Raw genomic sequence first — 72089 nt, 5'->3', positions numbered from 1 at the left:
GGGGTTTGCTTGGTGGTTAAGCTAAGGTAATATGGGTAGGATACTAGGGTATGGTTTAGGGTTAATGGGCACGGGTTTAAGTGGTGTTTGGAGCGGGTTTTGGACTCGGTTTGAGCACGCAAAACAGAGGGGGCTGCTTGTGTTATTTGCGGGCTGTTTGTGGAGTGTTTGGGATAGGCTTGTGGAAAGGTTTCGTGGTGGGTTTGGTGATGGGTTGTTGTGGGTAATGTGGAGCAGGAATTGGGTTGGTTGTGGCGGGTTTGGGTCAAGCTTTGAAGCACACAAAACGGGCTCAAAAACCGAGCTATAATCGAGCTCCAAAACGTGTGATTAAAACGAGTTTTCAACTTTCAAATTCGATTTTTCAAATCAAATAACACATTAAAATGAATGATTTTTCAAATCAAAAATATATTTTATTTTCAATAAAATAAATTTAAGAAAATAAATTCAAATTAAAACAATAAAATGAATTCACTTTTTTAAAAAAACATTTAATTTAAATATCATTTAAATTAATAAAATACTTCGTCGACAACGCTCATTCTACATCGTAAAACGAGCCCAAATAATGACAATGACAACTAAAGAATACATGTGTCCTATCATCATCGGGTGTTTGTCGGGTTCTCTATAAATTCCAATATCGACGGATACGGGTATCTACAGAGCCCCCACTTTGACTGAGGCTTGGACAAGGCGAAAGTCAAAGTATACCCCAGGTCCCTTTCGACCTGAGGATTCCGCGGGTCGTTTATAGTCCATTAGACTTGCGTATATAAGCTCGCTATCCATAAGAAGAGATCATACCTGAAACTTCGTCGGGGATTAACTCTTGCTTCTGTTGCGTCGAATTATCATCGTTGGTCATCGACCCATAAATTGCATAAACAGTGGGTTGAGCTTTATCCTCGAGCGCCTACGTATCCATTTCTGACGGAATCAAACCCGCGTCGTAGTTCGGCAACTGCTGACACATGCCCAAAGTTTATCATCTGCTGGCATTTGTCCAAAATTTATCATTTGTTGACATTTGCCCAAAATTTATCATCTGCTGGCGCTTGTCCGAATGGGACGGGACTTTCCAAGGAGGTTGCCACCGCTTTCAGCTACGGAATTCTTCCATTTCATACTCTTGTATTGAATTGAATTCTTGGTGGATGTCATCCTTTACATCCTGATAATGGTCTCTGAAGCCAACGGCCAGAGCCCTGATTCTGAATGGCTCTAAAGTCGAAGACTTTAGAGCCCCCAGTTGAAGCATATCCTGCTATATTTGAAACACAAAAACGTACTAGCAATAATCATCACATAAGCACATTTGGATCATCGATCTTAAAATTGAATTATTTGAAAGATTGGGTCATCGACCCGAAAATTGAATTTGAAAATTTTGAATAATTGGGCCATCGACCCGAAGTTTAAATTTGACATCACTTGGTATGTTGGGCCATCGACCCTTCAAAAATTGAATTTGAAATTTTGAATTTCGAAAGATTGGGGTCATCGACCTGAAAACATTCCACTACTTGGATCATCTATCCATAATTCGCAAAAAGTTTTTGAAATTTTGAAATTTTGAAATTTTTTGAAATCGAACCTTGATGGGTGAGCATGAAATACGACTCAGACACTCCGTATGACCCGTAAACCACGTGGGCGTAGTCCACTACTGTAAAACAAAAAAGAAAATAAAACCGTAAGTGTGCACGGGTTTTAATTCAAATATTGACTTACTGGGGGTAGAAATGTAAATTGGCCATTATGGCAAGAGATAGCAAGTGGGAAACACAAGGTCGTCGGACTTGGGACTTAGACATCGTATAACGTAGGCGTTCTCCCGAGGGCACCCGGGAATCAAGATGATCACTTGGTATTGACAAGGTGGATTAAACCCACAGAGCAAAAACATTGGCTTCGCCCAGACACTAAACACAGACTGATTTTATGAGAACACTTAGACATCACACATCACTCTTGTTGGGAACATTCTGTCACTCTTCTCCTCGTCTCCTTTCTTTTCAGCGAGTTTTCATCATTTCTTGCCACCGCCTTCTTTCTTTTCAGCGGGCTTTTACTAATTTTCTTCCACGCCTTCTTTCTTTTCAGCGGGTTTTTCATATTTTCTGTTCCTAACAAAAAAACCACATCTATCTGACTGAGCATCTTTGCCTACACCGTTAGATAAAGCTCATTCTGAGACTTGATACTATTCATCCGAACCTATATCCTTATCCTAGCCTACATCGAGTGCTAAGACCGACTCAAACAAAGGTGGCTTCATTTGGACTTGGTTAGGACCCGTAAGAAACCGACAAGATGACAACTTGGTTGATGAGTGGATTGAATCCCTTATTCTGAAGGACTGCCTACGTATTCGCGTGGAGCGAAATCAAATCCGACGTAGTTCGATCAAGGTGCATAAACTTGACATTTTTATTGTGTGTACACACTCGAAGGTTTCACCTAAGGTATCATGTTGTATCCCATTCTAGCCTGTAAGGTACCGTTAAATCCCGTGTTTGGGGTTAGGTGTAAAAGGCTTGGATCTTTTGGGATGTGGAGCTTGGTAAAAATAGGTTCGCAAGGTAAACCATCATTCTGAAGGTTCGCTTTGTGGTGCTAAGGCCAACGGGTTATGGCTTACATCGTGGTTGGAAAAGGTGTCTCGGTTTTGATGAAATCCGAGTGCAAATGGGTTGGAAAATGATGTGGGTTCAAATTTCCATGTCTGGACCCTAAAGGCTAGGTATAACAACACAAGCAGAATGATTCTCAAAATTCCCGACTATACCCTTGTAACTGTCTCAGGAAGGACTTAGGGGTAAAGAGGTTACTACTTCAGCTTTTGGGCTTCGCCCATTAAACTTCAACTATGGGTACTTGACTTGACTTCTGGTTTCCGTAACTTCGACATTCAACCAAAAAGCATTCCGCAATAACTTCAACATTTTTTTTTCTTTTTTCTTTTTCTTTCATCTTTTTTCATTTTTCTTTTTTTTCATTTTTTTTCATTTTTCCAATTTTTCTCTTTTTCTCATTTTTTCATTCTTTTTCACCTTTTTTTTTTCTCTTTGAAAATGATCTTCTATTCATTCTCTTAGTCATAAATGGATACACCTTGAAAACTGGGCTTCGCCAACTAATTTGGGTAGGAACTAACAATTCCTTGTTAGAACGGGTTGATATCTTCTCTCTTCGAGATGGGATGATTTTGTTGGGGAAAAGGCTTGCCTTCCATCATCGATAGGGGAAACAAGGAGCTAGTCCGGGTTCGTCATAGAATCATCTAAAAGCTTGTCAAAAGCACCGGTTCTGATGGAGGTTTTCTACCGCCAGACATGGAATAGGTAAAGGAATCAAACACGGGATCCTAGTGTACCTTACATTTTGAAACGGGACATATTTTTACCCCAGGGATGCCTTTGAGTGTGTTGTTCATTTAATCATGCTTCCAGATTGATTGAGGATTGGAAACAAGACATATTTGGAAACGAGACTGCAACTTTTATTGGAATGAAAAATGCTTAACAGACTCGAAGGAACGATTCCTAGGACACACCCTAGGTCATCGCGGGACAAACGACTCAACTTCAAGAAAAGAAAGTCCTAGACTCGACTCGACTAAGAAAAGAAAACAGATCCCGACTCATAATTTTTCAAATCTGGTCTTGAGCTTTCCCTTGTTCAGCTGTCAGCTTAGATGCTCGGCTCTGGTCCTTGATCCCTATGATGGTCGGCCTCCATCCCGAGGTAGTCCTCTGAGGATCTACTCCAGTGATGAAAGTTGGTGAATCGAATTGTATTTTATTAACTTCGTTAACGAGAGGAGTATATTCTAGAGCAAGACTCCCGACTTGAATTTCATTCTTCGGGTTTAGCAAGGATTCAAAGCAATCCACAAATATGTTCCCGATAAACACCCCTTTCAAGTGACATGGGCGGATAAGATGGGAATAATCGACACCGTCTTCGACAGAAACAAAGTTGGCGTGATCGCCAAATGGATTGGTGATGTTATTGGGTTTAACAGTTGGGATCGGGAGTGTTCCATTCTCAATCATGTCTTGAATTTCGTGCTTCAGTCGATAGCACCTTTCAGTATCATGGCCTTTCCCTTGATGAAAGGCACGAGAGGGCATTTGGTTTATACCATTTACCTTGTTCATCAGCGGGAGGGTCCGGAGTCGGACCAATAGGCTTCAGCTTTCCTTGGGCTATGAGCCTTTGGAGAGCGTATGTATAAGTGCATCCGATATCGGTGAATGCCCTTGGTGTTTGGCGCTGCGACTTCTTCGATTGCCCATCTAAGAGATTGATGGCTTCATCAATATGGGCCGTTGCTGGGGCCTTGCCCTTAGACGATGAGGCCCCTTGGTACCCTTTCGGCCTTTCAGCCTCTGCCCTTATGACATCATCTTCTACCTTTATCCCGATTCTTATCAATTCTTTGAAAGAGCCAAAATTCTGGTATTTTAGAGCATTGCGGTAAATAGGTCGTAGATTCTTTACGAACTTATCTACCATTTCAACTTCATCAGGCTTCTTGGCTAATTTCACGCTTTCAGCGCCATCTTGCAAGGAATTCAAGAAAGCCTTCTTTTTTTTTTTCTCGTGTCATAACCTCCAGCGTTCTTATATTGGTTCGAATCTCGACATTGTCAGCATAGTGCTTACAAAACTCCACCGTGATATCTTCGAAAGTAGGGAAGTTCTTTAGGTCCAGATTGTAGAACCACGCCTTCGGGTGTTCATCCAGAGATTGAGAGAAAATTTCGAGAGCATGTCAAGGTACTCCCTTCATGCTAAGTACCCTTTATAGGCCTTAACATGGTCGATTGGATCTTCTCGTGCCCTTAAACTTTGGGATATCGGTGAGTACCATGTTCGTGGGCAACTTATCCGAATCGGGCATAGGCCCTAGCATTTTCGTAATGGATGTTCTTTCCCCGGGAGAGTTTCGAGACGGTCCTCAATGAACTTGAACCGTTTCTCCGGATCGATCGGGTGGGGTAGATGAAGAGGAATCTTCACCCAGCTTGGATTCGATCGCATCCATTCTGGCCATCATGAGGTTCACGGCCTCAGTGAGTTTGTTAACAGCATCTTCCATTGCTTGAAGTCGGGTTTTTGGCGGCCTTTCTACAAGAAAACCCCAAACTGAGTCAATATTCAAATGTAAGAGCCCCTGCACACTTAAGGACACGACACCAACTTGACTCAAACAAAGACTCGACTTAAGACTGAGCTAACCAAAAGGTTCGACTCACGGTTGAATTTAGACCTCGATTCATTTTAGACTCGACAAGACGACATGACTCAAGTTGTCATAGCTCGATTCTAAACTGGACTCGGTGTGACTAAACCCGTGATTGGACTAACATAGCCCATAGGTTTAAGTGAAACGCCCTAAATGGCCTAGCTTGGACGTTTCTGTGGAGTATCCTAGACCAATTGGTCGACCCACATGACTCGAAGCCCAAGAGGTGAGCTTGGGTGACCCAACAAGGTCGTGTTCTAGACTCTCGGGGCAAAACACGCCTAGCCTAACACGGCCAGGACCCAGACACAACTCGACGCATTTCATGCTTGGTTAAGGTTCGAGAAATATTTTGGATTGAATTTGAAAAAAAACGAATAATCGATTTGAAAATGAGATTTAAAATGGGCACATCTTGCTATAAAAGCTTATTTTGGGCCGAAAATCTAGTCCTACTTGGGCAGCATTCCGCGTTTTTAAAACCATGCTATTTTGAAAGTAAGTTGTTCAAAAGTTCGGTTTTGAAATCGATACGGAAAATATGAAAAGACTCGGAAAAATTCATTTCACACATTGTCATTCTCATGTTATAAGGATGTATGCTCCTAGACATCTCTAAATCTCGGCAAGTCTTCTACAAGAAGGTATATGCCCTCCATCCTTTTTGGGTCTTATAGAGCAAGGGCCTTTAGGTAGAGTACCTAGAAGAGCATCCCCACCATCAAGAACCACGACGAGGCGGAGCGGAAGCAAGCAATGTGCAAGTTCCTGGCATAGTGGGACGTCGCCCCCCACGCGTCACAAAGAAGCGCTGGGACGGCCCGGGAAAGTCCTTAAGGGTTTATGCATGAATCGTAGCACTACGAGTAATGTTTTACTTTCCAATACTTTCTTTTCAAGTTTCACCTCGGAGGAAAAGACCCTAGAAACAAAGTGTAACTAGTCCTATTTTCCCCAGTGAGTCGCCAAATGTGGACAAGGCCCTCGGAATCGCGTCCGCGGGATCCACACTAGGCATAATCGACTCGAGGTTCTTTCGAATCGAATTAAGACAAATTAGAGTCGCCACCAAGTTTTATGGGAACTTGGAACCGTTCAAGTCAACTTTACACCTTTCATCGAAAAGCATAAAGCCAAACGACTACGAGTGATTAAAGATAAAGACTTGTACCCTATATCACTCGATTTGAATGACTCTCGTAATCCAATGGTATTTAGACGGATCCACAAACCATAGATCTTGAGTAAGGGGTGAGGGTACGTGTTAGGAAGCCCGTAAGGACACCTAACCCCGCCCGTCGATAACGGCCTCTACTAAGTCAAGTATCGGATTTCAAACAAGGTCGTAGCTACTGCGATATATGATATGCAAACATCGTTTTAAAACCCAAACATGTGAAGTTTCTATGTTGATTTAGATGCAACTAAAGTAACTTTGTCAAAGTTGTAATTTAGCATGTGGGTTGATTAATCTAACAACATACAAAACAAAGCAAACAAGGCATAAGGGGAATGGGGGAGCCGTTGGGATCTACCCTATTACAACCCAGGCATTTCATGCCGACACAACAAGAAATTAAAGATACAACTCGATACGACACCATACACGACACATGGCCATTCGGCCTAGGAAAACGTGCACAAAGGGGTGGCCCACGGTTTACATAACTCACGGCCTTGGGTCACTCCTCGTAATGCGTGCTTTCGCTTAATCTTATCGAATTAGACATTGGGTCACACACCAAAGCATGCATTAGCATAAATCGGGCCATGTTGCTTTAAACAACATGCGATTTACTACGCTCTTACATGAATTGAAGCACAGCTATCTAACCAAATAAGACTAAGGTATTTATAAATTGATTGACTCGACCCAAAAGAAAACTAATTACAAGCAAATTACAAAACACGACTCGATAAACAAAAGGTAATTGCCAAATACAAAACAACGATGAATAAAGGATATAAAGATGAAGCAAGAATGACAAAAGGCACGGCCAAGCACACGGCCCCAGGCACGGCCACCCTAGTTCCTAGGTTAGGTTCATTAGGTTAGATAGATTTGCAAAGCGAGTTAGGAAACGAGTTAGAAAACAAATTAGAGATGACGTTGATCGATTGAGAATATGTCACGCGAATGTGTATTCTACACGGCTTAAAGGGTCCAACTAGGTCACAATATTACAAGATTAACACTTACTCATCGAGTGTAAATAGGAAGGTGCTAATCACGCACTCCTATGCTAGCGATAAATCGAGTGAAAAGAGAGATGTATTCAATTAGGTTATAGAATTGTTGATCGATTTTAATGCTTGTGTCGAAGCCACCTAACGTGTCTAATTAGGTTATTAAATTGATCTAATGTCGTCTAAATAAGTCATATGTTAACAATAAGAGGTCGAACTAACATGCGAAGGGTCCTAGGGTAGGTCGATTTTAACGAAACAGGCAAGGGGTCAAAAGCGAGGAACGAAGTTAGAATTCGTTTTATTAATGCCCTACCTTGAACATGAGGATATGTAAATGAGACGGGGGATACGACCGACCGATGTGGCGGATTTCTTTCCCATCTCAAGTCAACACGGGTGTTCATGGTGGTACTTTAACTCATACTCGGACTAAACTAGTTTCATAGTTAACGATGCCAAACGATAAACAAAACGATAAACAATGTAAAACGAACAATGAAAAAACAAACATAAAAAGAACGAAATAAAAGAGAGAAGAGGAGGATTTGATGCACCCTCAACCTACATGTATCGTTGACACCGTCTTGGGTCGTAATCGATCGTAGATTTTATCTCGAGAGGCCGTTGTCGACGAAGGAACAAAGCAAACAACACGTTTTTTGTAAATCTGGACAGCAACTTTCAAACTGCAATTTCTCACTCGTTTCACGGTGAAAATTAGATTTAAAAGATGTTTTGAAAACTAGAAAGAGATTCGAACAAAGATCATAAAACAAACCATGCTCTTTCTGAGTTATTGGGCACGAAAAATGAGCACAAACAGAACTGGACAGACAGGAAAAGCCGCGAAAACAGAGTGTATGACACTCTGTTTTTCGAGGGGATTCGTGTACTCTCAAGGTCAAGTTGGCTCGTGAATCTTTGTCTAAGATGTAGATGGATGTTATATGGTTAATTAGGAACAAGAAACTCGAATTTTAATGGAGATTTGAAAGGGAAACGAATTGTATTTCGAGAGAGACACAAACTGTTTCAGTTTGGATGTCTCGGTTTTGTCGAGGGTTATGAGAGGCAATTAGGGTTTGTTTCTGGAGTTTAATGCTTATGAGTGACGGTAGTATGTATGGAGAACTTAGAGCAATGAAAGTATGGCAGAGGGGAGGTATTTATAGGGAGTTAAAGTAGGGTAAAAGAGAGCAACAAGCAGTCGAGCTGCTTTGTATAGCTGCTGTCCATCAGCTATTTCGTGGGGTTTTTAGGGTTTGTATTGGGGGTTTGCTTGGTGGTTAAGCTAAGGTAATATGGGTAGGATACTAGGGTATGGTTTAGGGTTAATGGGCACGGGTTTAAGTGGTGTTTGGAGCGGGTTTTGGACTCGGGTTTGAGCACGCAAAACAGGGGGGGCTGCTTGTGTTATTTGCGGGCTGTTTGTGGAGTGTTTGGGACGGGCTTGTGGAAAGGTTTTGTGGTGGGTTTGGTGATGGGTTGTTGTGGGTAATGTGGATCAGGAATTGGGTTGGTTGTGGCGGGTTTGGGTCAAGCTTTGAAGCACACAAAACGGGCTCAAAAACCGAGCTATAATCGAGCTCCAAAACGTGTGATTAAAACGAGTTTTCAACTTTCAAATTCGATTTTTCAAATCAAATAACACATTAAAATGAATGATTTTTCAAATCAAAAGTATATTTTATTTTCAATAAAATAAATTTAAGAAAATAAATTCAAATTAAAACAATAAAATGAATTCACTTTTTTTAAAAAAACATTTAATTTAAATATCATTTAAATTAATAAAATACTTCGTCGACAACGCTCATTCTACATCGTAAAACGAGCCCAAATAATGACAATGACAACTAAAGAATACATGTGTCCTATCATTATCGGGTGTTTGTCGGGTTCTCTATAAATTCCAATATCGACGGATACGGGTATCTACAACTTTTATCATCGGGATCTCCAATGTCCAATCTGCCTAGACCTGTAACAACAGAAATGACAGAATGGTCCTCCATATTGCTCCCAATCTGGGGTGAAGGTGTTAAAATCACAGCACATGATTCAACATTATCAATTGGAGGTTCCGTGTCAGGGTCTGTAGAGGGTAATGCGTTGCAGGGCTAGACTTGCATAAGAGCCCTGCAAACGCTAGACTGATAGAAGGTCAACTCCTCATCACCTACCTGAAAAGTCAAAGTCTTCCCCCCAACATCTATTACTGCACGAGCGGTAAATAGAAATGGTCGTCCAAAAATGATAGGAGTATAAGAGTCTTCGGGGATCTTTAAGCCTACGAAATCGACGGGAATAAAGAACTCCCATGTCTTAACAGGTATGCCATCTAAGACACTTAAGGGCCGTGATAAAGTACGGTCGGCCATCTGTACGGTCATATTAGTACAATGAAATTTTGTTAAACCAAGCCTCTTAGCAAGAGACAGTGGTAAAACACTCACACTAGCTCCCAAATCGAATAATGCATTATCAATGAAATGGGTCCCGATATGACAGGGTATAGAGAAACTACCAGGATCAGATAATTTAGGTGGGGTCTTATTTTGAATTAAGGCAATGCCCACTTCAGTCAAAGCCACCATCTCATGGTCATTAATGTGCCTCCTACGTGTTAAAATATCTTTCATAAACTTCATATAGGAGGGTACCTGGGTTAGTAACTCACCAAAAGGTACATTAACATGAGGACTTTTCAAAATTTCGGCAAACTTACCGAATTGTTGCTCAATCTTCTTACTCTGCAATCTTCTCGGAAATAGGACCGTAATTGGGATAGCTAGTCCTTCATTCTTCTTCGCCAAAGAATTATCGCATTCAGCATCAGATTCACTCGATCGAGGAATTGAGCCTCTCGATCGAGTACTTTATCCGCAATAGTGCTCGATCGAGCACTTTCATCTACTCGATCGAGAACCCTCTGTTCATCAGTGCTCGATCGAGCACTCTCGACCTCTCGATCGAGGGCCTTCTCAGCATAGTCCCTCGATCGACCACCAGAGATCAGTCGATGGAGGACTTTTCTTGGATTCAACAATTTCTCGTCAAAAGACGACTGTTCATGAGCAGTAACTTCAGTCCCCGAGTCAGGAAGTTCAGTGTTATTTTCTGATATTTTGGGTCCTTCATAGGAAAGACCACTCCTCAAGTTGATCAAATTTACCGTCTCATGATGTTTCTTGTCGGGTTGTGACGATAAATGACCCGGTTGTCTCGAAGCTTGATTAGTATCCAGTTTAGCTATTTGAGATTCAAGTGACTTAATGGAAGCATCTTTCGCTTGGTCACTTTTCTGCAGTTGGATGGTCAATGCTTGCACCATCGACTTCAACTCGGCTATATCACTTATGCCACTAGAAGAGGCACCTTGTTGCGGCGGTGGGAAAGAAGGTGGCTTTTGAAAGCCTTGTTGTTGAGCTTTATGAGGTGGTACATAGGCTTGTTGCTGCGGTGGAGATGTAGGATTCAAGACATTTTGACTAGTCCATCTCAAGTTAGGATGGACTCCAGCTTGGTTATTGTAATAGGAGCCTCCTTGTCTATATTGTTGAAAGGCATAGACTTGCTCCTTCTCAGCTAAGCACTCCACTACAGTATGACCATTCTCGCCACATCTCTCACATGAGACGGTCTCTTGTCTAGATAACAAGTGAACCGTCTGTTGATTCCCCGCGGCATGCAACTCAAACTTATCAAATATGGCATTTATGGCTTCTAACTGAGCCACAAGTGCACTATTATCAGTAGAAACCGTTCTAATACCGCTTCTAGGATTCCCATATTCAGCACAATGGGTGGCCATCTCTTCTATAATTCCCCAGCCCTTATCATCACCAATGTTCTTTTGAAACCGACCATTGGCTGCAGCATCCAAAATAGCGCGGTGGTCATCATACAACCCATTGTAGAACTGGTTGCACAAAAACCACTGGTTAAAACCATGATGTGAGACGGACCGAACAAGCTTCTTAAACCGACCCCATGCTTCATACAAGTTCTCATCTGGAGTTTGTTTAAAACTCGTAATCTTCCCTCTCAATGCATTAGTTCTTTGTGGAGGAAAATATCTTTTATAAAAAGCAAGGGCCAAGGTCTCCCAGTTGGTAATTCCAGCTACAGTTCAATCCAGATCAGTTAGCCACTCTCGGGCTCCATCAATAAGAGAGAAAGGAAAAAGGACTTCCTTTATCTTGTCTTGTGTCACTCCCTTAGTAGCAGGAATGGTAGAGCAGTAATCTGTAAAGACCTCCATATGCTTCCTCGGGTCCTCACCAGCTACTCCACGATACAGGTTTCTTTCAATCAGATTAATGTAAGATGGCCGAATAACAAAAGTATTTCCATCTTCTGTTACAAGGTTAAAACCCTTAGGAATAGAGTCAGTTGTAGGCTCGGAATGACTCGCAATGTTAGGCATCTTTGCAGATTTGGTTGCAGAAATAGAAGTGTCTTCCTCTAAAGATTGGTCTTCTGCAAATGTAAAGTTTTCAAGATCAGGATCAAAAGTACTCAAGGCTTCCTTTTGAAGATTCTTTCTCAACAAGTTCTGTTTACGGCGAAAAGTCCGCTCCGGTTCAGGATTAGCTGATACCAATTCTGACCTGTTAGACCTAGGCATAAACAAAACTAAGAAAGAAAAATAATAAGAACTGTCTCAAGGAATTAGAAATTACTTGAGACTATGACAAACCGAAATAAACAAGCAAATAGGCTAATTGCCTCCCCGGCAACGGCGCCAAAATTTGACACGGCTGTCGCAACCCTATCAAAAATAAACCAACCGGCTCAACTAATATAGTAAAGGTAAGTCGGGTATCATACTCCACAGAGAGGCTATTATATCTACTTGTTATTCTAGTTTGTCACGGTAACAAATTGGGGTGTTTTAATTTGATTTCTAAACTAATAACTTGAATTAAATGGCAAAAAGAGAGAAAACAATAAAAGTAGTAAAATGAAATAAGTTGTAATCAAATAAAGAGAGAAATGCTAGGATGTCGGTTCACCATGGTATCACACTATTCTACTAAAGGTAAGATCAGTCGGTCTGATGTGAGAAGGATAAGGGAAAGGTCCTTTCGGTCCGCTATCCGCCCTAAAATACTACTAACTTAGCTTTCACCCTCATTAGTGTAGTCTCTTGTTCATATAACAGTCTCCTTCATTCCAATCTCTCGATCTAGGTCTGAATTTAACCGGATTAACTAGTTTAGAAGCGTGGACTCAACTAAACGATTACAATCAAATTGCTATGAATCAGTTCTCACAATCAAAACCGACTAATCTAATTATAACATCATTGCTTTACTACCATGGCTCCCCTAATCCTAGCAACAGAAGAATTAGCTACTCATGGCGATGATAGAATTAACAATGATTAATGAAATAAAGGAAGACATGATATAAAGATGATTAATAAGAAATAACATAAACCAATAATAATACTAATTAAAGCAGAAATTAAGAACAAGGATTAAAGATATGCAAAGAAAGATTAAATTGAATAAAGAGAGTAAGAAGGATTACAAAATATAAGATCCCGCAATAGAACGAAGTAACATCGAATAAGAGAGAAATAGAAGTGTCTGCTAAATGAATGCTTAAGAGTAATTAAGAGTTTCTGAGATTAATGAAAAGATAACCCTAACCTAAGTGACGTCTTTCCTTTATATAGGAAAGATATTTATTAAACACGTAATTAAATAAATAAATAAGTTCTCGCGATAAAAATCTCGCGTATACTAGCAAAGCTCTCGATCGAGCAACTTCATTCTCCTCGAACGAGCAAATCCTCAGCAAAACCTCTCGATCGAGTACTTAACATACTCGATCGAGGAACCTCAAAGTACCACCTCTCGATCGAGAACAGCAGGCTCTCGATCGAGGTCTTCTCACCACCCATATCTACTCGATCGAACAGAAAGGTTAACAAAAGCCTTCGATCGAGTACACTGCCACTGAACCAGCTCCATACTTCGTTGATTAGCTTCCGATACCACTTCACGCTTCCCGAGGCATAGTAATTCCGCTTCAATTCTTCCATCTCCATAAATGCATGCTAAGGGGCAGAAAAAGGCATGATTCCGGTACTTTCGGGTCCGTTTCTGCAAATAAAGCAAAGCGAACCAAAGTAGACTATTCGGGGCATTTTGTAGCTTAATACTACGAGAATTGCATAGAAAATACGTGCAATAAAGTCTCAAAAAGACTATATAAAATGCACGTATCAGTCCTCACCAGCTTTTCCTCCAAATAAATTTCGCTCTACCATGCTTATGTAAGACAGTTTGATCTCAAAGGTCCCTTTATCAGTGGTAGGGAGCTTACAGCCTTTAGGAATAAAATCAATGGTGGGTTCAGAATGACTTGCCAAGGTCGACATCTTTAATGTTGTAGAAATCACGGATGCAGAAACTAATGTGTCCTCTTCAAAGGATGAATCTTCTGCGAAAGTAAAGCGCTCGTAGTCAAGTGTACTCAAGTCTTCCACTTGACTTACTTCTCTTTGAAATTTTCGTCTATAGCGAAAAGTCTTCTCTGGCTCAGGATCAAAAGGTACAATCTCCGACCTGTCAGACCTGGGCATACACGAAAACAATAAGAAAAATATCAAACTGTCTCAAGGAACTGATGCTCTCTGAGACAAAAATATAAAATAAACAAAAACAAGTAGAAAAGTTGTTGCCTCCCCGGCAACGGCGCCAAATTTGATAAGGTTAATTTCAGTCGTTGGCCTATCAAAATAAATCCTATTCTCAAATAACTAGTAGCTAGCAGTAAGAAAGGGTCGAATCCACAGGAAGGCGAGTTAATTATTCTAGTTTGCTATTATTTAGATTCGTCTTAAAGTAACCGTTTTCTTGAAGGATTTGTTGATTTCTAGAAGTAATTGCGAGGTAAATAAAACGAATTCAATAATATTAAAGAGTCTAGGGATTGAGTTCACTAGGTAGTCATCCAAGGGTGAGATTTAATTCATTGATTAGGCATTTTATATTGTTGAACGTCATAGGATCGGTCGATTCTAATATGTCTTTTTAGATCTAAACTTAACATGCGATCGCTATTATTAAGTCAGTCTAATTTAATTATCGTGGCATATACTAGTCTTAACCCAGTCGGTGAAAATCCTAGTTTGCAAGACTAATTAACCAATTCTGATCAGTAATTAATTAGTTAGATGTAAGACAACAATTTAACAACAATCAAGAGTAATTTAACATTCAATTCATTAATTAACCCTTTTCTAACAACCTAGATCCCCTTTCACCCTAGATTATGAAATTAGCTACGTATACTAACGGTAATAACAACAATAATAATTGTAGAAGACAATTAAAAGCATAAAAGATGAACAATAAATGGATGATTAATAATAGAAGAAAGATTAACAATAATACCGTAATAAAGGAATGCTTAGATCTGAAAGTAAGAACAATGATCTAAACTAAGAGTTTTTAGAGAGACTTTATTGTAAAGTAGCGTAACTAGGTAAAATAAAGCATAAAAATAACTTAGGGTACGAATTGGATATTTATAGTAAAACATAACCGACTTAAGGAAATTGCGAAAAATCTTCAAAGTAGTGAGTACTCGATCGAGCCTGAGTGTACTCGATTGAGTACATTTCTAGTTGATCGAGCCTGCTTAGGCTTGATCGAGTATCTTTCTGTTTCAGCTCTTTTCTTCGTGTTGTCTTCTTCACTTCTCTTCCTTTATTCTTCTAGATTCCCGTGCCATGCTCCGTGTATTCCTCCACGCCTACTCCATGGTGATCATTTCATTCCTTTGCTCCACAAATGCATCATTCCTGCATTAAACACCGAAAAGCGGAAGTATCGACATTCTAGCATAAAAGGCATGTAATTAATATAAATTAGCACGAAAACCGTATCAAAAGTAACTAAGGGGAGGCATAAATATTTATATAATTATGACTCATCAAGAGCGATTAATGTCAAGGCAGCGGTCGAAACGATGATCAAATTATGAAACCCTTTGAAGCCTATGATGGGCAATGTCCTGGATACAAAAGAAAAGACGTTCATTTTTCGGTTTGTATCAGAGCGTGATAGGGCACAAGTTTTGGAAGGCCAACCGTGGCATTTCGACAAGTTCATGTGGTGTTTCGACGAACCTAATCAATCAGGTAAAATTACGAATGCTTCATTGTTTCGTTTTCCTATTTGGGCGAGAGTATATGATCTCCCTATATCAGGGAGGACTTGTAGTTCGAATGCGAAACGGTTAGGGGATTGCTTGGGCAAGTTTTTTCATTTTGAGCATGGTCCCAATCCAGAATTAGATAGAGATATTTGAGTGCGGGTTTTATACGACATTAAAGAACCTTTGAAGGCTGCTCTTCCTATTCGAATGAAGGGAGGGAAAATGACAAGTTTCAATGTAAAGTATGAACGATTACCTACATTTTGCTATGGGTGTGGGCTGATTGGTCACGGGGAAAAGGATTGTGAATATGGGTCGTATGAGGAGGATGATTTAAAATTCGAGGAATGGCTTCGTGCTTCGCCATGGAAGGTGGTGAAGACTTCTAAAGAGGGTTCACGGAAGGCGGTGAGGGACCTGCGAGCAAAATTTGATGAAGTGAGTATGGATGATTCTGAGGATGTTATTACTAAAATGATCACAAAATTACAAAATATAGCTCTTGACCTCCGTACCAAGAAGATTGTAAAGAATGCTGCTAGTGATCACGAACCTATGCATGAAGAAAGGGAGGGCGTGAGGGGGAAGGGGCAGGTGGTTAAAGAAGCTAATAGAGGAGATGGAGGCCACGCTGTTGATGGGAAGGGAGTGCATATGGTTAAGAGGGTGTAGAACGAAGAGGTCGGGGATGAAGAGATGGATGTGGGTCGAACTTGGCTGAGTGCGGAGATGGAGGACTAAGGAGGGGCAGAGGCAAGTTAAGGGAGTGGAGGCTGGAGGGAGAGAGAAGGGCAAAGGGGTGGAGGGGGGTGGGAAGAGCTGGTGAAAACTGATGAGAAATGGTGAGGGGGTGGTGAAGGAGGGAGGCGGCGTGGTGGGTGAGCACGGTGTGACTAAAAAACGTTTAAAAACTATCTTAAACGGGGGCGTCTTAATACCTGAGGCGGTGGTTGACGGTGGTTAACCCCGCCGGGCCCAATGAATATCCTAAGTATCAATTGTCGGGGTTTAGACAACCCCGACGCGGTTAGTGCGCTCCGCTCTCTGGTGCAGAGGGAGGCCTCGACCATACTGTTTTTATGTGAGACTAAGTTGTGTGGTCGTGAAATTAGGGGGGTTAAGGAGGGGCTGGATGGTTATTTTGGGATAAAGGTGGATAGTGTGGGACGTTCGGGTGGGTTAGCGATGCTGTGGAGGAAGGATATTGATTGCGTGTTTATGTCTGCTTCTGTTCACTACATGGACATCACGGTCCATAATGCGGCGGGAGATTGGGGGATTACGGGGTTCTATGGCTGGCCGGCTGTATCTGATCGATACCTTTCATGGGAGCTCCTTAGACAACTGAGTGGACAATCTCGCTTGCCTTGGGTTTATATTGGTGACTATAATGAAATTCTTTTTTCGACTGAAATGATAGGGGAAAGTAGACCGTAATGGCAAATGAACAATTTTCGGGATGCTGTTGATGATTATGGCTTGAGGGATGTTCCGTGGGAGGGTTATAATTTTTCGCTTGATAATGGTCAAGCTGGAGAAGCAAACCGTCAAAGCATGATTGATAGGGCTCTGTGTACATCTTCATGGTCCAATTTATTTCCTTTTGCTAGACTCTATTATCTTGCTAGAGAGTGGTTGGATCACGCTCCAATCAAGCTAGTGCTGAATAGGAAGGAGAGTGGGATGGAACGACAATGGAACTTCAAATTTGAGCAGATTTGGGTTGGAGAGGAGGGGTGTGGTGGGGCTGTTGAACGTGGTGTGGAGCATGGGAGAGGAAATTTGATGCGGGTTTTGGAGGAATGTGCGAGAGACGTGCGCGTTTGGAGGGGCACGAACATTAATAACATTGGGAGAAATATTGGGCGAAAATTGAAGGAGCTGGGGAAGCTAAATGAGAATGTAAGGATGACTGAAAATGTCCAAAAACGCAAGAAACTTGTTGCCGAATTGGCCACGTTGAGACGACACGAGGAACAATATTGGAGGCAACGGTCTCGTGATCTTTGGTTAAAAGATGGGGATAAAAACACAAAAATTTTCCATACTCGAGCCGGTGAAAGAATATGTAAGAATTTCATTGCTAAATTGGTTGATGATGACGGTATTACACAGGAAGGGGATGAGGCTGTGGCACATGTGGCGAATTCATATTTCCAGCAGCTATTTATGACATTTAATCCATCTGTTCTAGAGGATATGTTGTTTGGTCTTGGGCAAAGGGTTACGGACGATATGAATACCCAACTACGGCGTGATTACACAAAGGAGGAGGTCATTGATGCTTTGAATCAGATACACCCTTTAAAAGCTCCGGGTCCTGACGGTATGAATGGGTTGTTCTATCAAACTTATTGGGGTTCTGTGGGTTCGGATGTGATTGATACAGTTCTTGCTATCTTACGTGGCGACCGGTCATCGAGGGAGCTGAATAAGACGAATATTGTTCTAATCCTGAAGAAGAAAGCACCCGATAAAATTCGTGACTTTCTTTCTATTAGGCTTTGCAATGTGGCGTATAAATTAGTTTCCAAAGTTTTAGCAAATCGGCTGAAATTGTTCCTTGGTGAGATAGTATCGGAAAACCAAAGCGCATTTACACCTGGCAGAGCGATCTCGAATAATGTAATGATAGCTTTTGAGATTTCTAATTATATGAAAAATTCGAAAAATACCAAAGGGCACATGGCGATTAAACTTGACATGGCTAAGGATTACGACAGGGTTGAGTGGCTTTTCTTGGAGCGAGTGCTAGCAACGTTTGGGTTTGACAGGGGATGGGTTGAGAGAGTTATGACCTGCGTTTCGACGGTTTCTTTTTCTATGCTTATTAACGAACACCGTTCAAGTGAATTTCGACCGTTTAGAGGTATGCCACAAGGTGATCCTCTTTCACCCTATTTGTTTATTCTTTGTGCAGAAGTTTTGTACAGTTTACTGAGGCGGGCGGTGAAGATGAATTGTTTATATGGGATTTGTATTTCATCTAATGCGCCCCTTATTTCGCATCTACTTTTCGCCGATGACAGTATTTTCTTTACGAAAGCTACTACTGCAGAGGCGGAGGTCGTTACTGATATTTTGCACCGGTATGAAAGTGCCTCTGGTAAATTTGGATAAAACTACAATATCTTTTAGTAAGGGTGTGCCACGACAGAAGAGGAGTAACCTTGCGACGAGCTTGGATAATGTCGAGGTGGAGGAGCAGGCGAGGTATTTGGGGCTGCCAACGGTTGTAGGGCAGTCCAAGAAGGTGCTCACGGACATTCTCCGTGATAAGCTCAACAAAAGGCTTATTGGTTGGCGCAGGAAAATCTTGTCTAGGGCGGGTAAAAAGGTTCTTCTAAAGGAGGTTACCAATTTACTCCCTACCTATGTTATGAGTATTTTCAAAATTCTCGTCAACTTTTGTGATGAGCTTAGATCGATGATTTCTTGATTTTGGTGGGGCCATGAGGAAGGGAAGAGAGGGATAAGCTGGGTGGCATGGAGGAAATTATGTCAGCCGAAAGGGATGAGGGGTATGTGGTTTCGTGATTTCCATATGTTTAATATAACTCTTCTTGGAAAACAAGTGTGGCGGTTGATGACGGAGCCTAATGGGTTATCGGCGAGGCTTATGCGAGCTTGATACTATCAGGGAGGCGATGTGATGTCTGTGGATTTGGGTAATCACCCGAGTTATACGTGGAGGAGAATTTTAGAGGCTAGAGATATGCTCCGTAGTGGCTGGAGGGTACGGATTGGAGATGGGCTGACGACGCATGTGTGGCAGGATGCGTGGGTTCTAGGAACTCAGACGGTGATGGGTTATGAGAATATGGTTGTTGCGGATTTGCTGGACGCGCATGGAGGTGGATGGAGGCATGAGTTGGTGGACACTTTATCTCTGGGGTTTGAGCGAGGAAGGAGAGCTCTAATCGGCCTTGTGATTCTTGGTTTTGGGTGGTGTCTTTACGATCAAATCGGCCTATCGACGCTTGGCGGGTGAGAAGGAAGAGTTAGAGATGGGGGTGCTTCTGATTGGGAAAATGAGACATGGTTATGGAACAGGCTCTGGAAAATCTCAGTCTGGCCACGAGTGAAGCTCTTCTTTTGGCAGTTGTGCAGCGAGGCTCTAGCAACTAGAGCGAACATTGCGTCTCGAGTTCGAGGTAAGTGTGCTTTATGTTCTTTTTGTAATTTTGGTCTTGAGTCGAGTCTTCATTTATTTCATGATTGTGTTATTGCGAAACGGGTTTGGGAGGGCCTTGGATTGGAGGATGAAGAGGTTGAGGGGGGTGGTGGTGTGCGGGATTGGGTGGAAGCGAAGTGGAGGGAGCTGGTCGTTTTTGAGTCAAGAGAGGTAGATCATTGGAGTGTGATTAGGCGGACATATGACGTGATGGAGGAGATTGAGGGGGGCGGCTTTCAGTGGGAGAGGAGAAGGGTGAAAGGGCTTTCGAGTGACGAGCAAGTGGTACGCAAGGTTTGGAGTGCACCGTTAGAAGGGTTTGTGAAGATAAATGTGGATGCGGGAGTTAAGGAGGGAGAAGGGGTGAGCTTGGGTGTGATGTGTCGAGATGAGCATTGCAAGGTTATGTGGGGTATATCGTCAGTTTTATTGCAGGATTGGGATCCACTTTTGGCGGAGGCGGTAACGGTTTTCGAAGGTGTCAGTGAAGCAGTTCAAAGAGGCCATGCTAAGGTGATTGTGGAAAGCAATTGTCTATCAGTTATCGAGGCACTGAAGAAGAAGTCTAGAGGAAGAAGTGTTTTATCGCTGGTTTTTGATGACATTAATTTTGTGTAATTCGTTTGTTTCTGTTATTTGGTCATACACTAGTCGAGTTAACAATAGTGTGGCGCACGCGTTAACTCATGTTTTACCTAGAGTAGTTAGTTGGTAGAGTAGTGTGGTCGGATGTCTTACCACCGATCGCGAACAGCTTTGTTATCTTTGATTCTTGCTTCCCTTTCAAAAAAAATAAAAATAAAATAAAATAATAACAAAACCAAGTCATATCACCAAACTCTCCATCGTAAACTAGACTTCTTGGCTCTTGCACTTTGATGTACATCACGCACGTACCGGTAAAATTTCACTACTAACCGTCAACTGAAAACCTCCACCAACTCGCCCGAGTCGATTCAGCTCCGCCATCTACGCCGCCCCGCCGCAGCCATGAGTATCGTCTTCTTCCTCCTCTCTTTCTCTCTTCTCTTCGCGTCTACCATCGCTCAGCCGCCGTTGATTGTCGATCGCCGCCCGCTTATCCTCCCGCTTTCTTTCTCCTCGCCGCAGTTCGCCGACGCCAGCAAGCTCAAGCTCCGACGTCATCTCCATGGCGTTTCGCCTAATGCTAGGATGCGTCTCTACGACGATCTCCTCTCCAACGGGTTAGTTTGTTAATTAATTGATCATTAGTGTGTTTTAGTATACTTTAGGGTTTATTGTTATTGATTAATGTTGATCATTGATTTGATTTAGGGTTTTTCGTTGTTATTGATTAGGGATTTTGATTGCTTAATGTTGATGAACTATGTGAATTGTGAATTTAGGTATTATACGACGAGGTTATGGATTGGATCGCCACCGCAGGAGTTTGCGTTGATAGTGGATACGGGGAGTACGGTCACATATGTCCCTTGTAACTCCTGTGATCAATGTGGTAATCATCAGGTATTTCCTTTATCACCTTTCTCTTTTCAGATACGGAAGAGGTCATAACTCATAACCTATTTGTTAAGACGGCAGTATAGTGGATAATCAAGGTTTGTTCGAATCCCTCTCCCACAATTCCTTGTAGGAGTAGGCGAGTTATGAGTAGCTCATTTGACAACAAAAAGTCTTTTATTTGATTCTAGAGTAATTTTAATTTTAAACACCGCTTTTGAAACTTCTATCCTTTCATTTATGTATTGTTCTTTACAACTGCATTTTTCTGAACATTTCCACAAATATTTATACTCCGTACAAAAGTAAGTTTTGTCAAAAAAAAAAACCCGACACATTTTCGTGAGAGTTTTGATAGATGAACCCATTTCAACCAAAACTTTTTATATTTATATCCTATTACGCCTCCCAACTAATATATTTATATCCTATTACGCCTCCTCACTCAAATTTGAAGAGTGGTTAGTGGACCTGCTCCCCGTATCTTGTGTATACCATGGGCTGAGATATTGGAAATATTGGAGGCTGCGAGGATTTTTTGGTCACGTTCGCAGCGAAATGTAGTGGGCACGATATTCTCAACATTGATATATTTATTTATATGTTTAATTTGTATTATATTACATTATTATGTGGGGGAGATGATGTTCGTGATACCTTGTAAACTCTTTTGCTAGAGCTTATGGACTACACCCTAAAAGTTGATACATGCATGCCTATTTATAGCCATTGTAGAAGTTTCATGTTTCTAGATTTTTCTTTTTCCTTAGATTAACTAGAATATTCTAGCAAGTCAAATGTGTAGTATTAGATTGATTTTTTCACTTCATCTCGGCATCTCGTTCCATATGTTCCATAACTTCAACATGTCCTCTGAGTTGCTCTTGCTCTATACTATTTCTAATTCCAATTCCAGAGCTTGCCTCTCATCAATTTCTTTATGTAGCTCCAAGATTTTCTTGTAGAGTTTCTCTTTTTCCCCCTCAGATCTTCTACAAGCCTTGGAACATTTTCCTCTCGCGTGAGTGTCGAAGTTTTCTTCACGTTCTTTCAATGCCCTCTCACACTTCTTCAGCTCATATTTTTCAGATTCAATCATCAGCTTATACGTCTCATTGCCATAGAATATCTTCCTTGTATATTCAATTGTCTTCTCTTCCATCATTTTCAACTCTTCGTTAAAGGCTTGATTTATGTCGTCTTGCTCTTGGATCACCTTGTTTAATGCTTCACTCGTCTCTTGAAGCTTGCTTTGCAGCTCTTTCTTTTGATTATCCTTAACTAGTTCTAGGTTTGACTCGAGGCACTTACTCATCCAAACCTCTGTGACACCCCTGTTCCCTTTCATACAATTTCTGATCATCTCTCTCACACTCTCACAAACAATTTCCATTTTCTTTTCTCTTTTCATCTTCTTTCTTACATTTGAACCCAATATCTACATTTCCCCCTTCATCTACAACCAAAAAAAAAAAAAAAAATTAGAAGAGATGGCAAATTGTCACAGAAATGAGACGTTTGTTTGGCCATGGAAGGGCGTCTTAGCTAACCATTCATGTTCAATTGGAAAAGGGAAAGTATGTGGGGGATAGCGGAAGTAAGTACAAGGATGAATTCAGAAAGACAGGTTGGTATCCTCGCAAAGTGAAACGTGATGTCGTGTTCTTCAAGAAGGATGTCATGGGTTTTCGTAATGCCATGTCATTTGAAAAATCATTCGAATGTGATCAATATGGTAGGCGAGAGTGGTACACAACAAGATCTCATGGAGATAAGCTATATGAGTGGATGACAAAAGAGGATGATTATAACTCAAACAGAATCATTAGGAAGCGCCTCAGAGAGAACGGAGAACTCAAATCTGCAATGATATTTTGGATGAAAAAGATAGGATGAGTAAGTACCTCAAGTCAAACCTAGAGCAAACTATACTAGTCAAGGATAATCAAAAGAAAGAGTTACAAAGCAAGCTTCAGGAGACAAGTGAAGCATTAAACAAGGTGATCCAAGAGAAAGATGACATAAATCAGGCTATAACGAAGAGTTGAAAAGGATGGAAGAGAGGACATTTGAATATAGAAGGAAGATATTCCGTGGCCATGAGACGTATAAGCTGATGATTGAATCTGAATAACAGGAGCTAGAGAAGTGTGAGAGGGCATTGAAATAACGTAAAGATAAATTCGACACTGAAATCATTAAACGTAGGCATCTCAAGAATGAATTGGCTTCCGTTGCACACAAGAAAGTTGCACCCAAGAAAGCAGAGGAGAATGTTCTAAGGCTTGTAGAAGAACAAGAGAGGGAAAAAGAGACTCTACAAGAAAAGCTGCAGAAAGAAATTGATGAGAGGTAAGCTCCGAAATTAGAAATAAAGCAACTGGGAGGATATGCTGAAGTTATGGAACATATGAAATAAAGCCTTGGTATTGAAATCTCAACTTATTATTAGTTTTGATTTATTTTATTTTACTTTTACATTATTTATACGATCGATGCTTCGTGCTCGTTGCGTGTGGGGAGATTTGAGCTATTGGAACTGATTTCCCAACAAGTGGTATTAGAGCCAAACGACTCGGTCCAAGTGGTCGGGTAGTTTGATCGATAAGGATGTCAAATTTGATGGTAAAAGTAGTTTCATCTTTTGGCAAAGGAGGATGAAGGAACTGCATGTACTCCTTGTACATCTTGCTTGGCTCCAGCCTTGAAAGGAGGCAGGCCAGTGAGTGATGAGCAGTTGTGTACTAGGTGTGGTAGTACCATTAGGGTGCATCTCGGATTCCTCATCAACTGTGTTCTTGGCGTTGACCCTCCATATTGGCGATATGGGAAAAATTGGAGAAGCTTTACATGTCGAAAAGTTTGACCAATTAGCTGTTGTCGATGGATGAAGAAAATCTCATTGAATATTGAGGTAAGGTTGAGGAGGTGGATAAAGCGTTGTTACTCCTCAACTCTCTTCCGGATACATACGGGACGTATGTGGATACGATTTATACGGAGAGGATACCATTACCATGGAGGAAGCACATGCGGCATAGTTGTCCTTTGATGCGAGGAAGAAGGATAAGGTTGGAATGTGGAACGACATCACATTCGCCGTTGCCTCGTCACCTATCTATCGTCTAACATGGATTATGGATCAAAGCTTGATCCACTAACACTTCTCGGAATAATGGAGTAAAGTTTTATAAGTGTGGCGACAATGGGCACATTAGACGGAACTGTCCTAGGATAGATGTGTCAGATAGAGACAATGGCGACATCGATTCAACTAGGCTATTGGTGAGGGGAGTTGGTGGTTGGTTCCTTACCGAAGAGCGTGACTTTGTGGTCGCGGATGAGTACGATGCATCTTCCAAGGAAGAATAATTGACCAGAATTTTAAGTTGGCATTCAACCGTGGATGTTCTCGGTGTTAGGATGGTGAAAGCGAAATCATCTTGTGGGGCGGTGCATAGTTTTGAAACAATAGCTTATGTTACAGTGTTCGGACGGCAAAATCGAATCTCACATACTAAGTGTGGTGACTAAGGATAATATTGTCCTCATGAAGAGGAAGAGGGAGTCGCATCGTGGTTTATACCGTCTAGCCGTTAAGACATCAAGAAAGGTGATTGGAATAGTCTAGCAGTTAAGACATCAAGAAAGGTGATTGGAAATTTGGAATGGAAAAGACGTGTGCTGATTATGAGGTGGAGTGGCGGAGGCATAGTTTAAAATCACGGCCGAGACATATCGTATCGCCCGAGATGTATCGGAGGCGGCCGATACGAGATATCCCGATATGTATGAGGTAAACTAAAAATAGGAAAATATCCGCCGAGACGGCTGATTTATAACGTGTATCTGCCAACTCGGACCATAGATATGGCCCGTGATGAACCCCATGTAAATAAGTTATAACTTTTCAACCAAAAGCTAACCTAAAGCTCTTAATATTGTATAGGATTGGTCAAATTAGTTATTCTTAATAGAATTAATCTTAACTTTATATGAAAAAGCCTATAGATAATAAAATATCTACAAAGGCTTTGTAAAAAAAAATCGCCGTGATAACCGGCTTAACCGCAACTTAGTTTTACAAAACTCAAAGGTTAATATGGTTATAAGCTCAATGACCACTCCAAACACCTAAAACGCCAATCCCAGGCAAACACGGGCAAACAGGACGATCCCATGAACTTATAACAATAATAACCCAAGTTTAAACTATCTCCAAAAACCAAGCCAGGGTTTAAAAGCACCAGCACCGCACCCAGTATAAGAAGCATGGAGCCTAAACAATTATTAGTTCAGATAGTCATAGTGTCATAGTGTAATACAGAGGATTAGCCTATAAGGATCATCCTTAAACTAAAAACTAAATAAAAACTGAAAAACAAAAAAGAAAAAGAAAATACTTACAAACTTAAGTCGTGATCAGAAGTAGAATGCTTGATTTATTTATTGATATTTTACAAGAGATTTTTACAGAGAGAGAGAGAGAGAGAGAAGGCGTCTCCAAGCTTGCTCCTTTTGATCCAGAAAATATGTAATTTTCTCCTTAAGTAATTTAATTGTAGGAGCAGAAAGGAATTCACCCTCCTCATCCTTTTCAAGCATTTTGTCCCAAAACTTTGAATAGGATCGATATTTAAGACACAACATTCCTCGGGTATAACCCGTTACTGGAGCAGCTCTCCAAATCCATGGTATGGAAAAGTCCATGAAAAAATGTAAATTTTCAGGTATATTATCCTGAGTAGCAGGCTTAAGCTCTTGCCATTGAAGAAATAAGTCTAAATAATTCTGGTAAAATTTTTGGGTTAGCCCCATAAAAATCCCACCAGTCAATAAACCAATAAACCAATTTGGTAAATCATGGTTATTAACCATTAGTTTAATGAACCATGTATGGCTCAAATAATCATTTTCATATAAAAACGTTTTATTAAACGCTTGGATATAATCCCAATAATTATATTTCATCTGAACATTCCTCACTATAAGTGATCTTTCGAAGAAATGGAGATATACCCCGTCGATTATGGAAAATATATTCCCAATAATTATTTTAGAGAACTTATAAGTCTCTTTGTTTGAATTGCTCGGAAAATGTTGAATTGTGCGGCCATTGGCCTTGAGAATCTCTTTCATAGAAGAGTCATGTTTATAAGTTTCTTGGGTATAACCCAATCCTCCCGAATACCTCTTATGAAGATACCGGGATCATTTTCCCATTTTCATCACCTTTATTGAGCAAGTATAACTCTTTCTTTGCTACTATTAGCAACATTTCATCTTCTTTTTTAGTATTAGTTTGTATTCTTGATAAATATGAAGATTGAGTTTATCTGAATTACTGTTGGATTGCGAGAACTAGTATTACCGGTCTCGGTAAGAACTTTATTGCCATCTTTGAACAAGGATATTTCCTCGTCCTCTTCCTCTAGAGGAATTGCCTCTTCCTCTTCCCCTATAAGAGGAAGGTCCTTGATAACCAGGAACCATCTGCATAAAATTAGCCATATTACAAATATTCTTTGGTTAAAAAATCAGGAAGGTGATTATCTTCACCTTTTTTATAAACAATTTGAAAGTCGAACGGGGCTAAATGAGATTGCCACCTAGCAAACATTTGATTAGAAACATCATGTTTAAAATCTTTGGTAAACATATATTTAGCAGCCTTACAATCAGTTTTAACAATAAAAGGCTTATTATATAAATCGTCTTGAAATTTTAAAACACATTTAACAATAGCTAAAACTTCTTTAGCTATAGTAGCATAATTAGACCGAGCGTTATTCCATTTCCCAGAATAAAATCTAACAAGTAGTTCCTGTTTATTAGTAGGATCAATCTGTTTTAAAATCCCACCATATCCTTTATCGGATGCATCTGTTTCACAATTTTTCCCATTAGGGATTTGCAAGAGACAAACAAGGTAAAGATGTAATCTTAGCCTTAATTTTTCTAACGACATTAGTATGCACATCATCCAGGGACTGCATTTTTCTTGAATCTGTCATATAAGGCAATTTGTGTCTTCTGCAATATTCTTGTAATAAGGGAAATATAATTAAGACTTCCCAAAAATCTTTGCAAATGGGTTTTATTAGTAATTTCATCAGGAAATTTAGAACCAAACTCAATGCTTCTATTAATAGGAATAATACTGCCCTTTTCAATGTTACGACCAAGAAATCTTACCTTGGTTTGGAAAAGCATCATTTTAGGCTTAGAGATTGAAAAGAGCAGTATTATTCCTATTAATAGAAGCATTGAGTTTGGTTCTAAATTTCCTGATGAAATTACTGATAAAACCCGATTCTGCAAAGATTTTTGGGAAGTCTTAATTATATTTCCCCTTATTACAAGAATATCATAGAAGACACAAATGCCTTATATGACAGATTGAAGAAAAAATGCGTCCCTTGATGATGTGCATACTAATGTCATTAGATAAATTAAGGCTAAGATTACATCTTTACCTTGTTTGTCTCTCGCAAATCCCTAATGGAAAAAATTGTTGAAAACAGATGCATCCGATAAAGGATATGGTGGGATTTTAAAACAACATTGATCCTACTAATAAACAGAACTACTTGTTAGATTTTATTCGGGAAACGGAATAACGCTACGATCTAATTATGCTACTATAGCTAAAGAAGTTTTAGCTATTGTTAAATGTGTTTTAAAATTTCAAGACGATTTATATAATAAGCCTTTTATTGTTAAAACTGATTGTAAGGCTGCTAAATATATGTTTACCAAAGATTTTAAACATGATGTTTCTAATCAAATGTTTGCTAGGTGGCAATCTCATTTAGCCCCGTTTGACTTTCAAATTGTTTATAAAAAAGGTGAAGATAATCACCTTCCTGATTTTTTAACCAAAGAATATTTGTAATATGGCTAATTTTATGCAGATGGTTCCTGGTTATCAAGGACCTTCCTCTTATAGGGAAGAGGAAGAGGCAATTCCTCTGAGGAAGAGGACGAGGAAATATCCTTGTTCAAAGATGGCAATAAAGTTCTTACCGAGACTGGTAATACTAGTTCTCGCAATCCAACAGATTGATAAACTCAATCTTCATATTTATCAAGAATACAAACTAATACTAAAAAAGAAGATGAAATGTTGCCTAATAGTAGCAAAGAAAGAGTTATACTCTTGCTCAATAAAGGTGATGAAAAATGGGAAAATGATCCTGGTATCTTCATAAGAGGTATTCGGGAGGATCAAGTTATACCCAAGAAACTTATAAACATAGACTCTTCTATGAAGAGATTCTCAAGGCCAATGGCTGCACAATTCAACATTTTCTGAGCAATTCAAACAAAGAGACTTATAAGTTCTCTAAAATAATTATTGGGAATATATTTTCCATAACTGACGGGGGTATATCTCCATTTGCTGAAAGATCACGTATAGTGAGGAATGTTCAGATGAAATATAATTATTGGGATTATATCCAAGCGTTTAATAAAACGTTTTTATATGAAAATGATTATTTGAGCCATACATGGTTCATTAAACTAATGGTTAATAACCATGATTTACCAAATTGGTTTATTGGTTTATTGACTGGTGGGATTTTTATGGGGCTAACCCAAAAATTTTACCAGAATTATTTAGACTTATTTCTTCAATGGCAAGAGCTTAAGCCTGCTACTCAGGATAATATACCTGAAAATTTACATTTTTTCATGGACTTTTCCATACCATGGATTTGGAGAGCTGCTCCAGTAACGGGTTATACCCGAGGAATGTGTCTTAAATATCGATCCTATTCAAAGTTTTGGGAAAAAATGCTTGAAAAGGATGAGGAGGGTGAATTCCTTTCTGCTCCTACAATTAAATTACTTAAGGAGAAAATTACATATTTTCTGGATCAAAAGGAGCAAGCTTGGAGACGCCTTCTCTCTCTCTCTCTCTCTCTCTGTAAAAATCTCTTGTAAAATATCAATAAATAAATCAAGCATTCTACTTCTGATCACGACTTAAGTTTGTAAGTATTTTCTTTTTATTTTTTGTTTTTCAGTTTTTATTTAGTTTTTAGTTTAAGGATGAGCCTTATAGGCTAATCCTCTGTATTACACTATGACTATCTGAACTAATAATTGTTTAGGCTCCATGCTTCTTATACTGGGTGCGGTGCTGGTGCTTTTAAACCTTAGCTTGGTTTTTGGAGATAGTTTAAACTTGGGTTATATTGTTATAAGTTCATGGGATCGTCCTGTTTGCCCGTGTTTGCCTGGGATTGGCGTTTTGGGTGTTTGGAGTGGTCATTGAGCTTATAACCATATTAACCTTTGAGTTTTGTAAAACTACTGTCTCCTTGGCCCGGGTTTGAGAGCTCCCCATATTGATCCCATATTGATGAAGATACCAGGGATCATTTTCCCATTTTTCATCACCTTTATTGAGCAAGAGTATAACTCTTTCTTTGCTACTATTAGGCAGCATTTCATCTTCTTTTTTAGTATTAGTTTGTATTACTTTCAACAATTTTACGTCCGTTGAGGGTTATGTCTTGAGTATTGACCCTAAATCTTGTCTCTAACTTATTATTAGCTTGCCGTTCATTTTACTTTTACATTATTTATCTATCGATTGGTGCTTTCGGTGCGTGTGAGAGATTGAAGCTAATTTCCCAACAATATTAGGCTATTAATTAGATGCTACAAGAAATTCCATTAAAAGATAGTGAGTTGTGATAAATGGCCATTTCAAGCTTCTCACAGATTAATCATATAGGCTTTGCCCAATTAATGATCCCATGGAATTCAACTTTCCGTATCTGATGATAAAGAATTGCTGATGGTTATCATTTGTTCTTTGGCTTACTCTCCTCAGAGAAGGCGACAATCCCTAATTCTTTTCAGAAAATAATTAAGCTCCCTACAATACCCCTCTCATTAACGACCGTATTTGAATTTTAGAAAAACTAGGGATGAAGATGAAAGTAGGGATGAAGATGAAAGGAGGTGTTAATTTACTAAAATATCTCACACAGTTCTGAAATTAATTTGGTATCAATTGGTGGCTCCATCTCATTTTCCTATGATATTTCATTATGTTCATATACTAGTAGTATATTGGGGGGAAAACAGTAGATTTGCATCAACCTACTCTCTAAATCTACTATTTACCACACTAAATTAGTGTGGTTTTTGGTTAATCTTCTTTTTTGCCCAATTTGTTGTTTATAAAACGGTGATGTAATACAAGTACGAATTGATTCTTGATTCTAGTGAATACATTTAGTGGTGCAAAGTATGAGTGGGCCCAACTATAAATGACACTTTATTTGAAAGAAGTAGTGAAGGGAAAAAAATTGATTGGAACTTGCAAGGCTTCTTAAATAGGCTTATTACTTGAATAAGTCATATTTGTTTGTCAGTTTGGGTTGGGGTACCTACTGATGGTTTTACTATTTTCAAAGCAATCCTTTTTCTTGCATGCATGAACACCACAAAGTAGGAGGTAGGAAAAGAGCATTCATTTGAGTTGTTAAAAGTTAAAACATGACGGGGAAATTACTGAGTTGGGGTGGCCTTTGTGTACTTAGAGAAGCCTTGCAAGAAAGTTTTGGGGTGGCCATTTGGTGGCAAGTAATATTTTTAAGGAATGATGTGGTAAATTGTACATATAAATACTGAAAACTATAAGGGGGCGTTTGGTTTTCAAAAACAAGGTATTAGGTAGGAGTGAGTTTAGAATAGACAAAACCACTACTCAGGTTTGTTTTGGTATTATTTGATTATGATACCCATATCTCAAACCCGTGAGGTATAGGTTTCTCATACCCAAGGGGGGATGAGGGTATGAGATTAATACCCATGGTATCAAATGAAACAAGAGAATAATTAAACAGGAAAAATTTATTTTTTGTGATATAGACAAGGTATCGACCATGAGGTATGAATTATTTTGTTTTTGACATTTTAAATATTCCTAAGAATCGAGTTTTAAATACTATGAACTTTCTCATGCCCATTTCTATGCATACTTTTCTATATACCTGCAAAACTTGATCCGTTTATGATGGATACTGCAGTGCCTTCCACTACTCTGGTTTCTATTTTTTCTTAAGTTTCCTTTTTTTGGCGTATACTTTTACAGGATTCAAAGTTCCAGCCAGATCTTTCAGATACCTACCATCCAGTGAAGTGTAATCCTGATTGTACATGTGATGCTGAAAATGACCAGTGTACTTACGAGAGACAATATGCTGAAATGAGTTCTAGTAGTGGGATTTTAGGTGAAGATCTTGTATCTTTTGGTAATATGAGTGAGCTCAAACCCCAGCGTGCTGTTTTTGGTTGTGAAAATGCAGAAACGGGCGATCTTTATAGTCAACATGCTGATGGTATAATGGGTTTGGGCCGTGGTGATCTAAGCATTGTTGATCAGCTTGTTGAAAAAGGTTTAATCAATGATTCCTTTTCACTGTGTTATGGTGGGATGGAGGTTGGTGGCGGTGCTATGGTTCTGGGCCAAATATCTCCGCCATCTGACATGGTCTTCAGCCATTCTGACCCTGATCACAGGTCTGTTATGGAAGATTTTGGTTACTTGATAGCCCTCTTTATATTTCTTTCTTAACGTCTGACACATTTACTCTAGTTTCGGCATGGCAACAGTCCATATTACAATATCGAGCTGCGGGGGTTACATGTTGCTGGGAAAAAGCTAGATATAAATCCACAGGTTTTTGATGGGAAGCATGGAACTATTCTAGATAGTGGTACAACATATGCCTATTTACCTGAAGCAGCGTTTCTGCCATTTATACAAGCTGTAAGATGATTTTATTTTTTGTTTACTGTTTCTGCACATTGTGGTATTTTGTTGTTCTGGATACAAGCTGTAAGGTGAACATACTGTATGCTACTTTGTGATCTTATTATTATGTTTTCAAATTCAGATCACAAGTGAGCTCCATGGCCTTAAGCAAATTCGTGGTCCTGATCCAAATTATAATGATGTATGCTTCTCTGGTGCTGGAAGGTAGTTTATATTGTTAGTGGATTATTCACTCGGCAGTTAGTTGTCCTATTATCTCAATTTCGCCATTTTGTGCTGCCTCAGTGAAATTCCAGAACTCTACAAGACTTTCCCGTCAGTTGACATGATCTTTGATAATGGTGAAAAGTATTCATTATCGCCGGAAAATTATCTATTTAAGGTGAAGTAGCTAATTCCCTTTTCCGGCTACTTTGCCAACCATTGTTGTGATATTTTCTTTCCAATTTATGTGCTTCAAATCTTCTATTCTCTTTATGAAGTAGTTGCGATCTGACTTGACGTAGTGTCTCTTTTTGGATTAATCTACTGTGATCATTTGTACAGCACTCAAAGGTACACGGTGCATATTGTCTTGGTGTTTTTCAAAATGGAAAAGATCTGACAACTCTTTTGGGAGGTATAGGGTGCTCAGTTTTACAATATTATTTTTGGGTATAGTTTTCTTTTTTCTCTTGGAGTTTGTAATTTCCTTCTTTATTCGAAAACAGGCATTGTTGTCCGTAATACTCTTGTAACATATGATCGTGAACACTCTAAAGTTGGATTTTGGAAGACCAATTGTTCTGTGTTATGGGAGAGACTGAATGCTTCAAGCAGTTCACCAGCGCCTGCACCTTTGGGTGGGGAGGTTGCAGCTACACCTTTGGGTGGGGAGATTTCAGATACAGGGATGCCACCTGCACCTTTGGGTGGGGAGGTTTCAGATACAGGGATGCCACCCGCACCTTTGGGTGCAGAGATTTCAGATGCGGGGATGCCACCTGCATCAGCTCCTAATGGAGCACCCAGTCGTGTTATTTCAGGTATATTAAGATGCTTATAACTTTTTGTAGCAGATTTTTTTCCCTATTAATTGTGTGTTTCGTGGCTTGTCAATTTTCTGGTCCAATCAACAGTCAACAACTTAACACTACGCAATGTCTCTACCTATTAATTAATGGTAATGATGGATAACTGAAAGACTAGTAAGAGGACCGCCTGGTTATGAATGGAAAATTACTGTTAATAAGGAAAGGAAAATGCTTGATTCACGTCTGCTATATGTAGAGGAGATAAATGGGAAAAGGTTGTGAATCTTTTTTTTTTCTGAATTAAAGCTTAAAAAATATATTTTTTTTTAATTCAGAAACAAACTTATTTGGCAAAATGACGTCCACGTAGGATTGGGAAACCCCAAACCTGAAACACGGAACAAACACGCCATTACCAATGGAGTGTCTATTTCAATGGGCAGGCCATTGTGAACGGCATGTACAACAACACGAGAGCCTTAGTCTCACAATGATTTGAGGTTGGTCGACATGAATCATCATTTGACGTCTTCGGCATTCAATAAGGCTCGCTAATATACGGAGATTTAAGTAAAAAGATTTCAAAAATCATAAATGTAATCGAATAATATATTAAAAAAATGATGATTATGAATGGCGTGTCTTTAACCCAAAAAATGTCATCACAAACCCACTGCAACGCTTACCCTATTACACCTCTAGGCCTCTTTGTACTTCCTTCCAATCTCAAAACTCCTCCACCCACCTTCAATTAATAACTAGCAACTTAGCAGATCCTTCCTCCTCATGACCCACAACAACTGGCCCACTATTGCTCCCCAACCACCATTGCTTTATCTGCATCAGCATAACCACCATGATCACGCAACAGCTCACCTCAACAAGTACACCATCACATTTCAGCCTCACTTAACCGCCAGGCCACCTCTCCTCTACCCACCTGGCGGCGCCACCTCTATTTGCTTACCAATCATCCCTTGCCTTGGATGCCCACAATAATAGTAGTTGCCCGAGTATTATTCACGACCAATACACGTATATATACAATGGGTATGGAGATATCTTTGCCTAATTACAAGGATATTATCTCCTCAAATAACTAACACAATAATAGTAAGTAAATACACTAATATTTACAATATTGTCTAACAGTTTTCATCGTTATTGTGGTCGCCAAGTTGTCTAATTCTTTTGGTTTATATATCCTGTATGGAGAAGTGAATAATGATTGATGATAGAAGGTGATAAATGATACGATGAAGAGGAAGGAAGAAAAGGGGGAATATTTGTCACTTTTGCGATTTCGATCACCACTAGTGAGCTTTGGCTTTGCTTTTGGCATTTTGAGGGTTGAAGACGCTATTGTTAATGGTGTGTCTATTCAATAGATATGCCACTCCTAATGGCTTGTTCATCTCAAATTCATTTTTCTCTACTTTTAGAGTTAAACTAGATACACGCCATTGTCAATGACGTGTCTCTTCCGCATCTCAGGTTTGAGATTGTCCGATCCTACGTGGACACCATTTGACTATTAAGTTTGTTCCGAAACAAAACGATAATTTTTTTTCATTTTTAAACATTATTTCAATAAAGATGCAAAGGTTGTGTACATTCTACTCGTTGCCTCGTCATAAGGGAAACCTTCAAGGCAATGGGGTAAAGTTGTCGTTATTGTCCCCTTATAAGTTACACCTCCCTGTTTTATTTTTTCTTCCCATATTCCATTCGCCCCACTTTTTAAAAAGTTGGTTGGAATGACACTAAATACCCTTATCTTATCCTTTTCGCTCACCAACTCCAAACTAGTCACCCCAACAACTACCACCACTTATACCCCATCACCAACCATCACCTGACCACCCCAACAACCACCACCACCACCACCACTAGCCTGCTACCACCCATGAGGCCATGAGCCCAATACTACGACCACCTCCCGGCGAGTCCACCACCATGACCACTGCCCGACGGGCCCACCATCACCAGTCACACCAACACAAACCACTACCACCAGCCACTCCAACATGAACCCACCCCCACCCCACGAGACTCCGCCCCCACCCACGAAACTTTCTTCCTCACCCTCGAAAAGCCTAGATCTAGGTTTTTGAGGGTAAGGGAGGGGGTTTTGTGGGTGGGGAGTGGTGTGGTTTTGGCAGAGGTGATGGTCGGATGTGGTGCGGTGATTGAATACATTGGTGTGGTGATGGTGGTTGGAGATGGGAATGAGGGAGGGGGGGGGGGTGTTGAAGATAAGTTGTGTAGATGGAGATGTTGATTTGCCGAGGACCTGAGGGGTGGTAGTGTTGTAGTTAATGTGGGTGGTATAAGGGTAGTGTGGTCAGTTGCTGGAAAAAACTTCCTCAAAAAGGAAAAAATTGCCAAAAAAGGAATATGGGAAGAAAACAAAAAATAGGACGGTGTATAATTTTTTTTTTTTTTTTACCACGCATTAGAAGTTTAGATATTTTCCCTTGCCAAAGGCGTTCATTTGTGCTATTGTGTATATGCAAACGTGTTTATGGTAGACTGGTAGCTTCAAGTCTTTAACTGACGTTTGTGTTGGCTGACCCCCTTTTTTTCTCAAATTAATTTCCAATTTCAGGAGATTTTCAAGTCGGATACATAACATTTGTTATATCCTTTAGTGTGAAGTACTTGGACTTGAAGCCACATGTTTCAGAACTATCTACGTCCATTGCCAAAGAGTTGGAAGTCAACACCTCTCAGGTAATCTGAGGGAATAGCCGATTTATAATTTTTCATAAAGTAGTGAATCAAGAAGGGAAAGAGACGTTGAATTGTATTTCTTAAACCTTGCTGTCAGGTAAATAATACTTTTAATGGCTTCTAGGTTCATCTTCTCAATATGACTTCTGCTGGAAATGGTTCCCTGATAAGTTGCAGCATCTATCCTGAAGGATCTGCCAACTATTTTTCAAATACAACTGCAATGGTAACTTGCATTGGTGAATGTGGGCTATGTAACTCAAAAGAAAGTGAGCACTAGATAATGTTTGTTAACTTGGACTTTGTGCAGCATATAATTTCTCGCTTAGCTGAAGTCCAACTTCCAGACACCTTTGGTAGTTACAAGCTTGTTATTTGGAAGGCCCAGCCTCCTTTGAAAAAGTAAATATTCTTTCTGTTTGAAGTGACTTTTTGTATGGTCTAGTACTGTCTTTGTCTTCTGCGGTTTTTCCGATGTTCATCTCTCTTGCTTTCTTAAATAAACATTTGGATTTCAGTCAATCCTTCTGCAATTAGTGAGCTGCCTCTGCTGTATATAAGTTTGACGATACTGCCTCTGCTGTATGTTAGCACATAGCATGTATGTGCAATGTTTTGGATGTCCTCTGTCCGCATATTTAATTAAATGGACTTTGTTTATAGCTGTTTGTAGAAATTCTGTAATGGTGTGTTTGGGAACAAACATTGTATTCTCAAATTCAGATTTGGACCAATTTACATGTTTGGCAAACCTATTAGATTTGGATTTCCAAATCCCTACCAAATTCAAGTAAGGCTAAAATAAAACTCATTTGAAATCCACTCTCTAACCCCTTCATTTCAAATCTTTATTTCACTTTGCTAAATTTAAAATGAGACATTTCAAATTAAATTCTTGTTGCCAAACACTCTCTAAATGCATTTTGTTGGGTTAGTTAAACGAACAATTGCATGATGAATTTTTTCTCTCCTGATAGCTTTACAGCTTTACCCTTGTTTGGACAAAGGGATTTTGAGGCAAAGGGAGGGGAAGGAGAGACATGATGGACCTAATTTAGATAGTATGTTGGATTTAAGGTATTCCGGACTCTTAAGTTTTACTTCGGTTTTCAAAATCGTTTCAATCTTTATTCTCGATTTAAATTCTAAGTTTTTATAAAAGAAATCCGGATTTGATTTTAAAACCTATAAGTTTACCATGATTTTTGTATTATGTTTCACTCCCCTTTAGTTTTTCACTTTTCCTTTTCTATATTTTCGCTTTTTGAGGTGTGCGATCACCCATGGACGGTTCTAAAGGATGATTCATGTCAGCCGCCAAATCATTTTGGGATAAGACTTTGTTGTTGTTGTTGTTGTTGTCGTAAGATTGAAGGGATATGGAGGGGAGGGCATTAAAATAATCCATTTTCCTTCCTGGGAGGCAAAATCACCCTTCGAACACCCATACTCTATAGTCTATTCCCATTCCCTCCCTTTCCCTCCTAATATCCTTTTTTACTCTCCAGCAATGCACTAATGATGGGATCAACACCTTCCTCAATGCAAATCTTTGCTGTACAGTTTACTGAGTTTGCAATGTCATGCATAGGAATTCTGAAAACACTGTTCCAGTCTACAGGTTTCATAATATTGGCCGAAATGACCAGTTTCCAGGATCTAACGGAACATGTATTGCCATTAGCCTTTGCTTCGTGTTACTAAATTTATTTTCACTTGGTTACTAAATATGACGGAATAATGCAAAATAATGCCTGAACTCTGTAAGCTTCGTGTATTGTAGTAGCTGGATGCAGGCATTTACACAATTTATATTTGGGGGGGTTTTATCAGTTGAGTTTGAGTTGTAGATGATATTCTTCACTTCATAACTGCCTATGATTTTTCCTTGGTGGCAGGAGTTGGCGGCAACAACACTATTTAGTAGTGTTTATGGCAATTATAATAACATTGATGTTAGGATTATCGGTATATGGGATTTGGTTCGTTTGGAGATGGAGACAAGAAGCAACCATATCATACAAACCTGTTGGCAGTGATGCCGCTCCTGTTATTGAGCAAGAACTCCAGCCATTGTGATTGCGATTGACTGATCGAGTTCTGTATCATTCTTACGAGATTTTCTGGTAGTTTTATCTTTTGTTTTGCCATTCAATTCAACAAAAAGTTCAAAATATACTAGTCTTTCTAATGCCAATTAACATAAGAACATACTGTTCTTTATCATTTACAGTATTTTGTAGATTACTCATGAATCTGATGCAGTAATATATGAGTACAACTTTAGTTATCAAAGCAGTTTCTCCACATCTATTGTGTTCCGATTATACTGGTCTATATCCCCTTTTTGTTTTTTGTCTATCTTCTTGTCGCCCAAATGGATGTTTGAAGATTGCTTTCAGAATCTGCTGAGTTTGGTTCATGAATTTTGTACAACTTTCAAGAATAAGGGGGTACTATGATGCGACTCCAGTGAGTTCGAATTGCTGTGAAATCAAAAGCTTATTTCAACATTCAACTTCTATATAGGTGGGGTATTTTATTCGGGATATAGGTAAGGCGTCTTATCTCATTGAGTCTTGAAATTACAAGTTCTATGTATTCGTTTCTGTTTTACTTTTGAATTATTTTCATACACATTTCTTTCCGTCGATGATGAAACAAGTCTTGTGACTTGTGTTTACAAGCAGGGGTAGATCTAGCTATGGGGCTATATGGGCTGGAGCCCAACCACTTTTTCGAGATCAAAGAAAATAGGTTACCACTAATACACGCATGCAAAGTAGTCCAGTTGGTCAAAGCAAACTGACTGAAGGTTGGGTGGCAAGAATGACAACGCAAGTTCAAAACCCAAGTTAGCAAATTTTTGTTTCTTTTATTTAAAACTTTTATATATTTAACACTTTTTGTATTTTCCAAAATTTTATATACTAAATTACCAACACATTTTCGTTTTAGCGTTAGGTATTTTTGATATATTAGTTCATTACATACGTTGGTACTTGTAAAGTGTCAGTTGATCCTTAGTTAAATCAATAGTTATGTGTGAGACGATTTTATATTGTGAGACAGTCTCATTTTATAAAAAACCATTCATTTGTTAGAATCGGTTTTTCTAACCTATGCCCAACACATGATAAGAAAAACAAAAAGGAAAAAATTAAACGACGTTTTTATGGAAAATTGCAATATCCTACTACTTTTACTTTTCATTACAATAAACATTTTTTGTTTTCTTATCATGTGCCTAGTGAGCGTAGGTTAGAAAAATCTCATTAGAATAAATGAATAATTTTCTTACAAACATGAATTACATTGTATATAGAGTAAATTATCAATTACACCTACGCTTAATGCACTTTTTTACATTTATTCCCACGTCAATTTTTTTTTTTTTTTAATTTACACCCAAGTTAATAGCTCAGGTTAGAAATTGCACCTAATATCGGATTCCGACCAGATTTCCGTCAAAGTTCTAATTTTTTGGGTTAAAACATTTATTTTAGGACGATTTTACCCTTCTACCATCCTTTATTATGCTTGTGTTTGTTTCCCTTGAAGATAATTTCTATCATCCACACGGCTATTCCCAACTGATTGCGGAGTTTTAAATCTGGAATTTGGAACTTCTTTACCCATATTTATTTTCCTGGTATCAACATCCTTGTCTGCATAATTGAAGGACGGATCCATGAAGTACGCTTGTCTCGGTGTTTTCTTACTCCAATAAGGTTCAGCATAGTTACCCATGATCCCTTTCATAGCCATCTCTCACGCTTCATTCATTAATGCAAACCCCTAAACACTATAAACCCAGAAATACAAACCCGAATCCAGAAATGCAAACCAAGAAATACAAACCCAGAATTGCATAACTATACAATTAAAACCCAGAAATGCATAACTAATTCAATGGGTAGCAATTATAAACCCGCAAATTAGGGTAAAAAACATTGAATAATTTCATAGCAATGATTGACAATGAATATAACGACATTATCAAAGCAACAAAAATCATAAATTAACCAATAAACAAATCTCAAAGAAGAGATAGAAGGGCAACGATTAGTAAAGTGATTGATGGTGACGGATGATCAATCTATCAATAATTAAGGTTTAATTGGGATTTATGCGCAAATTTGGGGTAATTTGAAAGGGGAAGATTTTGGGGAAATATTGGGATGAAATTAGGGTTAAAAGTGAAATGAGGGAAGTAAAATGAAGAGTCAGGTTGATTGAGAGTTAGACACGCGGGGCAATTTTGTCATTTCATATAGTTTTTCACCTGAAAATGGCTTGGGGGTGTAATTTCTAACCTGAGCTATTAACTTGGGTGTAAATTAAAAAAAAAATTGACGTGAGAGTAAATGTAAAAAAGTGCATTAAGCGTGAGTGTAATTTATAATTTACTCTTGTATATATTATTATATTGTGTAATTAAATTTTCGTCGGATTACCAAATATAATATGAATTGCATCGTAAAAGATTTAATACGAGTATATATTTTGTAATATTTACTCATGTATTTGTATAAGATGAAAATATTGTATCATTCTTAAAAAATGGTCTCGCTATTAGTTAAGGTTGTAACATTACACTTAGACCCGAAATTCATCACCCGAAAGTGACTCGACAGACCCGACCCGAAAATGACCCGACCTAAAGTGACCCGATTTAAGTGACCCAAAATGATCTGATTGACCTGAAATGACACGAAATGACCTAATTAAGGTAAAATCATGATCCGAAATGACCCAAACGACCCAAAATGACCCGACCCAAAAGTGACCCGATAAGTTATTGACCCGAAAATGACCAGACTCAATGTGACCCGACCCGAATCCGACCGAATGAGCCATTTGCCAGGCCTAATTACACTACACGCACGCACATCCTTACGATTTCGCATGACTAACGATCACTCACTTTGGCCTAGCCCAACATACTTTTCATTTCTGGATCCGTCCCATGTACATGTGAAACTTACGCAGCCGGCAAATGACAACATTAATGGCACGTTACTGACTCGCTGACGCAGCATGAGTTTGTAGGGAAAAAAAAATGCATACGAAGTGCTAATAATTTTATAATCCGCTGTTTATTTCAATTTCTTCGCACAAAAGTATACTTCAATTTTGCATCGTTAGGTATAATATTGACCTTGATGGAAATGACCTTTCATGGGAGCGTATTCTCACTGCATTCACGGCGCAGTTGGCTTGTTTATTTACGATTTTCATAAACTCGACCTATTCACACATTTATTTGCCTTCTCCAATATAAATATATAAGAAATTTTGATTTTAATTTTGCAAATCACAACTAGTTGGTAATTGCTAATATAAAATGTAGTAGCCCGTATCAACTAGTATAAGATATAAAATCGTCGAAGTAACACTCGTAAATCATACTTGTTTTGGTAAATTTCTACCAATTTAGGGTTAAAGCGGTCTTAACGTTAGGTCTGTATTATGATTTGTTTGTTGTATGATAATTTGAATGCACGGCGTAAATAAATGACACAAGCGATTTTGGTGACGCGGAAAACCCGATTTGGGAAACAACCGCGGAGGGAGACGGAATCCCACCAAGATTTTCACTATAATTCAGGAGGAAGTACAGTTCGTGTGTTATGCAATGGAAGTTAGGGTATAAATCCTGTATTTTCTGATGATCCTCCTTCTCTGCATTGAGGCCCCTTATATAGGGGAGTTTGCTCAGCTAGGGTTTCTTGTTTTTCTTCTAAGTTATTCCTAATTTGACGCTGAATAGGACTTTCCTTCATTGGATATGATAAGTGATAGAATTTCCATATTCAAAGCCCACGTCTTGTACTACGCGCTGATGCTGCCACCCTAGCTCCCTGACGCCCTGCGTCTCACACTGCTTCCAGACTCGCTGCCCCAGACCAGCCCATATCTAGATTTTGGGCCTAACAGTTTGCCCCCAATTTTCCGCGAAAGTCCAACCCTAGTTACGTGAGCGGGAAATTGCAGTGTATCGTTGAGTGACTTCTCGCATACTCCATTTCAATTCATATTTTCAAAACTCCAACTACCCCCTCCTATTTAATCTCATCCGTCCCCCCCTCTTTCTCTTTCATCATCATTTCATTTCCTCAAAACCTTCAAACTCCCCACTCCCCAAAACTCATCCTTTCAATCATCCCTTCACTGCCAGCGCCGCCTACCTTCGTCCCTTTAGGTACTTTCACTTCTCTCTCCTCATTTATCATGGCCAAAACCCAGCTCACATCATCTTCATCCGCCACCATTGACCTCGTAGAGGACAATGACTTCCCTTCGCAGGGAGTCCTCAAAAGACCGCATTCCGGTAACCCCCACTTGACCCAAGAGGACATCCCTAGAATCACAGCCTTGCTTGGCCTAGGTGACGATGTGGTGATCCTCATCCCCAAACCTGGTCAGAAGGCAGACGCCTTTCGTGCTGGGTGGATCTGCTTGTACACATATCCTTTCGTCCTTGGCCTTAGATTCCCCTTTCCTCCAACGATCCAAGAGTTCATTCGCCTGAACTCTCTTCCCATGGTCCAAATCGCCCTTTATGCATGGAGGATCCTCTTGTCTACTGTTGCTTTGAACAATAGTCTGGGCGCCGAGATTGGATTGTCAGATCTGGCCCACAGGTTTGAGTGCCGGTCGTTAGGGAATGGTCAATACACCTTCAGGGCCGTGGAGAAGACTGAAAACTTCCTTCAGTCGGCGGCTAAAGGGAAGGACGATGGGTGGTACGATGATTTCTTCTATGTCAAGCTTGAATCACTTCCCATCCACGCTGATTACCTGTTCGAGCACTGGGTTTTTACCAAGAGTAAGTGTATTTGCATGTTTATTTTTGATTGCCCCTGTCGCTCACTGTTCTTACTCTTTAACTTGATGCAGAACTCAAGAACCCCGAGAAGTCTGAAGACGAAGCAATCTCTGTTGCCAAGCTCTTCTCCATCCCTGAAGATCGTAGACTGTTTCCCCTCCTGCTCTCTGGTTTAGACGATTCCGCCACTAAAGAATCCATGTCTTCTGGTAAATATTCTCTTTTTTTTTAATCTCCAGAAGCTTCCTTACCCACTTGTTCTTTATTCTGATCCTTTGCGTCCTGGTACCTCCGTAGGAAGTGCTAGACCCTCTGCTTCTGAGATCCTGATGCGTCAGGCCAGGAAAAGAACTGCTGACTCCTTTACCTCTCCTGCTTCCTCAAGAAAGAGATCCACCTTAAGGCCTGCTCCAGAACCTATCGAAGTGACCCCAATATCACGTGCCCCTGGGTCCCCTGTCCATGCTGATGAGCTACTGCTGCGCCTCCCTACTAACTTTGGGGATACTGAACGTGCCAACTACTGGCCTGCATTGGAGAGGCTCCTGACTCCGGCTTTCTCCAGGGCATTTGATGAGACTGCCCCCCCAGGAGATGACTTACCTGGCTGCTGAACACTGCTTCCTGGTGAGTCTACTTTCTATCGCCCCTTTTGTTTTCTCCGTCCCTGTGCTCCCCCGACTAGTTGTTTTCTTTATTGCAGGCCCTTCAATCATCCCTCTATCTCCGCAAGATGCTGCAGAGGGCCAAAGTTGAGTGCCTGGCTTCCGTGGGGAAGAACAAGGAGCTCACAGCCACCTATGCCAAGCTGAGGGAGCAGCTTCATGCGGCCAAAAAGGAAAAGGAGGCAGCCAAAGATCAGCTTGCAAGGACGCAGGAGGCTAACTGTGTCCTGACTTCTGGGCTGACAAAGGCAGAGGCCCGTGCTGAAGAGATGGCTGAGCTAGCCTAGAACGTGGGAGCCTACACTTCTTTTGAGGGGCGGATTGACTGCATCCGTGATTATACTGAGGGAAGGCACACATCTTGGAACCTGGAGGAGGAGCTGGCTGAGTTTGCCCGTGCACCGCCATGGATATCTCTGGGGCTATCTCTGGGACTGTAGAGTAGATCTTGGCGGAGCAGACTGGTGATGATGCGGCTGCGACCCCGAGGTCGTTCGGTACACGTAACAGAAAGCGAGATGGAGCACGGGGAGCAGAGCACTGGTCAGGATGCAGTTATTGAGAGGATTGACCTCTCTTAAAATTTTTAGTTTAAATTATCTGGGGACTTGGCCCTGTGTGGTGCAAGTTTGTATTTATGTTTCAAAAACTCTTTTCTTTTTATTTTGGTTTGTTTTGTGCCTGCTGGTACGCAGGTTTTCAAACTCCGATGGTGCCTGCTGTAAACAGTAGGCGCCTTAACTTAAAGTAGTTCCGGGTCTAGGTTTTAGACCCTCCTTTTGTTATACTTGCGTTATTTGCCATTGGTCTCTAGAGTTTTGATTCCACATTGGTATATCCAGGAGGCTGACCTGACTCCAGGTGCACAGCCTTTGTTCCTGGTTACAGGTTCTTGATAACACATTTTACCCATGACGTAAAATATCTTATCACTAGGGTTAGCTGACTAGAGCATACCTTCATTGACTGTTTCTGACTAACAAGGAATGTTGCGTTCCTTGTGGTTCCAGACGTTTGACATTTCGTGCGTGCACCTTTTGCTCTACGTCATAGCTATGGAATTACTGAGATTAACGTTAAGGTATGGGTGGTCTTAGTATGTCGTACCCTGCGCGCTATCTCGGCGTATGCTCCCCATGTGGCTTGACTAAGTAAACGTCTCGCAGCTTCACATGGCAGGGGCTGGACCCTCAGAGTGTTCCTTATCTGACAAGTAACCAACATTAGTATCAAAGCCTTTCTTCGTAGAAGCATGATAAATTCAAAAGTAGTGCAAATTACCTGGTGCTATCTCATGGTGTTCCAGGGCAACATCTGGATCCAGGAAGCCACAGCCTGGACTACTTGATTTAAAAACGACTCGATTTGGTTTAAAAATGAGAAACTAAGGAAAACGAAAGAAAAAGAAGTTTTCTAAAACACAGCAGTACCTAAAGCATATACTAACCCCCACACCTTTTTTTTTTTTTGCTTCATGGACTTTTGAAAGGTCCTTTGTACACTAAAGTTTTGGCACTTTGTCAGACAAAGTACCGTTTCAAGTGACGAATGTTCCAGGGCTTGTCCAGGATTTGATCGTGCATGGTCATCAACCTGTATGCCCCATTCTTGACAATGCTCTCAACCTGATATGGCCCTTCCCATTTGTAGGCAAACTTGCCTACTTTGTGGTTCTTGGTATTTTCGAATACCCTTCTGAGTACGAGGTCCCCTACTTCAAGGGTCCTCATCTTAACATTCTTGTTATATGTCTTGGCTACAGATTGTTTATATGACGCCATACGTATGTAGGCGCTTTCTCGCAGCTCATCAACTGTATCCAGACTACTAGCCATTTCGACCTTGTCCTGCTCTGCCGTCTAACAGCCGTATCTATGCGTGGGTACCAGAACCTCTGAGGGTATCACTGCCTCTGCTCCGTATACGAGGCTAAATGGAGTTTGGCCTGTTGCCACTTTCGGTGTTGTTCTGTCTGACCAGAGTACCAATGATAGTTCATCTGCCCATTTCCCCCCCAACTCTTCCAGCCGTTTTCTGAGGTTCTCCACAATGATTTTGTTACTGGACTCGGCTTGGCCATTGGTTTGTGGATACCTAGGGGCTGACTTTCTCAATGTTATGTTCCAGCGTGAACAAAAGCCCTCGGTGTTATCTGATATGAACTGGGATCCATTGTCACATATGATCTCGGATGTTATCCCAAATCTGCTTATGATGTTACGTTTGATAAAAGAGATCATCTGCCGCTCTTTTACCTCTGTCATTGCCTCTGCTTTCATCCACTTTGAAAAGTAATCAGTCATGACTAACATATGTACTCTGTTTCCTGGAGCCCTTGGCAGCTTACCCACTATGTCCATGCCTCATATCATGAATGGCCATGGAGAGATAATTGGATGCATTGGTTCTGCTGGCTGATGGATTGCTGGATCCGCCTTTTGACATGATTCACAGCGTTTGGCATGATTAACGGCACCTGTGTGCATGGTGGGCCAGAAATACCCCTGTCTTAAGATTTTGTTAGACAAACTCCGTCCTCCAGCATGTTTCCCGCATTCTCCGCCGTGTACATCATGCATCACCGTTTCTGCTTCCTCTTTGTTCAAGCACCTGAGGCATGGTCCTGCCAATGATTTTCTAAAGAGAATGTTATCAATCAAGATATACCTGAAGGCTTTTATCCTGAAACTTTGTGCTTCCTTTCTATCCTCAGGGAGCGTCCTATCCCTTAGCCAATTTATGTACGGTACTCTCCAATCTGGATCCTGATGTCCTTCTGTGGAAACCAGGGTCCTGGCTCCCTGCGTATACTGCACGTGTGCAGCCTCTTTCACCGGATTCTGATCTGGCTCCTTCTGGATGGCTGGGGTCAATACGTGGGTGATAGGTATATTTGACAGTTATGTGGGCTGGAAGGTGGCCCCTAACGTTGCCAGGGCGTCTGCCTCCACGTTTTGATCTCGCGGCACCTGAGTTATTTTGAACGTTCTAAACTTTGACTTTTGCTCTGTGGCTATCTTCAGGTAGGCTATCATCTTTGAATCACGTGCCACATATTTGTTGTTTACATGATTCACCACAAGTAAGGAGTCGCTATACACCCTCAGGTTCCTCACCTTAAGCTCCGACGCCATATGCATCCCAAGTATAAGGGCTTCATACTCGGCTTCGTTGTTGGTTGCTTTGAACTCACACCTAACAGCTTGTACTATCATATCACCTTTAGGTGATCGAAGGACCAAACCTACACCAGTCCCCCTTGCATTTGAGGCTCCGTCGATGTATAGGGTCCATATCTCTCTATCCTGACTCCCCATTATTGTCAGCATTCCTTCTTCTGCCTCCCCACGGGTAGCAGGGCAGAAGTCAGAGACGAAATCTGCTAAGGCTTGGGATTTTATCGCTGTTCTGGGTTCGAATTCCAAGTCATACCCACTAAGATTCACTGACCATTTAGTCATTCTGCCCGAAAGTTCAGGCTTCCTCATAATAATTTTTAGCGGGTAGTTGGTTATTACGTGGATGGTGTGAGATTCAAAGTACGACCGCAGTTTATGGGAAGTAGTAACCAAAGCCAATGCTAGTTTTTCGAAGGAAGTGTACCTGGTCTCTGCAGGAAGCAGAGACTTGCTAATATAATACACAGGATTCTGTACTTCTTCTTGTTCTTTGACCAAGACCGCACTTACGGCTACTTCCGTGACTGACAGGTACAGGAATAGTGGCTCCCTTTGCTCCGACTTTGCGAGTAATGGTGGCGTGCTTAGATAGCTTTTGAGTTCCGCGATTGCCTTTTCGTGTTCCTCGGTCCATTCGAATTTCCGACTTTTCCTCAATATATCATAGAACAGCTTGCATCTATCTGAAGCCCTTGATATGAATCTGTTTAGGGCCGCCACCTTCCCTGCCAGCCTTTGCACATCTTTTGGTTTCTGCGGTGATTCCAACTGGAGTATTGCTTTTATCTGCTCCTTGCTTGCTTCAATTCCTCTCTGGGTCACCATGTATCCTAAGAATTTCCCTGAGGATACTCCAAATGAACACTTGGACGGATTAAGCTTCATTTTAAACTCCCTTAATGTCTGGAAGGTGTCTGCCAAGTGTTCCATATGCATTCTCGCTTTTTTGGACTTCACTACCATGTCGTCTATGTATACTTCCATCGTCTTCCCTATTTGCTGCTTGAACATCTTATTTACCAGCCGTTGGTAAGTGGAGCCGGCGTTCTTTAGGCCAAAGGGCATGACGTTATAACAATATATACCTCTTTCTGACATGAATGCCGTTTTTTCTTATTCTTGTGGATGCATCTTGATCTGATTGTAACCGCTCCAGGCGTCGAGGAAAGTAAGTACCTCCTTCCCTGCAGTAGCGTCCACCATTGCATCGATATGTGGCAGTGGAAAGGGGTCCTTGGGACAAGCTTTGTTCAAATCTATGAAGTCTATGCATACCCTCCATTTTCCGTTCTTCTTGGGCACAACTACCACATTAGAAAGCCATTTAGGGTAGCTAACTTCTCTAATTTTACCCGCTACCAAGAGATTGTCTACTTCTTTGTTAATGACTTCGTTTCGTTCTGCAGCGAACTTTCTTCTCTTCTGCTGTACTGGGTGCAGCCTGGGTTCACACTTAGCTTATGTGAAATAATGGATGGGTCTATTCCTACCATGTCGTCGTGGGACCAAGCAAAACAGTCCATGTTGGCTTTCAGAAATTGAGTCAGCTGGCTGCGTAGCTTTTCACTGCAAGTTGCACCAATTAATACTGTCCTATCCGGGTGCTCCTTGTCCAGGTAGACCTGGTCTAGTTCCTCTGAGGGGGGCTCTTTGTATTCTTTCGAGGTGCCCCGGTTCTGTAATTGCTATGAGGGGAGCCTGGTTGTAGCTTTGAGGGCTTGAGCGTAGCAGTTCCTGTTGGAATATGTGTCCTCCAACAATAATGCGATCACAACTGTCGATCATGATGATTACATGTTTAAATCTCATTTTAAGAATACATGTGGGAAGTAATATTTCCTGTCAACTGGTCCACACATATCGGTAATGATTGGATGACTAGAGTTTGACATTACTGTCGTGCGACGGTGGTGATCAGTTGATCTCCTTAGGTCATACCTAAAGGATAACACTCTTAATTGAATATTTAATTGATCGTATGACGATACGAGTTAATTAAATTACTTAAAATTGACGGACGGTTTTGGAAGTAATATTTACGTGTCTTATTGTAAGTTGATTAAATAAGATACGGTCTAAGTAATCGAATTGTTTTATTACTTAGATGAAATTATTCTTTACAGAAACAATTGAATCTGAATGAATAATTTATTATAAATACAAGATGTTGTGATTTATAAATTGGTAAACCATTTTGATACAAGTAATTGTGAATTACTATGTTAATTTTTATAAGTGACATATTTTATTAATATGTTGATTTTTAATTGTTAAAAATACATTTTATATATCAGATGTCATGTAATGTGTCACATGTGACATATTGACAAAATCACAAATAAAATAGACTCATCCATTTTATGTGTGTGTACCGAAATGGAGGGGGTATTAGGATAAAAATTGTGTTGATTATTTATAAGTAGAAAACATAATTATAAGACCTAAACATAGCCTTGCATACATAGCTTTCTCTTGGGAAGAAAAGGAGAGCATGCATTGGGCTATCTCCCCTTCCCATTTCGGTTTTCCCACATGAAAAAGAGCAAAAGTTTTGCTTATTTTTCCACTCTTACACTACATGCAAAACTAGTGTATTATTCATTCATTCACAAAATAACTTAAAGAAGTTTAGAAAGAGAAACAAATACTCCAAAATTACTCTCCTCTTGGCCGAAAATTCAAGAGGACAAAACAATATTTTGGGTAAATTTTATTAAGATTAGTATTGTTCTAGTAATAATAATATTAGTCTTGTAAGAGGTTATCTTGGGTATAATTCCTTGGGAGGGATTCTAAGTTTGAATCATTGTTCATCCAATATTAGGAAGCTCAAGAACAAGTAAAAAGGAGATCTTACTTGTGCCTTTTTAATCCGAAAATCCATAGTAAGAATGACGATTTCTTCTCTATTTCTACTTTTGTTTGCATGCATAAGATCTAAATTAATTTTATGACTAAATTATTTGTTACATATATGAATATGTTGTTTAATGAGATTAATAATTCCTAACAAGCGGTATCATGAGCCTTAGGTTGTTTGCATGCAAATCGGTTATTGTTTTTCCGAGTTATACGATTAACAAACAAAACTTATAAATTTGTGTTTATTATGAAACATCACGAAATTTATTATGCTTGTTAAATTTTTTGGTCCTAAAATGTTTTAGGATATTTTGGTTTATTTTATGGATTTTATTGTTCATTTTATATAATAATGGCATTAAAATGTGATTTTTATGATAAAAATGTCATTTTTGGACTAAAAATAGCTAAACTTTGATTTTTCCAGTGGTTTTTGGATATGTTTTTACATATATTATATACTGATCGCCTGTAAATTTTCATAATAAAATGAGTTGTTATACTTGAAATATAGATTTCTCATGTTAAAATCAAATTTAAATGGTTAAATAGGTTAATATGAGTTATATTTTGAGTCTGGTCATAGAAATTTAGTATGTTGTCACATGCAATTTTAAAAGATGTGTATAAAATATTTAGCTATAATGAAGTCTTTATGCATGATTTATGAATTTTTGATGAAAAATCACATAAATAGTGACTTTAATTAGTAAAAATTGCTAAAACATACTTCATGACTAAGGAAAAACGTCACATGTTGCATTTTATCACATATTTCAGATCTAAAAGTGAAAAGTTAAGAAAAATAATTTTTCTCATATTTTTATGGTAATAATTGATAAATCGGATAAACCGCAACATTGTTTTTCTCGATAAATTTCGAAATTTTTAACCTAAGTTTTTGAACATTATGAGTGTCATGGTATTTTTCCAGAATGTTAATGAGTTTAAATTTTAAAATTTGAAATTATTTGAAATTTTTATGATTTAATTTGAAGTTTATGACATATTTTGTATTTTAAGTCCATTTATGAACAATATTAAGAAATCTAGGTTAATTATTGTCAAATGTTAGTGGAGACTAATTTTGAGTCCTAAGATGGTTAGGGTAATTAACTAGTACATAAATATGACTTTATGTAATTATTGTGATTATAAAAGGGTTAAATCACGCAAATCCGTAAAAACCGATTAATATACGATATTGGCTCCTTAAAGGCGATTTGGCATAAAATTGGGCATGTTCATACATATTATAATGCTGCATTTTATTTATGATTGTCATATTTTAATTTTATGTAATTTTTGAATTATGTAATTTTACTTAGTATGGCCTTAATTTTAATTGATATTACCCGAAATGTATGGGAATATCGATTCGGTTGTAATTTATTGTGATCTCGCATCACCGTTTTGTAATTTAATAGATTTATTTTTATTTTTAATTACAAATGTATAATAGGAAATTATGTAATTTATTATGTAATTTTATTATTCCGGAGTTCCTTGAAGACAGTGCCACTCGAGAAGGCGATCCATTAAAGAAAGTGTTGCCTTGAAATGCGTGCCAAGACCGAAGTTCAAGGGACCAATGGAGTTGGGTTCCGAATTTGTAATAGTTTATTAGATTTACTATTTTAGGAAGGCCATACTAGGAATTTATTTATGCTTTGCATTTTATTTATATGTTGCATGCATCGCTAAATCGCCATAACTAAAACATGCATTATCATTAAATCGAGTTTATCGACCGTGTCAATTATAATTATCGTAGTTCACCGCTTTAGTTCACTTAAAACGTGATAGATAATAAATTGACATGACCTCTCGCTAAAAATAAACAATTGAGACTTAGCCTTACCAAAAAGTAGAAACCATGAAAACTTATTTCGTGAGGGAGTGCACTCGGCTTTACCGGGGTACAAACCTTGTTACGTAGGGGAAGTGGGTGATAAATGTCTACCCACCGAATTTATAAAGATGAGGGTTGTTTTCGGCTTTACCGATGCCCAAGTTGATGTAAATTTGGATCATGGACACATTTATTCGAAATTTGGGTTGAACTCAACGAAAGTATTCTCGACGGTTGCCGGATGTGTTTCGGGCTTAAGATAAATATTAATGTAATTTTATCGACCAAGAGTTCTAAAAGTAGAATCGATTAAAGTGTTAATCCACCGAGTTATATTGATAAGGGTTGTATTCGGCTTTACCGATGCCTAAGTTAATATGAATTTGGGTCTTGGAATCATTTATAATAGTTGGGTAGAGGTCACTATATAAATGTTCATATCTTGTTAAATTTATTTACAAGTATGATTTAAAAAGACAAATGTTAATATTTCCTTTTCCTCCATACTTGTAGTTCATTACAATGAATCCATTAAACGCTACCACACCGATAACTATTGAGTCTTGCCACAATGTTTTTGACGACGTTTGCTTCAACAATGATTTCGACACTACTAGAGAAATTTCTTTTGGGATAGGTTCAGATGGAAACATAAACTTCGTCACTTCTTCTAAACCTCCTACTATTACAAGATCTCTTGTGAGCCGGTCTCAGGAAGACCGCCTCATAAAATCTATAGGATCTCTGTCTTTGGAAGAGAAAGATGCCAAAACTAGTGGGAGCTCAAACAATCAAGTTCTTGTTTCTAAGGGCAAAAGGTTCAAGAAGAAGGGAAAGAAAGGGAAAAACTTCAAGCAAGTTGAAGATGAGTGCCATTATTGCTATGGCATGGGACATTGGCTTAGGAATTGTCCCGTATATTTGCGAAATATAAGGGAAGGAAACATCGTTCCAAAAGGTAAAATTCCTAAGGAAATTTATGTTATTGATGTAAATTATACTTCCACTACGACATGGGTACTGGATACCGGTTGTGGTTCTTACCTTTGTAATCATTTACAGGGGTTAAGAGACGTGAAGAGGCTTAGCAAAGGAGATGTGGATCTACGCCTTGGAAATGGAGCTCGAGTAGCGGCCGAATCCATGGGAACTTATGTATTAGCTTTGCCTAATGGATTTGAGTTGTATTTACATAATTGTTTTTATGTGACTACACTTTCTAAAAACATTATTTTAATCGCTATGTTGGACATGGATGGTTTTTGTTTTGTCATTAAAAACAATCGTTGTACCATTTCAAGGAACGACTTGGTTATAGGCCAAGCTCCTTCCATTAATGGCATTTACATTTTGAAAACCTCGAATCCGACTAATGACATCTACAACATTAAATCAAAGAAACTCAAATCAAGTGATCCAGATGAATCGTTCATTTGGCATTGCCGATTAGGTCACATAAACGAGAATCACATCAAAAGATTAATTTCAACTAATGTGATTACACCATTTGATTACCAATCATATGGAACATGCGAATATTGCCTTCTTGGCAAGATGACTCGAAATCCTTTTAGTGGTAAAGGAACACGAGCAAGTGAGCTATTGGGACTCATACATACCGATGTGTGTGGACCAATTAGTATCACCGCTCGTGGAAATTATGACTACTTCATAACCTTCACCGATGACTTGAGTAGATATGGGTATATCTATTTAATAAAGCATAAAAGTGACGCTTTTGAGAAATTCAAGGAATTTCAAAACGAAGTAGAGAACCAATTAAACAAAAAGATAAAAGCACTACAATCCGATCGTGGTGGAGAATATCTTAGCCTTGAATTCGATTCACACTTGAAAGGTTGTGGTATTATATCACAACTTTGTCCACCCGGAACACCACAACTCAATGGTGTTGCCTAAAGGAGAAATTAAACCCTACTTTATATGGTTCGATCCATGATGAGTCAAACCGAGTTACCGAACTCGTTTTGAGGATTTGTGATTCAAACCGCAATAAGATCTTTGAACAATTGTCCCACCAAAGCCACCGAGAAAACTCCATTTGAGATATGGAAAGGAAGAGTTCCTAATCTATCCTACATGAAAATTTGGGGTTGTAATGCTTATGTCAAAACCAAAAATGACAATAAGCTAGCCCCACGATCTGAAAAATGCACCTTTGTAGGGTATTCCAACACCCGAGGTTATTACTTCTATAAACCTCAAGAAAACAAAGTGTTTGTGTCTTGTGAGGCTGTCTTCTTAGAAAGAGACTTTATTTCTAAGAGACAGAGTGGGAGAAATTTTGAACTTGATGAAATTCAAGAGCTACAAACCGAGGTAGAGACGCAAGAAGATGTTCCTTCGTCGTCTAGCGCGGTTGTCCCTCCTCCTCTTAGAAGAACGGGCCGAGTTATTCGCCATCCCGATCGATATGTGGGACTTATCGAAGAAGATGGAACACTCGATGTGTTGCTTTTAGAAAGTGACGAGCCCGCCACCTACAAAACCGCAATCTCTAGTCCAATTTTTGTCCTTATGGCTTGAAGCCATGAAGTCCGAGATGGATTCTATGCATGAAAACCAAGTTTGGAACTTGGTTGATTTGCCTAAAGGGGCAAGACCTCTTCAATGCAAATGGATTTTCAAGGTCAAAAATGGCATAGAAGGACATGATGATGTCTACAAAGCTAGGCTAGTGGCAAAAGGATTTACCCAAGTCCAAGGTCTCCATTATGATGAAACCTTCGCCCCCGTAGCCATGCTAAGATCCATACGGATTTTGTTAGCGATTGCCGCATTTCATGATTATGAAATATGGCAAATGGATGTCAAAACCGCTTTTCTAAATGGGCATTTAGAAGAGGAGGTGTACATGATACAACTCGAAAGTTTTGTCGATTCTAAAAATCCTAACAAAGTGTGCAAACTTAAGAGATCCATTTATGGACTTAAGCAAGCATCTAGAAGTTGCAATCATCGATTAGATCATGTGATAAAAGAGAATGGTTTCGCTCAAAGTGTTGAGGAACCATGTTTATACATGAAATTTAGTGGGAGCAATGTTGTGTTTCTAATCTTGTATGTAGATGACATACTACTCATTGGAAATGACATTCCAATGTTGTCTTCTGTTAAGAAGTGGTTAGGTAACCACTTCCAAATGAAGTATTTAGGAGAGTAACAACGCATATTAGGTATCCGGATCCATAGAGATAGATCCAAGAGGATATTGGCACTAAGTCAAGAGTCTTATGTTAATAAGATTCTTCGACGTTTCAGCATGGACAAATCAAAAAGGGGATTGGTACCTATGGTAACTGAGACAATATTGAGCAAGTCTCAATCTCCCTCCGAACCCCATGATGTTGAACGCATGAATATGATCCCTTATGCTTCCGCTGTTGGATCAATCATGTACGCCATGATATGCACACGTCCTGATGTCTCGTATGCCTTGAGCATGACGAGTAGATATCAAGAAAATCCAGGTGAGAGTCACTGGATAGCCATCAAGAACATCCTTAAGTACTTGAGAAGAACTAAGGATTCTGTCTTAGTATTTGGAGGAGACACAGAGCTCCGTGTTAATGGATACACGAACTCAAGTTTTCAAACAGACAGAGATGATATGAAATCACAAGCTGGTTTTGTTTTCATGCTCAATGGCGGTGCTGTTAGCTGGAGAAGCTGCAAGGAAGCTGTAACTGCGGATTCAACAACGGAGGCTGAGTACATTGAAGCATCAGAAGCTGCCAAGAAAGCTGTATGGATCAGGCAATTCACAGAAGGTCTAAGAGTAGTACCTACCGCCAATGATCCCATCACTCTCTATTGTGATAATAGTGGGACGATCTTCCAATCTAAAGAGCCAAAGTCTAGTAATAGATCTAGACATGTACTTAGAAAATATTATGTAATTAGAGATTTCATTGAAAGAAAGGAAATTGCGATTTGTAAGGTTGGGACGGATGACAATATAGCCGATCCGCTCACCAAGCCTTTATCGCAGGATAAGCATGATGGACATGTTGCGGTCCATGGGACTTAAACGTGTACCAAAATTGTATTAGATTTTGAAATGAATTAAAAGTGTTGTCTTTGTTCATGTTCATAATCACATTTGTCTTTTATCTTTTCCTTATACATTGTTACATCCAAACGGGTTGTAGTGACAATTGAACCCTGTTAAAGTGAACACGGATTAACATTGTATTCGCCCATAGCCACTTGTATAAGGTGACGTCTCGAAGTGACTAGAGTGTGATGCGATTGATGGCAAGTTCAAGTGCCATGAAGTCATGTGAGATGACTAGTCGATCACATAGGCAGACTGTTAGGAACACTTTTTCGGGCTAATGACCGCTTATAGAGTTCTGGCAAATTTATATAGCCTGGTCGTGGAGAGAGCTACTATAGTATTCTAATGAGTCGATTCTTTTGACTAAAGACTATTCGCCTAAGGTGGTACAGTTACAGATTAACTTTGATTTATGTTACTACGACCTTCGTAAATGGGGTCAAATGGGCATATTTTTGGTTATGATAGCTGTGGCTAGTCGAAGGGAATAAGTGCGATATGAATTGTCCACCCTTTGTCAGGGTTATAACAATATCTCAGGGCCACTCGAGGAGTAATGAACTGGAAATGCGTGGCCACGCTCGGAAGGTATCTATGGTAGATAATTCCGGTCAATCAGTTATTATCTAGATCGAGGAAACCACTCTCGATATGATCACTTGCAAGTACGACCTAAAAGACACCTTGCATTGAGTAGGAGATAGTAATAGGACAAGAGAATTGGTGACGCACACTTGTCGAGGACAAGTGGGAGATTGTTGGAATATGTGTCCTCCGACAATAATGCGATCACAACTGTCGATCATGATGATTACATGTTTAAATCTCATTTTAAGAATACATGTGGGAAGTAATATTTTACTGTCAACTGGTCCACACATATCGGTAATGATTGGCTGACTAGAGTTTGACATTACTGTCGTGCGACGGTGGTGATCAGTTGATCCCCTTAGGTCATACCTAAAGGGTAACACTCTTAATTGAATATTTAATTGATCGTATGACGATACGAGTTAATTAAATTACTTAAAATTAACGGACGGTTTTGGAAGTAATATTTACGTGTCTTATTATAATTTGATTAAATAAGATACGGTCTAAGTAATCGAATTGTTTTATTACTTAGATGAAATTTTTGTTTACATAAATAATTGAATCTGAATGAATAATTTATTATAAATACAAGATGTTGTGATTTATAAATTGGTAAACCATTTTGGTACAAGTAATTGTGAATTACTATGTTAATTTTTATAAGTGACATATTTTATTAATATGTTGATTTTTAATTGTTAAAAATACATTTTATATATAAGATGTCATGTAATGTGTCACATGTGACATATTGACAAAATCACAAATAAAATGGACTCGTCCATTTTTTGTGTGTGTACCGAAATGGAGGGGATATTAGGATAAAAATTGTGTTGATTATTTATAAGTGGAAAACATAATTATAAGACCTAAACATAGCCTTGCATACATAGCTTTCTCTTGGGAAGAAAAGGAGAGCATGCATTGGGCTATCTCCCCTTCCCATTTCGGTTTTCCCACATGAAAAAGAGCAAAAGTTTTGCTTATTTTTCCACTCTTACACTACATGCAAAATTAGTGTATTATTCATTCATTCACAAAATAACTTAAAGAAGTTTAGAAAGAGAAACAAATACTCCAAAATTACTCTCCTCTTGGCCGAAAATTCAAGAGGACAAAACAATATTTTGGGTAAATTTTATTAAGATTAGTATTGTTCTAGTAATAATAATATTAGTCTTGTAAGAGGTTATCTTGGGTATAATTCCTTGGGATGGATTCTAAGTTTGAATCATTGTTCATCCAATATTAGGAAGCTCAAGAACAAGTAAGAAGGAGATCTTACTTGTGCCCTTTTAATCCGAAAATCCATAGTAAGAATGACGATTTCTTCTCTATTTCTACTTTTGTTTGCATGCATAAGATCTAAATTAATTTTATGACTAAATTATTTGTTACATATATGAATATGTTGTTTAATGAGATTAATAATTCCTAACAGTTCCTGGATTCCTCTCGATCCCCTTTTACTGTGACTGTACCCCATGGTGTTGGGAACTTGAGACACTGATGATATGTTGAGGGCACCGCCTTCATCTGATGCAGCCATTGTCTCCCTAATATCACGTTGTAAGTGGTCGGACCTTCGATGACTAAGTATCTTACCAGTTTATTAACTCCTTCTGTTGGGAAATGTGTCATCAACAATAGTGCGATCACATGATTTAAATATCATTATTAAATCTCATTTTAAGAATACATGTGGGATGTAATATTTTACAGTCAACTGGTCCACACATATCGGTAATGATTGGCTGACTAGAGTTTGACATTACTGTCGTGCGACGGTGGTGATCAGTTGATCCCCTTAGGTCATACCTATAGGGAAATACTCTTAATTGATTATTTAATTAATCGTATACCGATACGAGTTAATTAAATTGCTTAAAATTGACGGATGATTTTGTGAGTATAATTTACGTATCTTATTGTAAATATGATTAAATGAGACACGGTCTAAGTAATCGAATTATTTTATTACTTAGATGAAATTATTGTTTACAGAAACAATTGAAACGGAATGAATAAATTATAATAAATACAGAATGTTGTAGTTTATAATTCGGGAACACTTTTGGCACAAGTAATTATGAATTACTAGTCAATTTTGTAAATGACATATTTTATGAGTATGTTGATTTTTATATGATAAAAATACATTGCATTGTTACATGTCATGTAACATGTAACACATAACAAAATTGACAAATGACAAAGTTAATATGGACTACCATTTTATATGGTAACCGAAAATTAGAAGGGCATTAAGGGTTTGTATTGTTTAAATTTATTTTATTCAAAACACAATGATAACCCTAGAGTTGCATGCCTAGCCTCTTGTGAAGAGCAAAAATGAAATGCATTGGGCATATTACCCAATGCATTTTTTCGGCCATCCCACAAGAAAAGAGAGAAGTGCTTTTCTCTTACATAACATTATTCATTCTTTTCACCATATAATTTTTCTAGTGTAAGAAAATGTATAATCTCTACAATATGTGATTTTTCTAGAGAAATAAATCTCACATATACTCCCTCTTGACCGATTTATTCAAGAGCCAAAAAATACAATTTGTTTTGTGTCAATTTTATAGTAAAACTAATATTATTACTAGATCTAAATAATATTGGTTATTATGAGTTTCCTTGGGTATATGCTTTTGGGAGAGGTTCTAATTTGAACCTTGTTCATCCAATATTTGGAAGCTCAATAACAAGTGAGTAGGTGAACTCACTTGTGCCCATAAATCCGAAAATCACAATGTAAGATGATGGTTTCTTCTTTATATTGTTTATTAGTTTGCATGCATAAGTTCCACCATTTAATTTTATGACAAATTAAAATAAAACATATATGAATATGTTGAGTATATAGATCTTTTTTTCCTTTCAATCGGTATCAAGAGCCTTGGTTGTTTGCATGCAAATCGTTTAAAAGTTTTTTCGAGTTATAAGAATAACATATAAAACTTATTTAATTTGTGTTATTATGATATATCACGAAAATCATCATGCATGTTAAAATTTCTGGTCCTAAAATGTTTTAGGATATTTTGGTTAATTTATGGATTTTTATTGTTCATATTATACAATATTTGTATTAAAATGTGATTTTTATGATAAAAATGTCATTTTTGGACGAAAATTAGCTAAACTTCGAATTTTCCAGTGGTTTGTGGATATGTTTTCACATATATTATTTTTAGATTATCTGGAAATTGTAATAATTTTATGAGTTCTTATGCTCGAAATATGGATTTTTCATTGTTAAAATCGGATTTAAGTGAAAAATAGGTTAATATGAGATAAATTTCGAATCTGGTCATAGAAATTTAATATGTTGTCACATGCAATTTTACAAGATGTGTGTAAAATAATAGGCTATAGTGAGGTCTTTTTGCATGATTTATGGAGTTTTGAAGAAAAATAGCATGAATAGTGACTTTATTAGTGAAATATTAATAAAACATACTCTATGACTAAGGAAAAACATTATATGTTGCATTTTATTATCTTTTTCAGATCTAAAATTGAAAAGTTAATGAATATAATTTTTCTCATGTTTTTATGATTATTTTGTTAAAACCGATAAACCGCAACATTGTTTTTCCGTATAAATTTCGAAATTTTTAACCTAAGTTTTTTTGAATATTATGAGTGTCATGGTATTTTTCCAGAATGTTCATGAGTTTAAATTTCAAATTTCAAATTTATTTGAAATTTTGTGATTTATTTGAAGTTTATAGCATTTTATTATAATTTTAAGTCCATTATGAACAAATTTTAGTAATATGAGTTAATTATGGTAAAATAATTAGTGAAGACTAAATTTTGAGTCCTAAGAGGTTAGGGTAATTAACTTATGCATAAATATGAATTTATGTAATTTTTGTGATTATAAAATGTTGAAATCACGCAAATCCGTAAAAACCGAGTAATATACGATATTGGCTAATTAAAGGCGATTTAGCATAAAATTGGGCATGTTCATACATATTATAATGCTGCATTTTCTTTATGATTGTCATAATTTTATTTATGTAATTTTGAATTATGTAATTTTTACTTAGTATGGCCTTAGTTTTTAATTGGTATTACCAAAAATGTATGGGAATATCGATTCGGTTGTAATTTTATTGTGATCTCGTATCACCGTCTTGTAATTTAATAGATTTATTTTATTATAGTTACATATGTATAATAGGAAATTATGTAATTTATTATGTAATTTTATTCATTTCGGAGTTCCCAAAGACGGATTTCTTCAAGATGGCGATACATAAAGACGGTGTTACCTCGAGATGCGTGCCACAACCGAAGTTCAAGGGACCAATGGAGTTGGGTTCCGAATATGTAATAGTTAATTAGATTTTCTATTTTAGGAAGGCCATACTAGGATTTATTTTTATGCTTTGCATTTTATTTATATGTCACATGCATCGCTAAATCGCCATAACTAAAACATGCATCATCATCTAATCGAGTTTATCGACCGTGTCAATTAGAATTATCGTAGTTCACCGCTTTAGTTCACTTAAAACGTGATAGATAATAAATTGACATGACCTCTCGCTAAAACAATTAATTGAGACATAGCCTTACCAAATAGTAGAAACCATGAAAACCTATTTCGCGAGGGAGTGCACTCGGCCCTACCGGGGTACAAACCTTGTTACGTAGGGGAAGTGGGTGATGAATGTTAATCCACCGAGTTCACGTTAATGAAGGTTTCATCGGCCATACCGTGCCCAAGTTGATGTGGATTTGGATCATGGACACATTTATTCGAAATTTGGATTGAACTCAACTAAAGTTTTTCGATAAGGGTTTCATCGGCCATACCGTGCCCTTGTCGGATGTGTTTTGGGCTATATATAATTATTAGAGTAATTTTATCGACCAAAAGTTTTAAAAGTAGAATCGATTAAAACGTTAATCCACCGAGTTATATTGATAAGGGTTTCATCGGCCATACCGTGCCTAAGTCGATATGAATTTGGGTCTTGGAATCATTTATCATAGTTGGGTAGGGGTCACTATGTAAATACTTTACTTGTTGTTTACAAGTATTAATAAAACGATAAATGTTAAGTTTTCCACTATTCCGTTGTTATATTGTTCTATTTCTTTACCACAATTCATATACGATATCATTTCGATTTAAAACTCCATTAAAACATCGTATCTAAAGACAAAATTTGAATTTTCTTCTAAAGACGTCGAATGAACCATTGCTAAGGATCTCTTGTAAAGAGTATAGATTAAAGTTATTCATTATCAAACAGGTTTTTGATTCTTGACTAACACTTCTACTTACAATGGATTATGTTTCATATACTTAATTGAATTAAGTACCTTGAAGCGATAAATTGTTTTGGTAATTAGTTTTGTCGAAATTAAGTAATTGACCAAAATAACGCAACCACTTCAATGAAAGTTTTAAGACTAAAACGATTGAATTGAAGAGTAATCTTTATAAGATTCACCTTTGCTTCTCTAAGTAAAGACTCATTGAAATGAGTGGGAGCATTCTCTTAAACCGTTAAGATGAGGACGAGGTTAAAGAAGTAAAATTAGAATGAAATTGATACAAGGTTATGTTAAAGGTAAAGTTGTTGAGAATGACGATACTAAACGTATCAATCCCGACCGATAAAGTTTCCATTGTCTTAAATGTTGGACACGAGAAAGGAAACTACCCCAAATTATTGAAGAATCAACAAGTTAGTTGTTGGACATCTAATGGGACCTTCTTCGTTAAATGTTTATTTGATTAAACATAAATTTTGCTAGTATTACTTAAATCAATATTAGAAACCGGTGGTGGTTTTCATCATTATGTTTGATACATAGGATGATTAGAATATGACGACTAGCAACAATGAAGTCAAGAGATAGAGTCATTGTGTACTAAATCTAGTTTTCGGGTTTGGAGTTGTACTTAATTGTGACTATTAAGTACATAAACTCTAAATAAGAATACAATTTGTTAAAGATACAAAAGAGGTTTCACTTTTGTGACCCTATACACCATGATTTGATGTATGGCTAGCCCATCATCAAGGTGATTATATTCTAAACCAAACTAGAATGATATATCATGAAGATGATGCAAGACTCAAATTGGTAACCCAAGATTAAACCTTAAATTCTGGAATGATTAACGCAAAGAGTTATCGAGTACTCTTGAAACCATTAGATTGTTAATGGTATATGCGTATCTTGTATTCAAAGCAAGATATCTCGTGCTTTTAGTTGAAAAGGAGATCGAGGTTGTAAATCATCGATCCAAAATAGGTTGATCATTATCTTTTACCAACGATTTAAGTTGACACTAATATGTTCACTTAATAAGGTAAATAGAGAAATCTTTGAAGAATTTCAAAGAGTTCAAGGAATCACGATTTAGTCGTGATGGGATTATCAAAGTGAAGACTTTGATATAAGCCAAATAAATTGTGATATAGTATCACAAATTAATCTTTCTTAACACGCATTATGGGATAATGTATGATTCGATAAGGTTTGGACTTCGATCAAGTTACTTTGAGTTACTTGATCCTTTTGGGGATTTTATCATTTTGTCTAGATTATTTTTCCACTAAGTCGAATCATATGAGATATGAAATGGTAAGGGTACCATGCTTGTAAGTTTTCACAAGAAACAAATGCTCATTTTTCCCTTTTCAATCATCACGAGTACAACGGGTTTGCTGCTCGTGAAACTGTCTTTCTAAAATACAAGTTTATTTCTAGAAGACAGAGTGGGAGAAATTATTCAAGAGCCACAAAGAATGCCACAGAGAATGTTATGTCGCAAGAAACTGGTCTTTCTTGGCTACATGAGACGTTTCGTGTAAAACATTGTTTCTTCAAAACCTAGGAGGTTAAAATTCATCACTTGTTGAAAATGATGAATTCATGCTACTTTTAAGAAAGTAAAGAGCTTATAACTTACAAAAGAAATCGTTTGATTCAAAGTTGATTACTTCTAGAAAGTAATGAACATATGACTTACATAAGAGTGTTTAAGTCACAACTCAATACAAGGCTTAGAGCCATGAAAATCAGAAATAAAAGGCTTAATTAGTGACAAAGGGTTTTGCATTAATAAAGAGAGATTTCAAAGCAAGATTGGTTGCAAAGGGTTTTGCACTGGTTGAAATGCTCAAGTCTATTTGGATCTTCTTAGGGATTGTGTTTCATTATTATGAAATACATAGCGAGTGAATCTAAAACTCACTTCTTCAATTGGAAGGAATGTATTCAATACATGTCATGAGTTTTATAGATTCTTACAATCCTAAGATAATGTGAAACTTAAGAGAGAGTCTTAAGTAGGACATCAATGAGTTGGAATCAACATTTTGATCATGTAATAAAACATTTCTCGATAAGTCGAGAAGTTGTTTTTATACATGAAGTTTAGTGGGAGTTACGGAAATTTTAATTAGTCTTATATGTGGATGACATATTGATCATTCAGAATGATTTAAGACTTTTGGAGTATTATAATACATCTTTAATATCCGGATTTATGAAGATAAATCCACATGATATTAGCGTCAATAAGAAGTCTTACGTTGATAAGATTCATGACTAGTTCAATTAAATTGAACATATTTGATTGATTACATTTGCTTCCGCTGCCGGATCAATTAAATAAGTAATGATGTGTAACACTTCATATACTTTGAGTATGATGAATTGTTTTCAAAATCGAATCTAAGTAATCTTTACCAAGTAAGCCATAAAGATTACCCTTAAGTGCTTGCAGAAGCATTAAGGCTATGATGCAAAGTGTTTATGATGCAATTTTGTGTAAGGGTGTTACACAAGTGACAATTGACAATTGAGATTGCGCATGGTTTCCGACAAAACCATAATCAAAACACATTAGGATGGTTAAGATACCATTGTGGCAATGTTAATTAAGAAGTAGATTTTCTAGAATCGTTCTAGGCAATAAAGAACAATGAGAGATATTTATAACGGAAATTGAGTACACTTGCAATCATGAGATGTGCAAGAAGGATGAGTCCCGCACACTGTGAAAACAGTGGGAGCTATTCTTAGGCTAGAGGGCCTATGTCTTGATTGGATCTCGACACGTACTCAGAAAGTTTTGTAATGCAAATGTATACATTACAAAGGAAAACGAGTATGTAGTAAGGTTGAGTAAGGTACACGAAATTGATAAAACCTACTAACCAAAGCCTTCTCAAAGGCTAAACATGATGAGTCATGTCATTTCAATTGAATTGAAATGAACAACTACGTACAAGATCAAATTAGATTATAGAACATGAAATAGTAATCAGGCATTGACTATTCATATGTGATAATCGCATTTGTCGTTCTAGTTTTACTTTAAAACTCTTTTATTATACTTTGTTACATCCAAACGGGTTGTAGAGACAACGTTGAACCCCGTTAAAGTGAACCCGGATTAACATAGTATTAGCCCATAGTCGCTTGTATGAGGTGACGTCTCGAAGTGACTAGAGTGTGATGCGATTGATGGCAAGTTTAAGTGCCATAGAGTCATGTGGGATGACTAGTCGATCACATAGGCAGACTGTTAGGAACATTTTGTCGGGCCTTATGACCGCTTATAGAGTTCTGACAATTTATATAGCCTGGTTGTGGCGAGAGCTGCTATAGTATTCTAATGAGTCGATTCTTTTGACTAAAGACTGTTCGCCTAAGATGACACAGTTTCAGATTAACTTTGATTTGTGTTACTACGACCTTCGTAAATGGGGTCAAATGGGCATATTTTGGGTTATGATGGCTGTGGCTAGTCGAAGGAAATAAGTGCGATAGGAGTTGTCTACGCCCTTGTCAGGGTTAAAACAATATCTCAGGGCCACTCGAGGAGTAATGAACTGGAAATGCGTGGCCACGCTCGGAAGGTATCTATGATAGATAAATCCGGTCAAATCAGTTATTCTCCAGATCGAGGAAACCACTCTCGATATGATCACTTGTAAGTACGAGCCGAAAGACACCTTGCATTGAGTGGGAGATAGTAATAGGACAAGAGAATTGGTGACGCACACTTGTCGAGGACAAGTGGGAGATTGTTGGGAAATGTGTCATCAACAATAGTTCGATCACATGATTTAAATATCATTATTAAATCTCATTTTAAGAATACATGTGGGATGTAATATTTTACAGTCAACTGGTCCACACATATCGGTAATGATTGGCTGACTAGAGTTTGACATTACTGTCGTGCGACGGTGGTGATCAGTTGATCCCCTTAGGTCATACCTATAGGGAAATACTCTTAATTGATTATTTAATTAATCGTATACCGATACGAGTTAATTAAATTGCTTAAAATTGACGGATGATTTTGTGAGTATAATTTACGTATCTTATTGTAAATATGATTAAATGAGACACGGTCTAAGTAATCGAATTATTTTATTACTTAGATGAAATTATTGTTTACAGAAACAATTGAAACGGAATGAATAAATTATAATAAATACAGAATGTTGTAGTTTATAATTCGGGAACACTTTTGGCACAAGTAATTATGAATTACTAGTCAATTTTGTAAATGACATATTTTATGAGTATGTTGATTTTTATATGATAAAAATACATTGCATTGTTACATGTCATGTAACATGTAACACATAACAAAATTGACAAATGACAAAGTTAATATGGACTACCATTTTATATGGTAACCGAAAATTAGAAGGGCATTAAGGGTTTGTATTGTTTAAATTTATTTTATTCAAAACACAATGATAACCCTAGAGTTGTATGCCTAGCCTCTTGTGAAGAGCAAAAATGAAATGCATTGGGCATACTACCCAATGCATTTTTTCGGCCATCCCACAAGAAAAGAGAGAAGTGCTTTTTTCTTACATAACATTATTCATTCTTTTCACCATATAATTTTTCTAGTGTAAGAAAATGTATAATCTCTACAATATGTGATTTTTCTAGAGAAATAAATCTCACATATACTCCCTCTTGACCGATTTATTCAAGAGCCAAAAAATACAATTTGTTTTATGTCAATTTTATAGTAAAACTAATATTATTACTATATCTAAATAATATTGGTTATTATGAGTTTCCTTGAGTATATGCTTTTGGGAGAGGTTCTAATTTGAACCTTGTTCATCCAATATTTGGAAGCTCAAAAACAAGTGAGTAGGTGAACTCACTTGTGCCCATAAATCCGAAAATCACAATGTAAGATGATGGTTTCTTCTTTATATTGTTTATTAGTTTGCGTGCATAAGTTCCACCATTTAATTTTATGACAAATTAAAATAAAACATATATGAATATGTTGAGTATATAAATCTTTTTTTCCTTTCACCTTCAACATACGTGGGGATGGTTATCTAACCTACCGAATGTGCAGTCTCACCACTGAATCCCACTAGAGGTACAGATTTCTTTGTCAGGTTCTCTTTATCAAAACCCATGGTTTTGAGGGTTTCTAGCATAATGAGGTTCACAGAACTCCCTGTATCCACTAATGCTTTTCGTACGGTGCAATTGCCAATGGATAACGTTATAGTTAGGGCATCGTCATGTTGCTCTGCGCCGCTTTCTATGTCGGTTTCATCGAAAGTTACCGGGGGTAAATTGCTCTGGCTTACCTTGTATGAAGTTTCTGGATGATTCCCTTTACTTTCAGTGGCTTTCCTCTTAGCGGCGGAATATGTTAAACCCGATAGCTCGGATCCGCCTGTTATCACGTTAAAAATTTTCGTGCATATGGGTGGGGCAGAAGGAAGCACCTGGTTCGCTGCTTCCCTCCTGTCCTGCTTGCCCCCACGTGATAACAGGTGGTCCAAGTTTCCCCTGCGTACCTGGAACTTTACTTCCCTGCGCAACCTATAACAGTCTTCAGTCCTGTGCCCTATGTCCTGATGCCATTCACATCTTTTGCTGCTGTCTCTATCGTCGTTGGGTCGATTCTGAGTGGGGGGTTTTGGCCACCTCACCTGATCCCCTAAGCCTCTTAGTGCTTTCAGCAACCCTTCCATTCCCGTGTTGAATCCGTGCTAAGATAGCTTAGGAGGATGCTGGGAGTCGTCAACTTGCTGGGTTTTTTCTGCTACTTTGCTGATATTGGGTCTGCTGTATGGCTTGGCTCGTTCGTCTTTCTTTTCTGTTGAGACTTTCATGCTAAGTTTGTCGAAGTTTGTTATTCCCTTTCTAGCTTGTATGTCTTCTTCCAACCTTAATGCCGCTGTAGCTCTCTGCTGGACTTCTTCGAATCTCTCATAAGGGTACATCGTTAATTCTTTGTAGAGGTTTGATTCCTTATCCAAGCCCTGCCTGAAGGCGTTGATGGTCGTTGACATGTCGCAGCCTCGTATTGAGACTTTCTTTGCATTGAAACTGGTGACATAATCTTTGATTGATTCACCTATTTCCTGAACGATCCTATACAGATCACTTGGCTGCTTCGGTGTTCTCCGGCTGGTGGAGAACTGCTGATTAAAGGCGTTGACCAAATCGGCGAATGAAGATATGGTTTCGTTAGGCAAGCCGACGAACCATTGTAATGCTGCTCCGGTTAGGGTCGAACCAAATCCTTTACACATACATGCCTCCTTCGAAGCTCCTGTGGCAGTGGTAAGCATCATTTTTTGCTTAAATTGGCTAATGTTATCGCAGGGATCTGTGGTTCCATCGAAGAGGGTCATTGTTGGGACGTTAAATGCTTTTGGTAAGGCCACTCTAGCTATATCGTCAGTAAAAGGCGAGTCAGCATAGCTTTCCGGTGCAGCCATCTCCATAGGCAGTGGCATTCCTGGGACCCTCCGGAGGAGGCTTCGTAGTTCCTGGTATTGCTGTTCTATATACGTCTCTCTCCCGGCGGGTCGCAGGTGCTCCTGTGACTGACGTTCTGCCCCTCGTACGAAGTTCTGTTGTCCTAAGACTACTGGTTGTTGCATCTGCGATGCTGCTGCTGCCGGGCCGCTTTCCCAGGTATACTTAGCTTGATTTACAACTGGAGCCCTGATCACCGGGATCGCGGCTGCTGCTCTGCTCTGCTGGCGCCCTTCTACATCTGAAGTGGGTGTTGGCTCTTAGCGTGCTGGCTCATCATCTGGTGTCAATGCTCCTAGTCCTGTTGGGACCAGGCTTCCTCTTGGCTGCGATGTTGCGTCCATGTCCAACCTGAGTGCTACTTCGCGTGGCAGCACCCGCGTCTCCCTCCGATTCCTACTTTCTCCTGGTGATCCCCTGGATCTATCTTCCTGCATCCAAGAGGTTGAATTAGCGGCATGGCTTCTTAACTCGGTTATCTGTGCTCGGAGGAGATTGTTGTCCTCTTCCATCTGGGATCTCATGCTCCTATTTTCGTTCTGCATTGTCCGGATCGTCCTTGCTAATGTGTCCAGCCCGCTTATCATGATGCTGGTGGGACTCGGTGTAACACTCCCGCACACCAGAACGCCTTACCAAGGACCATTCCAGTGTATGACGGTGTCACCATCTCGGTTTCCCGAGGAAGTAGATCAAATCAGACAATAAAAGAACAATTATAAAATATTAATGTACCTTATACAATACAACTCAATACAAACTACTTATACCAAAAATAAAGACTACAACAACTCATGACGCAGCTCTTCTAGACTGGTAACGTGATGACTCGATCCCTCCAATCCTAGCAGCCACAATCAACAGTACCTGCTAAGCCAACGGCTCACCATCCCCAAATGGATTACTGCAGATACCACAAAACAACACGGGGTCAGTACCGACTAATCAAATGTAAAACAGGTAAGCAATGTAACCAGCTGATCATCCTCTAACCCAGTCTCCCGATCTCGCACAATAACCGACTACACACCGAAGTGTGTAGCCCTGCCAGATTACCCATCGTAACAGGTAATCCTCGCCGCCAGTGGGTGACCGCAGCCCATCCCACCTAGTCCAGCTCATCAACGAGCGACTAACATCCCCTCCCGTGGCGGGTTCCACGGAGGGCGAACTAGGGTGTGAAGCCACTCCCGCAAGGGACTCTACCACAATCACGACACACACACAGCACCACAGCTATCACAACACCTCCACACCAACATCGTCACACAACGCCCGAACACCGATGATCAACAGATAACAAAAGATGTGCAACAATAACAATCACAATCACAATCAATTAACGGTACTGAGTAGGAAAACCTACCTCATCACAACCATGAGAGACATCTATATACAGCCAAGCAGGAATCCTGTACGCATCCTACAACGATAACCATATCCTATTATACAACTATTCTCAATGAACTACCCAAAAGAACACAAGGCAGAGACTTACCTAACAACACGCATCGACGGTGACATAGACGACAACCACGCACGCCATCTTTCCTAAGCGAATCCCATCCTTCCCATGGTGAAGGTTTAGGCTATATTCATGAGAGTGTGTAGAAATGGGGTGATAAAAGAAGGAGGTAGGCTAGGGTTAGAGAAAGCGGAATTGTTGAGGAAATGGGAAAAGAAATGAATCTCGCGAACTTGCATTTTATATGACGCGTCGACAGCAGCCATACTCGGTCGAGTACTGGAGTACTCGGCCGAGTAGGCTCTACTCGGTCGAGAATAGGTGATACTCAGCCGAGTAGCCTCTGCTAGGTCGAGTAAACCACCCTATAAGGTTCATGTAATAAGTCTGATCCCTCACCCATTCATCCCTACAGTCTGTCTTAGTCAGCAGGGTCGGTCAACAGAGTCCTTGAATATCCTGGGTATTACAGTCTTCCCCCCTTAAAAGAACTTCGCCCCCGAAGTTCAGCCCAAATGCCACTCCCTACAGGGTTACGCACTGTGACAATAACCACCTACATAAAGGCGTACGAACTCAAACCGTCCTGACACTACAGCCACACCACCTTATTCAAACAACAATCATCCATCACCACTATCCAAATGAGTGTAATGAATTCATATGCACTCTCTTGTTAAAACAATCACAACGACTAGCAACAATACACATCTACAAAACACCCAACCACAGTATTCCGCACACCCATACAAAGTATAACATAATTTGAGACGCCCATACAAAGTAAAAGTTTAACATTCATGTCACTTAAGTACAACATGGATTCAACTTCAAGGAAACAAAAATGTAACTTCAATGTGACCTATATCATGAATGTCATTCCGAATACTAACATACACAACATACATGTGATTCCAAACATTATAGGCATTCTAACCATTTGTTTCCGCGACATTACTCTTCCCCCCTTTAAAGGAACTTCGTCCCCGAAGTTCACCACTAAATACTTTCCGTACCCACAATAAACGTACCAATCCTACTGTGACATTACTCATAACTGTAATTAACTTTAAAATATGATACAAAACTTAACCTACGACATTACCCAAATGTGACCCCTAGTAACAAAAGTGTCGACAAAAAGGTACTCTATGTACATCTAAGTTGATGTCATCAAATGGTAGCAGCTTTATTCATTAGCTTGTTATTTTAGCCACACACCGAACACCAGTTTCTCTAATCTAGTTGGACTTGTTATAATTGTAGCCACATATTAGCACCACAAAAGATTGCATTAAATAACCGAACATTGATACATATAAGACTCGTGACAACCCACACTTTCCGTTAATATACACTATCGTATATAGACTCACGCGACACCTTGAACAAGTTAAATTTCTTTATGTTACCCACAGCCATATAACTAAACATTCATAATTAATATGTAATCTAAACAATCACATACCTGTGACGTGGTCATAGCCCATCTTTTGGGCAAACAATTACACTAAACGGCACTATGAAGCACCCTTAATCAGACTGATGTTCACATAAACTCACAAGACATAGTAATCAAACACCTAATCATCCCTGTAACAGTAACACTCGGCCGAGTATGAGTGTCTACTTGGTCAAGTAAGCTCTACTCGGTCGAGTATGTTTGGATACTCGGCCGAGTAAGCTCTACTCGGTCGAGTAGTTTCTATACTCGGTCGAGCTACGAAAGGCAGAGAGCATTTTGACGTAGTTCAGACGATGCTTTCACGACTCATCCTGCAAATAAACTCCCTACAATAGTACCAAACACAACGAAAGCCAACTCGTCTTCACATGATAAGCTAAAGTAAATAACGGCCTTATAGCCGAGTACAATCATCCAACGATAAATACTAAATCCCGAAACAAACATCCAACATAAAAGAAATAAATCCAACACCAAAGAAACCAATCCAAGCAATATAACAACATAAGATCAATAACCAGGACCCTCCTCCATGTCATCGTCACCACCTGCACCAGAAGTACCTGCACCCGAACTCCCCGCTCCTGGAAAGCCTGCTGCTGCTGAGTAATCCCCTCCTAGCTGACTGCCGTAGTTGGCTCCCCACGGTCCCGCGAGGCAGCCAAACTCTGTCTTCTCCGGTGGCCTCCAGTAACTTGGATCAACTCCGTAGCTGTGGAATACTCCCGTGTCCACTCCCGGTCCTCTCCACCAGACGGGCTGTGCTAGTTGTGTCCCTATGCCCTGGTTATGGGCCATCTCATGCATGTTGCAGAGAACCAAAGTAGTGGAGATCCGCTCAGCCAGGTCACTCGGCTGCATCCTGGGGTCATGCACTATGGGGTAGGGCGAGTACCGATAAGGGTAAAAGTCAGGGACGGAGTAAGAGGGCTCAGGTACCACCGGGTCTGACCCTACAACGCTCTCGAGGTGGGGGAGGCGCCTGCTGCTGTCCCTCAGGCACGGTGACAGGCTCAGATAAGGTCCAAGAGAATTCTTGGGTCAATCAGGTAGGTCTGTGGCTCAGGCCTAGGTATAGCACAGAGTTCCCACTCAGCCAAATGGTCAACAACAGGGAGATGGGCAGGGTCAGGAAGTACCATCCACATAGATCCCCTCACCCTCCAGGCATAGGACCCGTCATCCAACTTCCTCAACCACCTATTTTTACGCAAATACTGGGCGTCCACGGTAGGAACAATCTCCACATACTCATCCTCCTCGGGAGGTGGGGCCTCAAAATCAGCCAGTCGCTGAGCTAGGCGGGTCACTATGGCCCCGCAAGCAATGTGTCGGGTCTCAGACTGTGCCATACGCTCCAGACTAGAGCACACTATCCCTGGAGCACTATAATAAACCGGCTTCCTATGGTGCAGGTTAAGGTAAGACACAAGTAACATAACT

At 39.1% G+C, this 72089-nt stretch overlaps 4 protein-coding genes and 1 pseudogene across 6 annotated transcripts; 3 read left to right on the top strand and 2 right to left on the bottom strand.

The window, feature by feature from the left end:
* The first annotated feature begins 19280 nt into the window (after positions 1-19280).
* Positions 19281-20420, top strand: LOC141631043 (uncharacterized). Its single transcript, XM_074443768.1, has 2 exons — positions 19281-19615; positions 19682-20420. Exons 1-2 carry the CDS (start codon positions 19281-19283, stop codon positions 20418-20420), a joined length of 1074 nt encoding a protein of 357 aa, XP_074299869.1.
* A 209-nt stretch (positions 20421-20629) lies between these two features.
* LOC141627279 (aspartic proteinase 36-like) lies at positions 20630-38887 on the top strand. Of its 3 annotated transcripts, XR_012536846.1 has the most exons (14): positions 20630-21007; positions 21170-21290; positions 31399-31826; positions 31920-32076; positions 32204-32286; positions 32368-32464; positions 32629-32701; positions 32793-33107; positions 35704-35828; positions 35953-36054; positions 36139-36230; positions 37727-37954; positions 38220-38382; positions 38519-38887. XR_012536846.1 is itself a non-coding variant. In XM_074440624.1 (12 exons), exons 1-12 carry the CDS (start codon positions 20793-20795, stop codon positions 37905-37907), a joined length of 1989 nt encoding a protein of 662 aa, XP_074296725.1. In that variant the 5' UTR covers positions 20630-20792; the 3' UTR covers positions 37908-38117. The 3 variants fall into 3 exon arrangements, 1 of the variants encoding a protein (XP_074296725.1); XM_074440624.1 differs by lacking the exons at positions 38220-38382; positions 38519-38887 and having other exon boundaries at positions 37727-38117; XR_012536847.1 differs by lacking the exons at positions 37727-37954; positions 38220-38382; positions 38519-38887 and having other exon boundaries at positions 20647-21007; positions 35926-36054.
* Positions 22775-23513, top strand: LOC141634275 (protein INVOLVED IN DE NOVO 2-like; annotated as a pseudogene).
* A 6801-nt stretch (positions 38888-45688) lies between the features above and the next one.
* Positions 45689-47467, bottom strand: LOC141631042 (uncharacterized). The gene is made up of 2 exons (XM_074443767.1): positions 46295-47467; positions 45689-46180 (listed from the first exon to the last, which is right to left on the bottom strand). Exons 1-2 carry the CDS (start codon positions 47465-47467, stop codon positions 45689-45691), a joined length of 1665 nt encoding a protein of 554 aa, XP_074299868.1.
* Positions 47468-66272: 18805 nt separating this feature from the next.
* On the bottom strand, positions 66273-66923 carry LOC141631041 (uncharacterized). The gene has a single exon (XM_074443766.1). It carries the CDS (start codon positions 66921-66923, stop codon positions 66273-66275), a length of 651 nt encoding a protein of 216 aa, XP_074299867.1.
* Positions 66924-72089: the final 5166 nt, after the last annotated feature.

Source organism: Silene latifolia, chromosome Y, assembly GCF_048544455.1.
Source record: "Silene latifolia isolate original U9 population chromosome Y, ASM4854445v1, whole genome shotgun sequence".
Lineage (NCBI taxonomy): Eukaryota > Viridiplantae > Streptophyta > Magnoliopsida > Caryophyllales > Caryophyllaceae > Silene > Silene latifolia.
The sequence above is the reverse complement of the archived record's forward strand: the minus strand, read 5'-3'. Positions and strand labels throughout refer to the sequence as shown.

Coding starts and splice junctions, on each gene's coding strand:
- LOC141631043 (XM_074443768.1), top strand. CDS start 19,281: ATGTCTGTGGATTTGGGTAATCACCCGAGTTATACGTGGAGGAGAATT. Junction 19,616..19,681: donor GGCCTATCGACGCTTGGCGG/GTGAGAAGGAAG, acceptor GTTATGGAACAG/GCTCTGGAAAATCTCAGTCT.
- LOC141627279 (XM_074440624.1), top strand. CDS start 20,793: ATGAGTATCGTCTTCTTCCTCCTCTCTTTCTCTCTTCTCTTCGCGTCT. Junction 21,008..21,169: donor GACGATCTCCTCTCCAACGG/GTTAGTTTGTTA, acceptor TTGTGAATTTAG/GTATTATACGACGAGGTTAT. Junction 36,231..37,726: donor GCCCAGCCTCCTTTGAAAAA/GTAAATATTCTT, acceptor CCTTGGTGGCAG/GAGTTGGCGGCAACAACACT.
- LOC141631042 (XM_074443767.1), bottom strand. CDS start 47,467: ATGGTAGTGAAGTCCAAAAAAGCGAGAATGCATATGGAACACTTGGCA. Junction 46,181..46,294: donor GAACGTTCAAAATAACTCAG/GTGCCGCGAGAT, acceptor CCAGCCATCCAG/AAGGAGCCAGATCAGAATCC.
- LOC141631041 (XM_074443766.1), bottom strand. CDS start 66,923: ATGGAAGGGTTGCTGAAAGCACTAAGAGGCTTAGGGGATCAGGTGAGG.